This window comes from Camarhynchus parvulus, chromosome 5 (assembly GCF_901933205.1).
Source record: "Camarhynchus parvulus chromosome 5, STF_HiC, whole genome shotgun sequence".
Lineage (NCBI taxonomy): Eukaryota > Metazoa > Chordata > Aves > Passeriformes > Thraupidae > Camarhynchus > Camarhynchus parvulus.
In genome coordinates, this window is record NC_044575.1 from 29626668 (window position 1) to 29698044 (window position 71377).

A 71377-nucleotide genomic window follows, 5' to 3' on the forward strand; every position below is an offset into this window, starting at 1 on the left:
CCATAAAACTCATCAACATAAATATCCCCCTTGCAGCAGAAAACTAACCACAACTGCTGTGTTTAACTGCACTAATATTCCCACCACCTTGAGGGTGTAAATGAGGATAGGGACACATCCATTTACAGCACAAACTGCTGGGCTCTGAACAGAAGGGTGCCAGCACCATCTGCATGGTTCTTACCTGTCCAGCAGCCACCCAGCACAGCCCAACACAAATGTGAGGTGGCTGCCTTTCCTCCTCCTCCCAGGACCAAACAGTCTCAGGTTACTCCATGCTGGCAGTGGGCACGAGAATGTCTCTGCACTGAAACTTTCACAAGCTTTGATGATTTAATGTGTCTGTACCCTGAGGATAAGACTAGGTATTCCTGGTTTTCAGTCACAACCTCTGATCTTTTTAAAACTTGCTTAGCTCTTCTTTGCTCATTTCCTTTCCACCTTGCTGGCTTAATCCAGGCTTTGGTCAGGTGAGATGGCTCTGGGAAGCTTTCCCACTGTGAGATAGCTACTCCATTACCTCTGTTACTGTACATTTGTTTAATTAATTGCTCATTTTGTTCCTGAGCTGTTGTGCTGGCCCAGTGCACTTACTGTATGCATGAGTGCCTAAAAGGTGATGAGGCTCCTAGGGATGACTCTGTCCCTTTCATTTATTTATGGAAGTTGAGCACATGATCCCTTATAAATTGCAGGCACCACTTGCTCAGCCTGACTGTAGATACAGTGCCACAGGCTCCGGCCCCTCTCAGCTGGCACTGACAGCAAGCAAGGAAGGCAGCAAGGACTGTGCTGCAGAGAGCAGCACTGATCAGCCCGGATCAGGAAAGCAATTAAACTTTATGTGGCATTTGAACTGTGGACCTGGAGGTGCACAAAATAGCCTTTGGCCACTCTAAGATCTTTTTTTTTAAATGCTGTGACTACTTAACAGAGGTAATTGTAAGAGCATAAATCAAGGGTTCTGTTATTCCTCAAGAGGCAAACATTTATTACAGCAGACTTTAAATTATTTTGAAGCATAGAAATTATGACAATTTACATAGCAGATTACTTATTGTCAACAGGCAATGTAGCAGAAGCTTCAGCAACAGCAGCTGAGACAAGCAGCTTCATCAGTATATGGGCTTATGTTTAAGCACTGAACTATGATAGCAGATGCTCCTTCTGGTAGGAATGCTGGCTTAAACAGCCCAAACCAATGGTTCTGATCCCTGAGCTGCCTTGGTCAGTCTGGGTCACCATCCAACCCACAAACAGCTACAATGAAAAGGAGGAATGGGTGGCATACAGTGGGAAGGAGAGAGGGTGTGAGGGCTTGTCTTGGGGTGACTTGAGCCAGCAGTGCTGCTAAAAGCCATCCTCGTCAGACTAGGTTCCAGCTGTCTGAAGCCCTGGGATCATTGCTTCTTTTCTGCTTAGAGACAGCTCCGAAGGTTGCTCAAGTGTGAAACTGGGTGTTTCCAGGCCCACTTCATCCACCTACCCTATCTCTGGTGTGTGAGCAGAGTGTGTATATGGTGGGATATTGTAGGATATGCTGCACCTGTGTAAAACAGAGTCAATAGAGGTTTTACTTGAAGGATGGGATGGGGAAGGTACAAGCAGTTGTCCCCCACACTAGATCCATGTGTTGAGAGAGTCCACTGAGGCATAAAACCTTCCTTGCCAGGCTACCTCAAGTCCAGTGCAGAGAATTTATTGTCCTGGATCAGTGCCCAGGAGTGCAGCTCTGGCTCTGCTGCTATTTGAGTAGTCTGGGACCAACAATTTACCTGTAGTTCACTTTTCACCATCTGTTAAATATCTTCAGACAATTGTGCTGAATGTCAAACATGTTGGGTTCCGTATCAGCTGGGTTATAATTAATGAGTGGCTATGATGTGGCTGTTGGAAGACTTCCACAGAAAGTGGAACTTCTTTTATCCACAACTCTGCTCCCCCTATTCACCCTCTGCACTTTCCCTATGGGTATGTGTAGCTGAATCACTGAGCGCTGATCTGATTTTCCTTATTCATAAGCACTGCTTTTTTCCAGCACAAAAAGGAGACACCAAAGAAGGTTGTTGACTTCATGTAATTTCTCTGAGGTGCTTAGATACCAAGTTGCTGCACACACTCTTGATAGGTGAGATTAGATAAAGGAATGAAGTCAAATAGCAGTTTTCTGTTACTATCTTCCAGGCAGTGGAGATGGAGCTAATATGATGGGCATCCTGGGAACACCTAAGAAAGATAGCACTGGGAATCAACTAAATAAACCATTTTCTTCTCCTAGAACTGCAACTATGCAGACACTGTCCCCCATCCCATTCAACTCTTCCCTGTTCCTGAGACACAGCAGTCTGAGTCTCTAAGTACAATATTTCTGGAACTTTTTTTTTCTTCTTGCAGTGACTGTTGGAAAACTGGATGTAAAAAGAAGTATGTAGCAAAAAAGCAAATTTGTAGTTATGAAACCTTAAAAATTCACTAGCAAAAATGCTATCCTTTTTTAAAATTAGCAAGCATGATTATGCTAATTCCAAGATATTTGTTTGGAGAGCTAGAAAACTTGCAAAGTATACCTCTGCTAATGGATTGAATATGATAATGTTTTGTGAACTAATCCTATGCCTTGGAAAGGCTTGGATATATATTTTGTTCGAACGAATTGATTCCACAGAGCACAAGTTGTCAATAGCCTGTTAACAATAAGTAAATTTTCTAGAAGAGTACTGCTCTATTGGGATTTAAATCTTTATCTCAGCAGTAATACTTGCCATCTAATTTTGATCAATGGTTAGAAAGCCATTACTTCCAGGAAAATCTTCACAAAACCTATCACTGGAATTACTTTTTTTCTGAAATGCTTGGAAGAATTTTTGGGAAACACATGAGGAAAAGATGGAGAATCTAGTCTTCCTGCATGAATACGAAATATTAGAGAAGCATTTCAAACAATTTCATTCAGAGACTTCCCAGATTATCCTCCTCCTCTTTCCTCTTCCCCTTGTATTCCCCTTGTTCCCCTGTAAACCTTTGACACCGTCTCCCATGGCATCCTCCTGGATACACTGGCAGCCCATGTCTTGGAGAGGTGAGCTGCTCGTTGGGTTAAGAACTGGCTGGATGGCCAGGCCTAGAGTGATGGTTAATGGTGCTGTGTCCACCCAGTGTCTGGTAAACAGTGGTGATACCCAGGGCTCAGTGTTGGGACCAGTCCTGTTGAATATTTTTATCAACCACCTGAAGGAAGGGACTGAGTGTCTCCTCAGTCATTTTGCTGGTGACACCAAGTTGGGCAGGAGTGTTGATCTGCTGGAGTGTAGGAAGTCTCTGCAGAGGGAGCTGGACAGGCTGGATCACTGGGCTGAGACCAGTGGTATGGGGTTCAACAAGGCCAAGTGCCATGTTCTGCACTTGGGTCACAACAAGCCCAGGCAGTGCTGGGATGGGGGAAGAGAGCCTGGAAAGCTGCCCAGCAGAAAAGCAGCCGGGTGTGCTGGTTGTCCCTCTTTGCAGAAGTGGTTGATTACAAAGGCTTCTGCTGCCTTCTTGAAGAAGGACACCTTGTGTGCCACAAACTTCTCTTCGAGCTCCTTCTCGACTGAAGTCTCTCTGATTTGCAGTTAAGCACACAATAGAGGCCATGCCAGCAGCAGAGCAAAGAAACATTCCCCTGCACTGAGCAAGTGCAGTACCCACGTCACTAGTTATTTGAATAAATTGCTTGTCAGGGTAGCTGTACATCTCTAGACTGTGACACTTCTGAGGCTGTATTGCTGTCTGTACCATTCAGAGCTGCAGTGCCAAAGAATAAAAATATCTCTAATACCATGTCATCCAGCTCTTTTCAGGAATACTCAATGCTGAACTGGGCAGGAGGAGATTTCTAGAGTCTCTCATCTCCTGTGGTATCACAGCTTCAGAAAACCTAGAATCCTTTCCTCTGGAGGAAGCTTCTGGATATCCTTAGCATCACTGAATGATCCCTGTGTGAACTTGTGTCCAGGCCCTGGACCAGTGACTGGTTTTCAAATCCCATATACTTTGTGCTATGAGGGGTGTCCCTTTCGACCCTAGAGTCTCTCTTCCACCTCGGGCTGAGACTACAGAGGGTTTGGTCAGAAACTTCTCCATTACCTCTCCAGTAAGAGTCAGTTCTTCCGATGAGACCCGGTCTCCAGAAGTTCCCGATGTGGCGGTGTGCATTCCAGATTCCACTTCAATTATTCACACGGGACTGCTCTGTGCTACTTGCTACTCAGACAGCCTCCCTCTCTCACTTTTCTTTTAAATAAGACATGCTCTCCTCTAACCACAGAGAAAGTTCTCAGGAGCTGACATGTGTTTACTCTAGGTGGGGTTCTCGATCCTACCCTTTTGAAAAGGAAATCTCCTGTATCAGGTGCAACCCTAAAGACAGTTTTAGTGGAGCAGGAAAGACTAGGAAAGACTTTCACCATTTGAATTGATTAGTCAATTCAATAAGAGCAAATCTAGAGGTCTCTGTCCCTCAGACTTTGGGGACCTTGGGGCTTGCACTTCAGCTTTGAGGCATTTATGTTCTGTATGTTTCCTATACAGTGTTTTCTGTTTTAAGAACATGAGGGCCCTGTCCTTGTAAAGCTGCTTTCTGTGCTGAAGAATTTGCTGTCCTTGATCCTGAGAATCCAAACCAAACTATTCCAAGTCTGATCTTAGGAGTGCTGCTAGTTCCATGTGACCTGTCAGAAGCACTTTGCTCTTGTGCTCACACACCTCAGAGAAGATCAATGATTGGCATCAGTACACAGGAACCCTGCAAGCAGCAGCCAGCTCTGTGCAGCACAGCTGGGGTTATTAAATGTCCAAATGGTTAGACAGAAAGACTTCCTGGACTACTAAAAATTATGTGATAGATTAATTAGAGATGACATTTAGAAAGGATCTTCCACTGTAGTCCCAGAAAGTCTCAGATTTCACCTATAAAAGGGATGCTCTGACTGGCAGCTCAAGGGCCACACTTTGCCCAGAGAAAATTCCTTTGCTTTGCTGGAAATGGGGAACATCTGCTAGTACTGCACGTATGGCCCAGCAGCTGAATGACCCCTGTAGTGCCTGTACATAATCAATTATTAAGAGTCAGGGCCTGCCATTCTTGTAACCACATGACCAGCAAGACAGGTTGTGGGGAGAGGGCTGAAGAGGGATTTAGCCAGGATCACCTGGAAAGGCTCCATTGTCCCACCCATGGCTAGCATGTGTGGGGGAGCACACAGTTTGTTTTACACTAGGCTGTTGGGTCAGACAGGGTCAGCAAGACAGTAGATCATACAGCTTTTAACTATGTTCAAATCCTACAGAGCTTTGTAGGAGATAGAAGGGCAGGCTGGCATCAGCTGTATCAGTGCTGATAGCACACGCTGTTTTTTTTCTGTGTAGTAAGGGATTGTTTGCACTAAGAGCAGCTATTATACATAAGCTGGGGAAAAAAGGTGCATTTTAACACACCAAGCTCAAACACAGTAACTCTTGGTTTTGCCAAACATCTTCACAGCTGCTTTACAGACACTTGCTTTTGAGTTCCTGCGCCCCAATTAGATGGCCAACGCCCCAGAGCAGCTGATAGCTGGAATGAGATTTACAGCAGCCAGGGTGCTGAGCAGGGGAATCCCAGAGGAAAGCAGGAAGGCTGGGGTGAGTATGGAGCCTCATTGTTCCTTAGAACTTAAGGATTTGAGTGGCCTTGAGTTAGGTACCTGGTGCTTACAATGGATATTTATGGCCACCAAGCTATTTCCTAAGAGTAGTCACCCCTTCGGACACGAGTAACTGGCTCATCAGGCATGTACTTGACATTGTAACCAACCTAATCATTAGAGCAAAGCACAAGATAGAGCAGCTGTAACCACTTTGATTCAAAAGCAAGGCTAGAAGATGAGAGAGCCACATGCCTCGTGTATCATTGCTGGTGGATAGCTACCGCCCTGGGAAATGTCAAGGAACAAAGAGGCATCCTTGAATCCTGGTCCTGCTCGTCTTCACAGCAAATTCTGTTACATTAAGTATGGTGTGGCACGAGCCTGGCAGCGACTCAGAGGGTGCAAAGTCCTTATTCATGTCCCTTCCAGGACACCCGTAAGTCAGTCACACTATGAACAAAGGCATACAAAAGAAAAATTAAACTCTTGGAACAACTTTTCCTAAATTTCTATCTCTTCAAAGTCTGTGCGTACAGTCAGTCTTGTTTAGGTTATACATGAATAGCACAGACTCATTTGTAACACTCTGTACTCTTTGTAACCCTTTGTACTGCACACCTGCCTGACCACACAACCACACAACCTCCTTGCACCTCCGCTCAGGCCATCTCTGGCTGTTCTAGTTGAATCACAGCACCAGCTTTGCTAACAGTATGTTTTCAGTGTGCTTGTGTGAGGGACTATCAGTACCAGCAATGCCAAATACCTAGCAGCCAAGAACCAAGCCACAAAAAAGCCAGAGTTTGCTTTAAAACTACATTTATAAGAAGTAATAACAGTATAGTAGGATTCATTCTACCTGACTTCTTGCATTTCAGTATTGAGACTTCTTTCCAAGTTTTCTCCTACATCACCATGGTTAGAAATAATATTTTGGTCCGTGCTCTGGGCGTGCCAGAAACCACTAGATAGCTAGAGGCTCACAATGGATTGTTTGAATTGACAATGTTGTTCAGCTGTTTATAAGACTATCTGGCATTTAAACCCAGTGCATGAAAAAATCTGAAGTGGGTAGAAAATGCTGTCAGACTGGAATGGTAGCTGACTTTGCAAAGGTGTAAAGTGCAGTGAAGGACGAGTGGTGCCAGCTGCCTGCATGGTCCCTTGTCTGCCATGGACTTCCAGCGTCCCTGGGCAAGTCACATGGCTTCCTTGGGCTTCAGTTCCTTATCATTGCAAAACGTAGAGCATCTACTCACTGCACAGAGGTGCTGGGGAGATCCATGCTTCAAGGGAGATGTGTTGAGGCAGTTGGGTTTCTAAGATTTATTCTACAGGGTCATAGCAATAGAGAGCCTCCAAAGTATTGGTTAGCCTCCATACAGAAATGGAAATTGTTTATCATGTTAAAACTGTTTCAGGAAACAAAGATATTAGAGTAAAATACTTCCCTTCCTCCCTCTCCCTCCCCTCCCCGCAAAAAAGCTACAATTTGATACTGCTAAAACACCTTATAAAATCTCATTTGTCTTTTTCATTAGCTTTCCCTTCAGTCTTTGGACTTCAAGGGAAATAGCTCCACAGGCCTGCAAGCGCCGCCTTAACTCAGGTGAGATGTGTTAGTGATGCCTTCAAACAGTCAGTCTGGTCTTGTGGCAGAAAAGAGAGGCCAGGCTCTGCCAGTGAGACTCTGCCTCACAAGCCCCAGCTGGGGAAGTAGCTCTGTCTGAGCAGTACCAGGGACCCTGTTCCTCAGAGCAGCACTCGGGGTCTGGCTGCCTCGGAGCTCACCTTACCTCCTGTCAGCGTCTTTCACTTCTCCCCATGGGTCTGTAATGAAGCTGAGTTACAAACACAATAAAGACGGACCTAAAGGACCGTGTTTTGTAATCAGCCCTCCAAAACTTTTGTGGGTTAGCAACACGGTTCCACTTTTGACTCATCTCTAGAAATGAGCCTCCTTCCTTTCTGCCAAAAAAGGTGACCTGCCAGCCAGTCTGACGCAAGGTAATTTGTCCTGTTTATTTGATGACTTCGATAAGGCATAGAGATTACTGCTCCTCCTTCATCCTCAAGTACCAAGTTGTTTATGTGCTGTAATCCCGAGTGACTTTTTTTTACAGTGAGAGCTTGAATGTGACCATAATTTGGAGAAAAATCTTTGTTGTAAAACTAAAAAAGCACTTTAAATATGTTCTTGGTGTATTTTCTTCCAGCTTGCACATTATCCCTACTCCTGGCCCCTCTCAGCAGTCACGAGATAAGCTTCGAAGAAACAAGGTTGTTGATTGACGGCTCATTAGAAGTTGCAAGAGCAACAAAAGGGAGCCTGCAGCAGCCGGAGCTCACCGCCCGCCTGGCTGCGAGGACGCTGGTCAGCACTGGCCTGAGAGGAACAAAGACCGCGGGAGACACTGGAGGAAAACAACATGAAATTTTCATGGTGTGCGAGAAAGGCCAGGTGTAATGGATCAGGGCCAAAGCCTCCCCTGCCCCCATGGCCCCGCCGCATAGATTGACTTTCTATATTTAGGCACTCACGGAGAGCATAGGTTGTGCCACACGGCACGTACACGTGTGCACAAATCCAGGGTACCCTGACTTCTCTGTGCCAGACTGAATTTATCTGTCAATCCATTTAGAATGAAGGGCTCCAAGTACATACAGTGTTAATATCTGTACATATTAGATATCACGGCTCCAGCCTTAGATAAGGTCACACACTGAGCCAAACTCACCCCTGCAGTGTAAGCCAGGCAAGGCTTATGAGGAATGAATTTGGCTTAATGTGCCTGCCTGTAGCTATGTTTGTTTTTACAAATCTTGTTTCTCCCTCCTGTAAGCATTTCCGCATAGTTAGGAGACTTCTGCCAGGCACACGCCAATCCACCTCCAACCCACAAACTGGGGTGTCTGCTTCTTTAGCTTCCCACAGGGGTCTTTCAAGCCCCCTGATCCAAGTGCTGAAGGGCACTTGCTCATCAGACATGCTGGCTGGTGACAGCCTTCCCTGAATCCTCTCAGAGCTAAACAGAAGAGACATGTTCATAACAAATGGATGCAAAGAAAATTAGCCTTTGCCCTTTGTATACAGCGTCATCTGACAATAGTTGCAAGTGAGTTTTAGTTAAAATTTTTCAGTGGAATCTTTTTGCTCAAATTCCCTCTTTTCCATGCTGAGGAGAATTCTGTTTGAGGCGTAGGTAGGTGTGCTTGATGTCAAAAATCATATTTTAATTTTAATAGGTCACTTAGACTTCTTCAGTAAGTGCTCAAAAAAGAACAGTTAATCTGCCTTATCTAGTAGTTATCTAACTTCCAGTTATGTGCTTTTCATGAATAGTCAAATACAGGGCTTTAAATTTATCTCTTGTAAGCTTTCATACTAGTAAAAATTCACTATGAAAGTGGATCAAAATTCCTGGATCACATCTTTTTTTTTTCTTGCATTTTAATACATTAAATACATGCAGAAACATTTGCAGGATACTCCTAAGTGTGGAACATCCAATAGAAACTCTAGACTTGAAGAGAAAATTAGATTGTAGAGGTGGTGTGCAACAAGGTGCTGTTAGATTATTTAACTTAGAAACTCACATGCTGCTGGAATTTAGGTAACACTTCTGGTTGTATTAAGACTTTACAGGTTGAGGAGAGCCAGTATTTTGTGAAATGGATAAAATTACACCAAAGACATTATTCTGCCATGGGATTTATTGATAAAACCTAAACCTATCACCTCTGTTCTTCAGTAAGCTTAACTTAATATTAGATTTCGTAAATTTGGTAGTGTTATGTGACTATAAAATTGGGTTAAACCCAGGTGTAATTTGGAGCTTGACTTTAATAAGATTCCCTGTCCTCTAACACAAAATAACCATTTTGATATCTTTAATATGCTTTCTCTTCAGTTCTTGAAGAGCTATAAGGGTAATGCTTAAAACTGAATCTTTAGCAATAGAGAGTTTGAGTCCTGAGTCCAGGCAAGGTGATTTGCCTAAGATTGTCTGTAGATTCATTTTGAGCCATCTTTCATTCCTTAGCTCTGTCTTCAGCTCATGCCAGATCTAATTTTGCTTTCACTTAAGAACTGAATTTACTTGTAGTTAGCTCTTCAGAAAAACTTCCAAAGTGTTATCGGCTGTAAACCACAATAAATTACTAAGGACAGGAGTTTGCATACGGAAATCTGCTGATTTCAGTAGAAGTTTGGGGATGCAGAAAGGGAGCTCTGAGAGAATCACCTAGCACATAGCTACAGCAGAAAGCCTGTACAAAGTTGCTGTTGCAGCACAGTGATACCAAAAAGGCATGAGATGTAACCTTTCTCCTGTATTGTAACCCACTCCTTCCCAGAGTGGCCACAGTGAATTGAAAGGAAATATTGAAGCAGGGTGTGCATTCTTCAGCCGTGGGGCCGTGTGGGCTTCCTCGGGCCCTGCCCACACAAAGGCCAACGCGGCTCTGCGGGGACCCAGCGGTCCCGGGGGGGCCCTGCATGGGAGCTGCCATATCCCTCCATTGTGATTTCTCCTGGAAAATAGTCCTCTGCTTTACAAAAAGCCCAAAACACAATAGTGTGACTCAGCAGTTTGGACCTGCAGGCCAGCAAGCCGGCTCTGTAAAGGTGCTGTTGCTTGTGAGGGAAGGAGGGAAGATTCCAGCTCTGCCTGCTTTTGGACCTTGCTTTGCCATCAGCCTTGGGTAAAGGTGACTCCTGTCAATGCTGTGCTGAGCTGCCAGGGGGCCACAGACACATCAGCCTGGGAGATGCTGGAAGAACAGGCGTTGAAGGAAAACACACATAGAAATCACACCATTGTCAAACCTGCCCCGGGATTTTGGAAAGCCAGCTGGCATCTGGGACTGATACCACAAATCATACGGCAGGCAGATGAGGCAGCTCTCTTGGCTTTGCTGTCAATAAAGTAGGTCAGGCACTGGCTTGCCAGCCTCTCAGTTACCATAACAATACTATTTGTAACACGCTTCGACAACAAAAAGCACCAAAGCTAGAAACTACAGCTAGTAACACTCTGTGGCCATCCTGGGGGCCAGTCGCTTGTCCCGTTCCTGGGCAGGAGAGAGCAAGAGAAAGTCAAATGAAAAATGAGACCAGGTGGTGGTAGAAAGCAAAGAGACTGGCAGAGCAACAAAGCAGATGAGAGGAAGAAAAGACAAGAGAGGAAGCAACATTAGCAGAAAAGCAGAGAGGTGAAAAAGTAGCAGAAAACTTTAACAAAAGAAAGGGGGAAAAGAATACGAAAGTTGATTTAACCAGAAACAGTCCCTCTGGCTGGTCCCCCTAGAAGGGGAGTGATGACTTAGGTCAGAAGAGGGGCTGTGCAGCACCAGAGAGGAGGGCAGGGTGTGAACAAACCCACTTCCCCAGGGAGTGAACAAACCACCCCAGAGTCACAAATGCAGAGGCAGGGCGCTGCCTGCCCATCTGCTCACAGCTTCCCCTGCCCCTTGCCTTGCAGCCACTGAAAGCTGGGATCCACATCTCTTGGCCACTGCCTGCCTCTGCTCACCCTAGCTTCTCCCCACTTCTCCAGCCTCTCCTCCTGCCGTTCCTCTGAAGCCAGCAGTGAGCCTGCTCTTTATGTGAAATGCTCAGGAGAGCTTCTATGGCCTAACCATGCAGAGCTTCTGCACGGTTGCCTGATTGCCTTTCAACGTCCCTACTTTTGTTCCCCACTTGTTTTCCTTCCCCCTAAGTTTGCTTCTAATCAGAAATTCTGGGCCAGATTTTAAAATCTGAGGCAATGCTCAGGTGGGACTTCTGTACCCAAGGTATCGATGGACATTTGAAAAGCCAGCCATTCAGGGTTTGGGACTTTTCAGTAAAGCTGTCCTCTGAACCACTGTGCTATTTGTTCAATTGCAGACCGTTTTTCCGTGGAATTTTTTTTAAGCCATTATGTTTGAGTCTGCCTTTAAAGAGCAGACAACTCTTGTGCTTCACTGTTTTTTGATGTTTTTTTGTTTGTTACAGACTGCTCCATTTTCACTGAGCACCCCCCAAAATTTCTCTTTTTCTTTTCTCTTTTCTCTTTTCTTTCAAGAATAGATCATTCAAATAATTGGAAGCAAGTAATGAAAACTGGTCCAGAGAGTTTCATGTTCTATTATGAGTTTTCCACATGTGTCAATCTGCTCTGCTGCTGCAAACCCTCAGCACCAGGCAGGGAGGGAGGATGGGAGTTTGAAAGAAGACAACCTCCCTTTAACAGAATGGACAAAAGTACTACTTGCCACCTGCTGGCACCTTTTGAAGGAACTCAGCATGTTTTCCACAACAGACTTGTCCATCTACTACTGTACACCTGTAGAACCTGAAGCACAAAGCATGTGAGTGGATCCCACTGCAGTATTGTGTCTTTTGCAGAGCTGGGATGCAGGCATCTCCTCACCATTTCTCTGCCCTCTGTAGCTCTTCCTCCCCTGTCTGTTCCAGCAGTGGATGACTTGCTGGACTTTGATGAGGTAGCCACAAAAATGAAACAAAGATTGCAAAAAAGAAATAGCAAACACCTCTCCAGATTTAAGGAGATACTTTACTGTAGTTTTGTAAGAGGATCTCATCTATCTCTTTAATAAGTAAAGAATTTGGGTGACACAGGACCTTCTTGTCTCCAGCGGAGAACATTTTTTTCCCAGGGAACCTGAAGCTCAGTTATTAAAAATGAAAATCTGTCTCAGCCTTTCAACTCTGTTCTTGGAAACACCAGCCCTTAAAAAGGGGAGAGTTAAAAAGGAGCCAAACAGAGGGACCTTTTCCAGATAAAGCTTTCCTGTGATCTTGGTACTGGGACAGACGGCGGCACTCGGCTGCAGAGAGGAGAAAAGGTGAGCTGTGCTGCTTTTTACATATCACAGAAAATGCCGTGTTTCCTCTTCAGAATTGCTGCCCACCTGGGGTGCTGAGCTGCACATGCACAGTTAAAACCCAAAGAAAACCCTTTTCCCAAAAGTGCCTTATGCAACTCCCCAGGCTGGTGTGGGAAAGGGGATTTCACGAGCATTAGAGATACTGTGATGAACTGGTGAATCGTTAGTTGCAAACATTCCTTCAGGAAAATTGTAAAGCAGCATCCTGTTCTGCCAAATTATTTTCAGAACTTGTTTTTTTTTTCCCCACCCAAACTGTAAAGTCTATCCATTCTAGTTGTACTGCCATTTGGAGGTGATTTGCCAGTGGATTCACCGGAAGAAGAATAAGGTCCTCAGTTTTATGTTAGTCATCATAAGTATGCATTAAAATATACTGCATTTAAAATGAATACAGTGAAAACAAAAATTCAAGGCAGCAAAAGGAATTTTTTCTACACAAAGTAGGATTTTTTTTTGCTTACATAGTAAACTTAAACTTTTGTGCTTTATAAAAGAAGTTTCTAACACGAGGAGAGCATATTAATGTCATTAACTGAAAAAATAAAGGCAAAGATCAAAAATTACTTGAAGAATATTCTCTAGGTTGTGAAACAGGGAACACCATAGATTTAGATATGAAAATGGAGGGTCTGAATTTGCAAACAGTGTCCGTAGACAGACTCTTCATAAACGTATCCTGACCTGACTGAATATTCAATGTCCTGTAAGCCCTTTAAGATAGGAAAATTTGCAATTGGAGAAAAAAATTTCTATTTTTCTATTCTATATTTTTAATGTTTATCTTTCTTTTCATATATTTAAATAGGTAACAATATGAAGTACTCAGCAGCTTCTAGCACTAGATCTTCCTTTTGAACTATTGACAGAATTAGGCAATTCTGGTTTTATATTCACTTTTACTTTCTAGCTTCAGTTTTAATTTTATTGCATCTAGTACTTAATGCTCCAGTGTGCTGAACACTCTGAATGGTCCTGTATTGCAACATAAACAGTCAGCACTAGGGGTCAAATTTCTCTGCTTTACCGTCACATTCAGGATAGCTGAGTGCTGCTTTTCCACAATTTTCTATCCAAAGATGAATGATTTTGAGGTCAAACCTCAATAAATAACACTGAACATTTACCAAAATAAATGAATTCTCTGCTGTCTCCAGCCAAAGGTCCACACAGTACAACATACAGTCTCTGGCAGTTGTTTGCCAAAACATGTGACACACGTAAATGTAGTGTTCTTCTGCATGATGACAACAATACAACAACATCTACAGGACAACAATATCTGTATGGGGATTGTGCACAATGTACTTTGTTAGGACCTGATACTGCAAGGACTTCTCTGTTTGATGACCTGTGAGCAGCACTGAGAATAATGAAAAAGCTGAGAATCTCAAATCTGTGTATGTGCCCCAAGATAGGAACAATCACTGCCATTATTTTTAAAATAAATGAAAGATATAGATTTGGGAGTTTTTAAAGAATGTAATAAAAATATGTCCCTTAGGTATTTTGAACTTGGGATTCCAAAAGAATTTTCCACCCTAGCTGATTTGCACTGGCACAGGTTGGTAAGGGAGGTAATGGAGTCTCCATCCCTGGGAACAGTCTAAAGGCATCTGGATGTGGTGTAGGTTTAGCTGGCTTTGCCTGAGCAGTGGGGTTGGACCAATTATCTCCAGGGACCCCTTCTACCTCAGCAGTTTTGCAGTTCTGTGATAACTGAGCTCCAAAATCAAATACTCTCAACCAGGCAGGGAGCCCTTGCAAGCAGTGAAGAGTGGTGTCAAACCCTGAGCTTACACATGACCCACCTGTGACATTTAGCAGCACCATAACTTTTCATGCAGTGAGATAAAGACCTGATTCTGCCCTGCCCTGAGTATATCTGGGGAGTCCTGAGTATAGTCAGTGCTCATTAGCAATCACAGCCAAAAATGTTCTTGATCTTACCCCTCTGAAGTCAGTTTGTCTTTGCAAGAAGTGGATCACGCCTTTATAGAATGAGGCTGCAACTCTGTAAAGATCAGGTACAGATTTTTCTTTAATATAGCCCTTATGAAATCCCAATAGTGGAGTCAAACATCTGAGGAAGTTTATGCTGCAGGAGTTAGTCCAGAATCCAAGAAAGGAAGATGATGAAGAAGAGAAGTCATAAGAATGAGATGGGAAAAAGCAGGAGAGAGTGCACAGGAGTACAGAATTAGGAGGAAAAAAACGGGCAATGGAAGAAACCCAGAGAGTGAGCAAGTGCTGTTGTTTGGTCTCTCTTTTTTTTTTTTTTTTCAAAAAATGGGAAGAGAAATCTTGGGAACTTCCCCCTGCATCATTAGCAGGCAGAAGGAATTATATTCTGTGCAAAATCTCTAGAACTGGACAACTGCTTAGAGAAGATGAAAGTGTATAGCAAGTGTTTTGGAGAGGGAAGGGAAGGGAAGGGAAGGGAAGGGAAGGGAAGGGAAGGGAAGGGAAGGGAAGGGAAGGGAAGGGAAGGGAAGGGAAGGGAAGGGAAGGGAAGGGAAGGGAAGGGAAGGGAAGGGAAGGGAAGGGAAGGGAAGGGAAGGGAAGGGAAGGGAAGGGAAGGGAAGGGAAGGGAAGGGAGGGGAAGGAAAAAAAAAAAGAAAAAGAAAAAAAAGAAAAAGAAAAAGAAAAAGAAAAAGAAAAAGAAAAAGAAAAAGAAAAAGAAAAAGAAAAAGAAAAGAAAAAGAAAAAGAAAAAGAAAAAGAAAAAGAAAAAAAAAGAAAAAGTTCAGGCTGACTCCAGCATAAAAGAGCATGTTCAGTAACACACAGAAACACAGACACCTCAAGCCTGGTTGTCAGTGTTTCCCTCAGCCCAATGTCTCTAAGGCATGGCTGAATTTGCAGAGCTGGCTGTAGAAAGGCTATATGGAAAATGCAAACTCCTGTCTTCAGTGTTTGCAGTAGGAGTCAGAGCACTCCAAGAGAGGGTGAAGCATTTTCCCAATCCAATGACATTATCTGGGGAGAAAAAGTGGCCTCAGTTTTGGTTTCAGAAAAGCAAGAAGGAGTAACCTTGGCAGGCTGCCTTAAACTTTGCTCCCTTCAGAAGAAAACCCCAACAGCAATATCCTCTCACTTTTATTTATAGGCAGCAAGCAATCCTGTTCTCACACACACTGATTGAAATGTGCCACACTTTCTCCTACCAGCACTGGGTGCTGAACACAGGGACCCCTTCCATCAGGATGCAGGCCAGCTTTCCCTCAGAGTCTGGCTTATGTGAAAAATACACAGGGATGGTCAAACATGAAATTCAAGACTTTTTTTATGCCTCACATAACAATAAAGTGTGGCAGAACACATTTAGTAAAGCCACTGGTATATGTCAGGGCAGAAGACACTGTTTTCCACTCCTCTGCACTCAGATTGAGCCCCCTGAAAAATCACCCCATTGACCAAATGTTTTTAAGATAACAAAATAAATAGAATCAACCCTAAATGTTTTTCTTGTTCATCCTTTGCTTTATGATCCATGAGACTACCCTTAATTTCCCTATTTCAACCATGAGAGCTACAAAAATAGAAAAATAGAAATGAAAACTGAGCTCATCAGACAAGACTACCCCCACCAAAGTCAAGTTGGCCCTGTGTGGGTTTTGGAGCCCACCCAGGCAGAGCAGCTTGCAAGGCCCGTGCCTAAGATCACAATGTACTCTGCAATTACAGCACAATGCTGACAATAGCATTTTGTCAGTAAAATAAGAAATAGCTGTGAAGACATGTGAGGAATATGTAGGGGGATAACTAAATAAAAGAAGCAATTTTGTTCACTATTCTTTTGAACAGTAGAGCAGGCTGACAGAAGGGTTATAGGATGGCACAGTATTTCCATCCACAGATGTCACAGGGACACTGCTGCACGCGATTTAAGATTAATCTCTTGAATCTAAATGTCACCATGTACACTAATGAGCAAAAACTCTCTGGCAGAGAATCTGTCCCTTGGGCTCCTGTTCCCAGGTAAGAAGCTTGTCTCCATACTATTGTAGAAACTCTCTCAGCTGAGTGCAGTGAGGTTGGTGGTATAACTTGCCCCTGGTTCACAATTTTCCATTTCAGACTCGCTGTCTCTGTCTTGGTTTCGGTCTATTTACTCGGAGCCATTTCTTAACAATGTCTAATTTCCTCAAGGAATCCCTCTGAGTCCCCTCTCTTAGCAATGCTGCCATATCTTTTTTTTTAATCACTGAAAGGCACAAATATCCTTCCTGATCCCTCTTACCATCCAGCCTGATTATACACATAGATTTCAGTTTCCATACATTTTCTACACAGTAGGAGTTCCCAAAATGCAGCCTCTGGGGATATAAAGTGTGGCCCCAACTGCAGCTCAATGAGATGAAAACAAAGCCGATCAGGTACTGTTCTTACTGTTAATGAGCCTAACCAGCAGGCAGTTATTACTCAGTCTGGAAGACATAAGTGGTTGGAATCATAGCACATTCATTTTTTACTTATAGTGATACACATTCAAATTAGAAGTAGCCCTCCAGCAGCTGGCATTTTGCCAGGGTCTGACCATCAGTGTGATAAAATTTGACTATCTCAAAGATGTAGAATGCTTTTTGTTGCCTTTTGGATTTTTTTAATATCAGTTGCCTCTTCTCCTCACAATTCCCTTGACTATCAAAAGTGAACAATGAGGCTTAATTACTTTAGGAACTTTGTCCCTTACTGAAAATGAAAGAAAAGAGTATTTTTCCTTTCTTACTTGATGGTGAAGTACAAGTCAAACATGATCTGACCTTCTCGTAAATAAGTAGACACAAGCCTTCTGGCAAATAAAAGAGTTGAAATGAACACTTGGAGGAGAACCACAAAGAAATGGGTTTTTGGAGACAAAGAACATTATTAGCCTGTTAATCTATTAATGGCAACTGCAAATACCTCACTCAAAATCATAGTGACTCTGAAACATTTAACTGGAGAGGCTCTGTGAGCCTGCCCAGGACAATGTGATACGAGGAAAACGTAGTAATTCGCCTCACCTTGCTAGACATCAGTTTGCAATCTAACCCCTCCCCTGAGTTTAAGTTACAAACCTCAGTAACTGTGTGGCAGACTTGACAGCAATTAACATTACTCAGCTGCCAGCTGGGTTTTAAAACCTCCCTTCCAGGCGATCCTGTTACGTAGGTTTTAAAAACAGCCTGACAGGGTGCTGCTCTGCGCCAAAGAGCGGGGTCCTGCCTCTCAACATGGTGAGATTTTGCCACTGATTACAGGGGGAGCTGATAAATCATTGGCAGAGTAAAGGTAAATGCACTGAGCTGTTGTTGCAGCACGAGGCTTGGGGTTTTTATTCTAATCTCATCGAGGGGGCTTCACAGAAAGCTCTGTAAAGAAATTACCCTTATTAGTTTGATTCTTTAGTCCTGTGCGGTCCTGTAGTCGTACTCATCTACAGGAAAGAGCACAACACACTGCGAAGAACTCCTAGACCCTCACACCTCAGCGCTCAGACTTTACAAGTCACGAAGAACTTTTTAAGTCATTTAAAGCTGAAAAATCAAAGTTTTTTTGGAAATCAACTACCTGGAGTGGCACGCCCATCAGATTTAAAGCTAGCCCAGCGCGGCTGGGGCTCAGTCCCGGCTAGGGCTGCCTGCCGAGCTGCGGGAGCATTCCGATCGCGGCTGCAGGCCGAGGTGTGAGCAGCGCGTCCCGCTGAGGGCCGACAGGCACCGAGCCCTCGCTGCCGCACCTGAACCGGGCCGGAGCAGGCCCGCACGGCCCCGCCTCAGCCGCGCGCCGGGCCCGCCCCTCCCCGCCCATTGGCTGGCGAGCGGGGGCGGGGCGGGGCGCGGCGAGGGCGGGGCTGCCGTCAGCTGTTCGCGGCGCGCCCGCCGGCGCCGGCCGCAGTTTGGCGGTGCGGAGGCTGCAGTGGAGGCGGCGGCGGCGGCTCCTCCCGGGACGCCCCGTCCCCGAGGGACGCCCGTCCCGCTACTCGGTGAGTGTCCGGGAAGCGCCTTCGCCACTGGGGGCCAGCCGCTCTGTGCCAGGTCGCCGTTGAGGGCGGTGCCGAGGCCGGGCGCGATCGTGACCGTGACAGGGAAGGGGGTCCGCCTCGGGGCAGCCCCGGCCCGGCCGGTCCAGCCCGGAGTCCCGCGCCTGCTGGGGAGCGGGAAGAAAGAGGGAGGATACGGGTGAGGAATGAGCTCGGTGGGCGCTGAGAAAGTAGCTGATTCGCTGATGTAGGCGCTGGCTGATTCTACAGCCAGCGCTGCCCCTCCCGAACCGCCCCGCCGAGCTCGGGAGTCTCGTCCCACGGCGCTGCCCGGAGAAGCCGCGTTAAAACTCTTGGCCGGGGGCACATCTGCGGGGCTAGAGTCCGGGCGGGGAAGAGTTAAAGGCGGCCAGCGGTGGCGAAGCGAGGCCGGCCAGCTTTGTTTTGGGACGCTGGCACGCACGTGCGCGCTGAGCCCTCCCTCCGCTCCCGGCCCGCCGCCTGTCAGCGCGGGCGTGCGGCTGCCCCGGCTCGAGGCTGTCGCCGCTGGCTTGTGCAAGGAAGTGCTGTGGGTAGGACTCGGCACCGGAGACGCGGGGGCTGCCCGGGCAAAGACCCGTAGCCCGAGCTGCCCGGTGTCTGTGGCTCCCAGCGTGAGCTGCGTTTGGAGGTTGTAGAAGGAGTTCCAGTGAGTTGTAGGACGAGCTGCCCTTCGCGCTGCATCGGCATTCTCCGAAAATCTCTGCAAAAGGGTCGGACCCTATTGCAGGAGGTCGAGTTAAACTTCTTGCTCTTTAAACCCTCTTTTGTTTGTGGTTTGCTCTGTGCCTTTGCTGCACTTCCCTTGAGGAATGCCCGTGTCCCAGTGAGGCTGACAGATGAGATCTGGCAAACTTTCCTGCAAAGACAAAATACATTCCCGCCTGCTTCTCTGTCAGGTGACTGATCCAGCAGAAGAGCTGGCAAGGAGATCATCCATGCCTGCCTCTTGGGACCCATAACTCCTTTCAGAGTGCTACTTTAAGCCATGGATGAGAATGTTATGAGTGCTCTGCCACTGTTGTCATCCAGTAGAGTTGCATCCAGCTGTGGGGCTGGTACCTGTTCTGCTCTGCAGAAACTTCTTTGGGAGTTGTGGCTCAGTTGAGTGAACTGCTGAGATGCAGCAACTTAAATAGCCAAAGTGCCCCCCAGCCACAGCCCTGCAGAAACAGTTCTTGCACTGCTTGGTCCTGTTGTCTCTAGCTGGTGTCCAGAGTGCTGCTCACCTGGGGGGAGATGGGACCACCAAGGGCAGTGCTGAACACATCCTTATAAAATTATTATTAATGTCTCCTTCAGGCCTGAAATTCCTCTTGCTAGTCTTCCATTCTGTTAAATGCTTCGCAAACCAGAGCAAAGGAAGAGACATGAAGAGTTGAATTTCACTGCCTTGTTTGGAACTGGGTGGAAATCCTGGAGATGGATCTCTTAGGAGTCTGTCTTCCAATTGGGTTAGATGCACAGGTAACAGTAAAGGGACTTGTGGCATTTTTGGTAATACTGCTTCTAATTGCTTTATGTTTGCAAAGAGCTCTGAAATAGTGATTTACGGTTCATGGGGGTTTTTCCCCTCTACCATCTTTGTTTAGCTTTGTGCTGAGGAGTGTTTACTGTGGCAGCTACAGAAATCCTGCTTTAAACACTGACATCAGCTATGTTTTTCTTTAGTAGTAGGATGAACCATTGCACTAATGGTGCATGTAGGCTTGAGGGTAAGAGGGATAAGGAAGTTACTACATTGCCGAGTTTGGGACATGTCTTAAGTTGAGCTGAGGGGAGAAATGAGAAGTTGAAAGGAAAGTTGGCCCTCATAGGGAGAAGTAATGGAGAGCTTCACAGAAGTGGCCTTGACAACTCTTAAGTTTTGCAACCACTGGGGTTTCTTAAAAATCTGGCCTTGCAGCCTTATGATTACAAGAGCTTCATGAATAAGAAATAGGTGGAAAAAAGTGAATGGGATATACCACAAAGTTCAAGTATAGCAGGCCAAAACAAAGCAGACCCCAAAGAAGCTAACTGGCCATGGGGCTATCAGAAGAATCTGGGTTGCTTTTTAAAATGTCTTTTCAGTTTCTGTGTGCTGAGTTTGGGGGTTGGCTCTCTACTTGTGAGCAGGTGTGGAATTGGAGCTATGGACTTATACATATGTGAACTTTGTCTCTCTCTGGCCCAGCACCTGAGGACTTTCTGCAAAGCCTTAACCTTCACCACAGGTCGCTCACCTCTCCTGTCCATGCAGATGGGCAGCACTGGGAAGTGGGGAAGAGGGAAGGTGTGGTAAAATCGGTTGTGTTTTACTGTTGGAGCAGAAGGCATTCTCTCCTGGACAACATTCTTGCTGTGTCTTAGCTGTTTCCTCAAGTGTCCCTTTATTGCAGGAGCAATGGATCGCCCCAGCTACCTGGAAGAGGACTATTCTAGCCTGGATGGGCTGGACGATGACGTGTTTCACTCTGATGACTTTGGACTTGCAGGTCAGCCTGGTGAGATGACTGCAACTGGCTTTTTCACACAGAACCAGTCCTACAGCTGCCTTCTGGGGAGGTTTCAACTATTCCCCCTCACACACTGCTGTGGTCCCGGTATCAGGCATCCTGAGCAGCAGGACAAGGCAACTCAAACACTCAGCCCATCCTCTTCCAGTCAGGATGTTATGTTGCCTTGTGGAGTCACTGAAGAGCCAAGGAGACTCTTCTATGGTAAGAGCACTCCAGTGTCACTAGCTTTGCAGCAAAGAAACTGTCCCTTTAGCACTTCCCCAATCAAGCAAGATCTCTTTCATTAGGATGTTTTATTAAAGGACTGAAATTATTTTGCTTTAGTCCTACTCCCTCAAGAAAGACAGCTTGTATTTTCTTACCCTTGCTTGTCCACTGCAGGAACCAAACACTTGCTCATTGCTTCTGCTGTCTTTGATATTCCCTCTTTCTCTCTTTGGCTTTATTCTATCACATGTGATTTTACTGCTAGATGTCTAAATGTTCACCGTACTTCATATGCTACGATTTGCCTACATTTTTAACTACCAATGGTCTGTCTCATCCACATAGGAAGTGGAAACTCCTAGGAGTTTTCAGTGGAGAGAAGAAGATGCAAAAAGTTACAGCTTTTAGGCTTTTCACTGGAGTTACAGTTGCTGAATAAGTAGCATGTCTATCCAGTATTTTACTAGTAACTGATGGGTCACCACTCAGCTTTGTGTATCCAATTCAGCTTTAATTCAAATCACTAAAAGACAGAAAACTGAGAAAAACCTGACACAAAAGATACTTCTACCTTTGAGGGGAGACAACTTGAGGCAGAGATCCTGTAAAACTGCAAAACTGTCCTTAAAAAAATCCCAAGCCACAGCATTTGGCTGAGCTGTAAACAAGCACAAAGAATCAATTTTAAGATCCTGCCACTCATTGATTATGGGAATCAGCACAATGCTCTGTTTAATCAATATAAGTTTATTTGAAAGCTTGGCAAATCTTTTACTGCACTGTGTTACAGTATACAGTCATTGTTTGGCCTTCAGGAACTAGACTTCAAAAGTCAAAAATGTAGGACTATGTACAGCTCTTCTCTCCATGAAGTGTACTGAGCAGAAAAGATAATCTTTGCACTGGAAGAATGACTCTTCTGCTCTGTTTTGTAGGGAGTGCTGGTTACCGTTTACATGTCCCTCCAGCTGGCTTTGTGTTGGATCCACACCTCCAGGAGGAACCTCAGGAAGGTCAGCGGGAAGCACGTGCTGAGGTGCAGATTGCACGGAAGTTGCAGTGCATTGCTGACCAGTTCCACCGGCTCCACATACAGAGGGTAGGGTGTCTCTGGAGGGGAAAGTGGGCTTTACCTGTCCAGGAGTGCTACTCTGAAGACTGGCTCCAGCCATTAGCTAAGTTAACTGTTGTTTAAGACAGCAGACTGACAGGGATGATAAAATGGCAGGAGTATCCTGATGGATTTTCCTTATGTTAGATTGCTTGCTCTTCCTAAAGACTGGCAGGTGGAGGGAAGAGAATATGAGGGAATATGAATATGAGCATTTACTGTCTGGGGAGGGAGCTCTTCTGTGTTCGCTGCTGCTATTCCAGCTCTTCCCAGGCTTTTCCCAGGGATCTTCCTCTTGCTTTTTATTACAGCTTTTACTCTTCTCCATTCTCCTCACCACCAGCACCTTCTCTTCTGTGGAATATGTAGCCATCAGTGGCTTATGTCAGCTCATTGTCTTGGAGATAACAAGCCTGGAGTCTGTTTTGACACTCCTTGTTGTCTAACGGTAGTTCTATGTAATGTTGTAAGGAATATTTAGATCATACTAGACTTACTAGCAGCTACTAGTAAGACAGTCATAGCTAGTGTCTCAGACTTGTGACTAACTTCCTCACCACAAAATACACCTGTAAGATGCTATCAAGTCTGAATAACACACTCCAGATTCTTGGTTTCTTTAAAAAACAAAACAAAACAAAACAAAAAAAACCAAAAACAAAAAACCACCAAAAATAACCAAACCAAAAACAAAAAAGCAAACACTGCTGTTCAAAGAAACAAAATAACCATTACCCACAGAACCCTTGACTGTTTCTTCCTTGCTCTCCTTCCCCTTTGAGTAGAGATAAAATGGAAATCTCAGCCCATACAGAGATGGTCAGAGGTGGCAGAAGCTTGGCAGTAGGCAGCAGTTTGCCCCTTCTATGCAAGCCCAACAAGGAGGGTGTGCATCTGCTTGTATATGAAGAAATTTTGCTGACTTCAGAAAGGGACAGAAAGTTTATCCTAGTCCAAGTGAGTTTGTCCTCTGTTAACTGTGGGATCGTTTGCAGCCCTTCTCAAAGGTAAGTGAGGATCCGTGTCCGGGTCAGAGAATGTGGCTTGTGGCTGGGCAAAAGCTTCGTCCTCTCTGTGTCACCTGAGACATGAGGAAATTCTGGGACTCCTCATCTCCTAATAGGTGGATGATTAAAGAAGGAAAAGGAAGATTAGCCTGTAGAAATGTAGATGAGGCTATGAATGTCATTTAGCAAACTGCAGGAATAAAGAGCTACCACGAGATTTTTAACGTGTTGTTTGTGGTTGAATGGGGTTTTCCCCGGTGGCGCCTTTTCGCCAGCGTTAGCTGCAGGCCGCGCTCTCTCGCCAGGCTGTCTCTCAGGAAAGGGAAGGTTTAACCAACTTGGCAGAGGAGCCCTGCACCGAACTGGTGGAACTGGTTGTAACTTGACCCCTTTCATCTTGGGGGAGTGTCCCTATCTGATGCCCGTGCCTTGGAAACGCGTCCCGGAGCGCCCCCCTGGCCTGGCCCCAGCAGGGCAGGCGGGGTCGGGCTCCCGGTGCCCGGCCGGGCTCCCGGTGCCGGCCCAGCCGCGCAGCCCCGGCCGGCGGCCAGCCCGGCGTGTGGAGCCGTAGTAAACAAAGGCGTCCGGCTGTGCTGGGCGGCGCGGCCCGGCCCGGCCCCCGGGGCCCGCCAGAGGAGGGGCTCCGCGCTCTTTGTTTGAACTGGAACAGCCACAAGTTGTAAAGGGGACGGGAGCCTTCAGCCATTTAAATTTGAAAACAAAACGGGGGAAAAAATACCAAAACCAAACCAACTCGAAAACTTAACCCGAGGACAGAGTAGTTCAGCCAGTGGTTATCCACAGCCTGACCCTGGGATAGGCCTTGGCATTTGGATCTGCTGAGGGATTCTTTCTTGTTTGTCAGGGAAACTGAGTATTGAGCCACATATTGGAGTCCAAAGCACTGATCCCTGTAGAATGTTTGGTTGTCATGCCCAATCCCTTCCCTCCCAGTCCCACATGGAGGATTTCCTTTGACTCTTGCCATGAATCCCTCGTGGAGAATCCCCTCTGTCCTATGTGCGATGTCTCTGCCCAGCCCGTTGCTGAAGGAGCAGGCGGTCTGCCCCTGGAGACACGTGAGCCGTTCGCAGTGTGCTGTGGTTTGGAAGGGGCAGTCTCTGAGGCATGGAAAACTGGGCTGTCGTTTATCTTGCTGCGAAACTAACCCCTGATTTGAAAACCCCATTTCAGCTTGTCTAAAACATTTGGTCAAAACCAACTTTCCAGAGTGGTGTCTTGAATCAGATTTAGAATACCACAAAGTTAGTCACACCAGTGTGGTCTTGTGAAGTCCTGAGAGAGAGCAAGCTTGGTTTTCAACAAGCTGTGCCTGTTTTCAGAGCCTACAAAACATTTATCTGTGAACCTGTGAAAAGAAAATGTGTGTGCCCTTTCAGTGGAAGTTAGGAAAGGCTTTTAGCATTGGAATGGTGCATCCAACTAGCTCAAGAGCTGCCTTCTCATGGCTCTTGACTTCTGTGAGACTCTCTAGCAACTCAGGTATGGCCCCCATTCTGCTGCTGCAGCAGCAGCAAGGCTGTGTTGACACAAAGGCTGCTGGTTAATGTACGTCTCTGGCTGAGAGAGAAACTGAGCAGGCAGTTGCTGCTGAGGCTGACATTACTGAGTTGTCATTGGACTCTGCTGCATGCATGGTCTAACCCCATCCTACACTTGGAGCCCTGGAGAGTCATTGTTATCTCTTCTCTGGGCTTCTGGAGCTAAATGGTATTTATTCTGTGGTTCTTGGCTATACAAAAGATTTTTGAGTATGCATCTAGCAAGAATAAGAAAATTGGCCGCACCTATGCTTGCTTTTGGCATGGAAATCACTTTCAGAGTTTCATTTCCTATTAATACCTTAAACAGAAAACAGTAATTTAAAACCTTGCTATTTCATCCTTAGAACAGTGCTAGAGCAATAACACAACATTCCCTAGAACTCCATGTCTTTCATCTCCTTAAGATGCTGAATTTCTTGTAAGAAGACCTGAGCAACGTTCTGTGTTCCTAAATAGCAGAGGCTGCTACAGGTTGATCTAGATTGCAAGGGCTCTGCAGAATGACTTGTGAGACCCATATAGATGGGGGTTTTTGAGTTCTTTACTGTCTCTTACTTGATTGAGGCTGTGTAGCTTCTAGCAGACTTCCCTGTTTTATTTTTTTTCACCCTGCCCCTGGAAAACAAAGGTAGACACAAGCCATGCTTTCTGCAAGAGAAGCCAGTACCTGCCACTTCCTCCTTGGTTTGAAGCAAATGTGTCTTTGCTATGGAATCAGTGAACTGCTGCTGTTGCTCAGCCTGTGCCTGAGCTTCAAGAGCATGCTCTGAGGTTATGGAGAACAGAGCTGAGCTTATGGGTTGGTTGGCTGGGATATGTTTCCCACACCCCACATGGCCAGGCTGTGGCAACAAGTGCTTGGGCTCTGCTTCAGGTCCTGAGTGCGCTTGGGTTTCCTTGCCTTGAGGAGGGGCTTTGACCTGTGCTGAATGGAGAGTGTATTTCATGACATGAGGGGTTGTAAGATGGGATGTCAGTACACAACCAGGAATGGTGGCGGCGGCAAAGCTGCCCCAGAGGAGCAAGGGGTTATCCAGGGGTGGGGTGGATGACACTGTATATCAGGATCACACCCTTTCAGTTTGATGGGTTCCAATGAGGCACTGGAACTCTATAGCTTTTTCCAAATAAAATAACTCTTTTTAAGCAGGCTGCAACTTTGAGGGGACTGCTTTTATCATATTTCTTCTTCGTGGAGATAAGATCACTTCACAGGGGATAAAACTGTCTCTTTAAGAGCCAAGGAGTGGTAGCCTTGAACAGTTCTGGGCTCAGGTCCAAGCAGAGCCACTGACTTGCTGTATGACCTCAGACAAGTCTCTTGACCTCCTTGTGCTTCAGTCAACCCATCTGGAAAGCTCAGTTTAAAAAAAGCTGAGCCTCAATGAGAACCAGATGCTGAATCAGAACTGAGCTTTCTTGAGTAAATAAGGCATTACAAACAACAACAAAGTCCCTTTCCAACACATCAGGAAAGTTGATTTAGATATGCTGACCATGCTCAAAAATCCTCTGTGGATCTAGCTATAGAAAATTTGTTTCTTTAAATTCCCCAGTTGGTTCAGCAAGTAAGTCTTACCATCACTGCAACAGGGTTCAGAAGCCCATGGAACACAAATGCCTGCATCCACACTGGCTGTGGGCAGACAGCTAGGCATGTACCTGTTTGCCTTAAGCTAATGACACTGAAAATGTCCAGAAGGAAATGTTATTTTCCTTTGAAAGTGAAACGTGTTATGTTTTGCATACTTCTTCCTGTCTGTCTCTCATAAAAGTTATCAGGGCCTCCTCTGAGACACTTCTACTTATGCAACAGGGAGCCTGCATTGCTTGTCAGAAACTTATCGGCGTGAGAGAATGGGTACATGGTACTACACGTGCATCATTTGTCCCAAACTCCGTCAGGCTTTTTTCACTATTAAGGACATTCAGGGCATTTTTAACAGTTGCTTTTTTACACTGGAATTGTTTGCAGAAATCTGTTCTTTATGATGACCTTATATTTTAGGAAAAATGTTCAGGAAAGCTTCCTAATAATAATGCAGAGATTCAGACTGTTCTGCAGCTAAGCCTGTAGCACCAGCAGCTCCATACTTCACTTGTATCGACAGTCTCTCTGAGACCTGGGGTATGTGTTTTTGTTCATTTGTTTCTTGAGTAGGTCAGTGTGTTTCAGGATCTTCCCTGCTGGCTGGTCCTTGCTGCTGCTCTGCACAGCAGTGGGTCACCTCTTCAGCTCTGCTTTCTGTGCGTTGCTCACTGGTGCAGGACTTGAATCTCCAGCTGAGGATGCACAAACATGGTGAGGGAGAGAGCTCCTGAAGTGAGCGAGCCCAGTTTAAAGGGTAGGGGGTAGGGTGGGTGTGAGTTTGGGAAGCCTGAGATGTAAAACAAAGTTCTTTCAGGGCTATGGAACTGGAATCCTACGCTCCATTCTTATGGTCAGCGGAGTAAAAAATTTGATATAAGGAGGTAGAAACAGATATTTTGCTAAATGTTATTAGATTTTTTTCCCCCTTTCTTTTCATTTTGACAAATGACAATGAAGGAAGAAGTGGCCTTGGAAGTGTACCTTCCCCATGCATACAAATGACAGAACAACTTGCTGCCCCTTGTCTATCACCTGTTTTGAAAGCCTGCTGCCCATGGAGCTGATTACTTGACATGTAGGTTAACAGAAATGTGCTGGACCATTTCACATCTTGTCTGAAATGGTGTTCTCTGGTATGCTCAGAAAAGACACTGAGAACAAGAATGTAATTATGCCACTGTATAAATTCATGTTTCTACCACAAGATCTTGAATGTTATATGAAGTTCTGGTTTCCTTCATCAAAAATGATGCAGCAGAACTGGAAAAGGTTCAGAGAAGGGCAAGACAGATGATATGAAAAAATGAGCTAAGGACTGCTAAGCTTAAAAAAAGATACAAACCAAGAGGGAAGCAATATTAAACAGAAATCAAAAGTGACATGAAGGAGATGAATAGACTAATTTCTCCCAGTACAAGAACTAGGCAAAATCAAGTCAAATAGTGGGAGCCAGCTCAAAGTAAATGAGGTCATTTTTCATGCAACAGGTGAAAGCTGTGGAGCTCCTTGTCAAGGCATATTGTGCATCCCAGTGCTTTATCTGGGTTCAAGGGGAATTGAGACAAGTTTATAGCCATTGAAGCAGACATTAAATAAACAGAAACCAGATCTGACTCAGAAAATCCTAAGCTCGAACTAGTTAGACGCTGAAAGAGAGTACTAGTGGAAGCTATTGCATGTGCTTGCCCTTAGCTTTCCCTCAGGCAGCCATGTAAGGCTGCTGCTGGAGGGTGGGCTATACAAACTCTTGATGCAAGCCACATATAATCATTGTGTATCAGTTTAATAAGACCCACAAAACTTCTACATCATCCTAATCTAGCCTCTTCTATGTTTTCAGCTGACAAAAGATTTAAATATATTACATGTATGTTCCTGCTTAAAATAGGGGATAATGTTAAAAAGCAAAACTTCCTGCCTAGCTCTGATAGAGAAGGTGGGCAGAGGATAAGGGAGCTGGGAGGGAGCTGGGTGGCAGGAGAGCCGTGCAAGCTCTGTGCAGCTGTGTGCCATGAATCCTGCTGGACGCAGGACTGTCTTGAAGCAGTGGGGCCACAACATCAAAAGACCAAGATTGCCTAGAATAAAGAGCACAAAACAGTTCTTTGAGACAGTGCAGGTGAATCGTTCTGCAGTATTTCTAACATCAGTGTTCAGTGCTGCTGTCTCTCCTGTACAACCCCTTCAGTCTCCGCAGGTTCTTCTGGATCTTCTCAGCTCTTGCAGCACTGTGACAGTGGTAACATGCTTTCTGCTTGTAGCAGTGTGACAGCTGAGAAATTATTTTTGAATTAAGAAATAATTGTGGTAATGCCCCACTTATTTTTTATTGTGGGAGAGTAGAAAATGCAGGTTATAACTTGACTGAGATCATACAAGGATTGCTGATAGGAACCTAGTTGTTCTGCCTCCAGCCCTCGACCTAAGTTGGTTGATCTTATTAAGATAGTGCCATCTCTGAGGGGGATGAAGAGATATTTGGACTGATTATTTACAGAGAGGAGTGTACATGTTTGTTTTTTACTCAATTAAATTTTATGGTGGAAAGGCAGGAAAGCAAGTGCCCAAATGCAGAGTTCTCTTTTGTTTCAAGCCACTGAGGAGGGATGTCCTGCCAGCCTTTATAGTCTCCGTTTGGATGTTGGGTTTTTTTGTTTGTTTCTCCTCACTAGCCGCCTTGCCAATTGAAAAGGAATCCTTCCGAGGACCGGACCACGGCAGAAAAAAATAGCGCTCCAAAAACAAGCAGTGAGGCAACTCTTGTTAACCCCAGTTGGGTTTTCTGTGATGGGAGCCAGACCCGAGGGCGCGCTGGCAATGGGGCCGGAGCCCCCGGGGCCAGCGGACCCGGCGGGCGGGCAAGGAGGAGCGGGCGGTGCGTGCGAGGGCCCGGCCGGCCGTGTTTGCACTCGGCGGCTGTGTTTATATCGCCGGCTAAATTTAGCCTCTGACTCATCGGCGCTGCTGACGAGAGTTTGCGCTGCCCGCAGGCTCCAGCCCTGCACCTGCCCTCCCGCCGCCTCCCCGCGCAGCCGGGCGGCCCCGCGCCCACCCCTTCCCCCCCGCGCCAGGATATTTTTCCTGTAAAAACTTTTAAAGTGTTATTTTAAGCAAACCCCGAGGCAGACTTTAATCACTAGGGGGGGTCTCCGCAGCAGTGAGCAGTTTTGGGAGCGCCTCCCTTTTGCTGGTGAAGCAATGGATGCCAAACACAGGTCAGCGGGTCCCACGGCCCGCGCAGGGCAGGCAAGAACACCGGGAGCTGTGGAACAGCCTTGCCCCATCACACGCAGGTTCAGTCACTAAACCCTTCAAAAGGTCAAAAGCTCTTGCAGTTGCCGGCTGTGGCTGGGCGGTGTGGGGTGTCTTCTCCTGGGTATCTCTTCCAGCACTTTGACACACACACCCCACACCCAGAGCATGGGACCGAGCTGTGCCGGACCCCGGGCCGCAGGTACAGAGTGGCATCAGGCACGGTTCTGTGGAAATGCGGGACCTTTATTTGCCGTATTTGTGGAAAATAAGCCAGCGTGCCCCTCGGGATGGAGAAGGAGGGGAAGGCCGAGGGCCTGGGAACGCAGTGGCCGGTGGTTGCCCTTCCCAGGTTGCCGTCAGCTGGCTGTTGCCATGGCGGCTGTCTGCTTCCCCTTCCTGCCCGCGCTGGAGAGGAAGGCGCGAGTGGCTGCGTGTTTGTTTTTAAACGCCGAGAAAGCTCAGAAAGGCTCACCTGCGCAGCTGCGCCGGCAGTGGGCCTGGGGCAACAGCCGCCGCTGTTTGCTGCTCAGTCCATGCCCTCTCCCGTGCTTGGGCTGGGCAGCCCATGCATTGGTTTTGGGGGCCCCCTGCACCCTACATCCTTTCAGCTGTGCCCAGTACTGTCTGTCCTCTCTCCATAAACACACATGTTGCTCATCTTGTTGCAAAGTCTGGTGGAGGCTCATGAGAAAGAAAGGAATACTTGACATGATGTCTCCTTTTACTACAAGTTGAGTCCCATGTAAGAGTCATTGCAAGACAGAAGGATGGAGTTTCCCGAAGAAGGGCTCTCATTCTCTTCATTGTGTTATCATGAGAAGCCATGTGGCTGAGCTCCTCTTTCATTTTTTTCTCTATTACTGCCTCCTTTTTTTCCTGCTGGTTCTACACATGCATTATACTTTGGTCATTAGGAATCACAGCTGGAAAGATTTGTATTTGACTTCCAATGGCCTGCATTTCTCCCTCCAGTAGGGGACACCTTCTGTAACCTCTGTTGCCTTGGGGACTGTGACTTTCTAGTCTTGCTAAGCTAAAGCATATTTTGTGGTAGCACAATATGCCTCCAGCCACCTGGCAGCCAAAACAGCCTTCAGCGATGAGTCAGCAACTGCTCCCGGTGTGCAGGTATTTTTGTATTCAGTGAATAAATACAATCCCAACAACTTGTTGCTAATACTTGTATTAGTTATTAAAGGAAGAATAATATTTTTATGTACACATATGCAATTATTCTTCTTTTGCTCTCATAGCACCACTTAGGGCCGTATTAATCCTTCTAGTTAAGATGGGATCAAAATATGACCCTTAATTGTCTGGAAGCTATGAAGCAAAGTCATAAGCTGCCCATGAGATCAAGAGGGTAGATGGAGTGTACCAGACAGACCCACATACAACATATGCATATGACAAGCATATTTACTTTTTTAAACAGGGCTGTTAATGGCACGTGTATATCAAGTGTAAAAATTAGTCTTATTAATCTGTTAAACATTTATGCTCATGGATTCAAGAATCTGTGTCAAAGAGACAGCATTTTCTTTGAAGTGCATCACCTGTCCTGATCTTCCCTTTGATCACCCTGTGCAAGGGCTTGGTAGGAGTACAAAAGGTTTTGAGGTCTGGGGTGCTATTTGCCAGATATGTATCTGTGTGCTTAGAGTGTGAAGCATGTGTTAGGAATTAATTATGAGGAAGGACTAAGTGTCGGGTCAGTCATGTTCCTCTTTAATTTGCTTCCAGTAAAAGTCTTGCATGTTTTTTTGTCTTTGTTTACAAGTAGTCTGGTTTTTGGTACAGCACAGTCCATGGAAGAGGCTTCACTAATGTACTGTTGCTGCAGAGAACACTTTTCCTGTAAAATGGCCTTTTCTTGTGACTCATTGAAGTATTCATGCTAACATTTCAGACAGTCTCTTAAGGATATCCCCTCTAAAAAGCAGCAGCTGCAATAGGAAATGGTTTTATGTGTTTCCAGCTTTGTGTTGACTTACTGTATTCACAAGTCTACTCTTTAGTTACAGTTAGCTTAGAGGGCAAAAGGGGCTTCTTTCCTTCTTGGGAAGGAAGCCTTAAAAGGGTTATTTTGTTGCTTCCACATGGAGGTGGCAAAGCGTTCATCCCTGGTATTTTTGTGCAGTAGTGATTCTGAGGATTCAAGTAATAAAGGGCAAATCAATCTTGTGAAGCCTAGGGAAATGATACACTAGTATCACAATAGTTATGAATCTTAGAAAAATGTCTCAAAACATATCACATGAAAAAAAAAATATATATGCCAAGTTCATAGAATCACTGTTCTGGGTTTTCTGTCCATCCTGAAAGCTAAATTATACCACACCAAAAACTCCTCAGTCTTGAAATATTTAAGAATTTTGGTCTTGGCTGAAGCATATATGGGGAAAAAGACACAGAAACTTGTGAAAAGGGCATTTTTTTAGTTATTTCCATAAATTGTTTACTGCAAATAATGTCTGCCATTCCATTCTGTGGCTCTTGTCCCATGCTGAATTAGTACCACAGAAAGCAGATCAACCCAGAAGCAGAGCTGTAACTTCAAACCCCATTAGCTAGGCTTGCTGCTGAAGCACGTAGTCCCAGGTTGCTCCTCTTCACAGGTCATCATCTTTCTGTTGTCCTGGAAAAAGCATCAGTCTGAGTACATGATGCCATGGATCAGATAGTTTAGGATGACCTGTTAAACAGTAAGGGCAACTTCTTTATCGGATTAGTTCTGGCTTTGATCATTGTGCTGCTCTAGTTCACTTTCCAGCACTGCTGTGGGGAGAGGACATCATGAGTGAGCTGCTCCAGTGTGTGGGCCAGTGAAAATGTGTGTGGGACCACACCACCATGGAAGAAAATGCTGGCTGAATACAGAACTAGGGAAATACAAACAAGCCCTAGATCTAGGAATAAAACCTGGAAAGCTGCCCTCAACATAGTGCTCTATTTTTTACTTCAAAACAAAATGGTGTCAACATTCTTAAAAAAGTTATTTGAGATGGTATGCTTCTTATAAGCAAGGAGAACCAAGGGTAAAATATTTCCTATTCTGCTCTTGCATGGAAATCTCCTTGAGTGCATTAGGCAAATACATGAAACAATTTTAATTGGAAAAGGACAAAAATGCTGTACCAAAAAGTGACTTCAAGAGGCAGTGAAACACAAGAGAATATAAAGTAAAATATATATTAGAATTTTTCTCTTTGTCTTATCACATCCCACTGATTCTCTTGCAGGCCTGTAAACCATCATAAGGTATAGTTCTAAACCTCTTATTTACCAGATAAAACCAAAACTTAATACCTTCCTCAAAAAGTTCCCCCCTTAAAAAAAAAAGGCATACGAGCTTCTCATGAAAAAAACAGTTATTCCACTGTTTTTTCCAGAACATGGCCTCCTTTACCTATCACTGGAAAGAGCAGGTAATCCTTTTCTCCTTAGGTGAGGTATAAAACTTGAGGAGCCAGAATAATTAGAAATCTGCTATTGTATGAGAAGCACAAAGCAGCCTCCTACATGAAGGAGGACACCAATATGGGGATTCTTACATGTGTTTATGCTCCCAACAGTGGGAAATAGTAAAACTGTACATGCCAGATCAGGATTCCTCTTGTGTGCCCCCAAATTAACCCACTTTATAAAAATTCCATAAGAGTTTCCATTAGAGAGGGTCCACCAATGAAGCTGAGATGTATTTCAAGTTTAGGATTTCTGTACCAGGTTTTAAATATCCTTTTGCCTTTCCCTTACTAAGTCTCTATGAGACAATTTTTTACCCTCTTGGCTGCTAATAAAATAAAATAATCTAACAAAGCAGATTGTCTTCAGAGCATCTGCAATATGTTTGTCCAGTATGCTCTCCTAGCATAGTTCCTGGCTTGTAGAAACTGCAGGAGACCACTTTGTTCTTGCACACCACTTCATTGAGGTCTTACCCAAAGTTCTCTGTTTAAGGAATCTGCCTAAGCTGTAATAGCTTGATAAAAACATGGTATCTGCATGTCACAGGGACGTTGTTGTTCCCTGTGCAGTTTGAGCAGTTTTAGGAGTGTGGCTGTAGGGAGGAGGGTGCTAAGAATCTCTGGAGTTTGATGAGGAAGGGCAAGCCTAGTCAAACTGAGATGTGAGTAACAAACCAAAAACTTTGCTTTTGCTTTTTGACACCAAATTAGTGTTTTTTAACCAGTCCTACAGGACAGTTTATAAAAGATTGTTTTCACCTGTAAACCTAGCAATGCCTGTGCAATCAGTAAGGACTGAACCCAGGACTAGTTACTTTGAAAAAAATAATAGCAGGCTCTAGAGCCACTGCTTACAGGTTATGCTACAAACACAGCGCTCTTGAAATGTGTGTTGGGATCTGTGTGAACTTTTCCAAATTCATTTCTTCTTCTTGTTAAGTCTTGAGGGCAAGAATAATGACCCACTGCTAAGATGCAAGATGAACACAGTTTTTCTGGAAGCCTCTTTTGTGTGTGCTTGTGATTCAAATGGCACAGATCTACTCACACTGGAATACGAGCATAATTTAATGGCTATCTGGAAGGGCTTTGAAGAGCTGTCTATTGACATCTCCAATACACCAACTCCAGTTGCAACTCTCTTATTTGTGATTATGTAAAAAATGCCTTGCAAGTGTGTTGTTCTGCCCTGTTGGGCTAATCTGAGTTGAAACGTCTTGTTCATATAATGTGCTTCAGTGCTCTTTTATGAACTCCTATGTTCTGAGGCGAAGTTGTGGGAAGCCAATCTTCTGTTTCCTCATCTGCTGGGGATTGGGGAGGGGGGTAGGGGGCGGAGATTTGGGCTGGTTTGTTTTGTTCTTCAGAAATGATCATGCCTGCTTAGCAAATATGGAATTCTGGATGAGAAAATGAAGACTGACTTCTAATAGAGAGTTGGTTATTGAGGTGAAATAGTATCCCAGACTGGGCAATGTAAGGAGAAACCCACCTGTTTGAATGAGATGCCATTAAAGTGCAGGAAGGTAGGGGTATAATCGGAGCCACTTTTGCAGGGGTGATTATTTATAACAAAAGGAGGAACAGCGTCCCTGTCCCAAAGCTGCATTATATAGTCTGGTGTCCCCCTGAAACTCAACTCCCATGTTTCTTCCTTGACAATGGGACCTGAAATAACCTCTTGGTTTTGGTTTTTTGTGTGTTTTCAAGTATGTTCTTGCTTAAGGTTTAATTGGCTCCAGTCAGTAGGAAAGGGCTCCAAGGCTGATTATTTATGGCTTACTGTCAAAAGTGGCTATAAAAAGGGCAGTATTATCTTGGAGATGCTGGGAAGGAAAATGTGGTGGGGGGAGGGTGGGGGAGTGTGTGTGTGCACGAATGTGTTTTCTTGTACTAGATGAAATCAGAGTTTTGCTGTCTCAGCAGTGTGGTTTAAATTGAAGATTAACCCTTTGACCTTCACGGTGTCAAATCACTTACAGATGGATCACCAGTTATATTTTTTCCTTTTTTTACTTTCGGGGTGAAGGGGGGCTTTTTTTTAAAAAAAAAAAAAAAGGTTGTTTGTTCATGCAGCTGGGGCTTTTGAAAGGCTCAGAAGCCAATCTGATTAAAAACAGCACTTGGCTAAACTCTGCGAAATCCTACAAGCAAAAAAAAAAGTTTAATCCTCTTGTGCACAATGCATAAAGGGTCTGCTCTTTTCTTTTTGTAATGTTAGAGCTACAATTATTTCTGGAGAACTTATCATTTCCCTCTCTCCCCTCATCCCTTGCTGCACCCCCTTGTTATGCTGATGGGATTAAAGTGTCTGCTCTTGAACAGTGTAACTGAGTTGTTATTGGAAAAGAGAAGTGGTATGTTGCAATTTTAGAAATATAAATAACCTTGCTTTAACTGTTCTTCTCTACAGCATCAGCAGAACAGAAATCAAGTGTGGTGGCAGCTTTTTCTCTTCCTACACAACTTGGCCTTAAACACGGAGGTGAACAGGAACCACACTGGGCAGAGGTGAGCTTCGCCCGCCTGTTTCAGGCCACATCCAGTCTGCAGGGAGCACTGAACAAACACTGGTTCGGGGGCGAGACGTTGCACACCGCCGGCCGGATGTGAGGACTCTGACTTTCTGATACTCGTCTTCAAGTCTGAGTGTTTTTATGGACTCTTCTTTGCTGCTGCCTGCCTCGCGAGGCAGGGAGCTCTTGTCCAACACTGTTGAAGGAAAGCCAGAATGTGGGTGTGTTTGGTAAAGCTTGCTGCTGGCTCCCCGCACCGGTGACCTCTGTGCAAGGGAGGCAGGTATTAGACTGACGGCTTCCTCTGCCCTATGTAGTAGTGGATGGTAGAGTGCAGGAGTGTCATTTTGGCTGCTAGTTAAAAGTGATGCCTGGGATTGATGACTAAACATACTTGGGGTATCTTTTAGAGCAGAGATGTTCAATTCCTCCACATTTTTAGCAATGAAAAACATTCAAGTAGCTTGGTTTCATCAGGTTACTTGCTTTATTCATTGGTTACTGTTTATTTCATTGTGCCCTGTGTGAGAGAAAATCACAGAGAAATCTGACCTCTTCTGCCATTCCATTGGGCACCACTTGCAGTGCTCTCACAAGAAAAGTTGTTCTTTGTCATTGCCATCAATTAAAAAACAAAATAAATCAGTAGAACAGGCTGAAAAATAAACCTTCTTGGGGTTGCTGGTGGCTACTAGCTTCTGCCTGCTTTCAGTTCAGTGTTCTCAGTGCCCATGAGCCAGCAGGAAGCCAAAATCCATGGAATATGGCATGTGTCATTCTTCTACAATGCTAATGTATATGTTTTTAGTAGTTTTATGATGGATGTTTATTTTATTTTGGTTTTCTTTTCTCTTACTATATAATGTGGTTGGTCAGGAAGGCTTAGATCCCAGGCATCCAATAATTTACTTCAGGATTTGACAGGGAAATTAATTAGCATCTAGTCTGATATGTACACTGTACAAGCAGTCTGTCCATTACTCTAGTGTGTAGTATTTGGAGGCTGCTGTAAGCATATACTGACTAGCAGCAGTAATGTTATTTCAAGGGAGATCTTCTGTCAGTTTGTATGCACTCAGAGGTTTGTCCATATGGCTGACACTATTGGACCAGCACAGGGAAACTACCCTAGCAAAAGGAAGTAGCCTTAAATATTGATGGCTGCTTCTCTGTAGCCTTAAATATACTTAGTTCACAGACCCAGTGACAGCTAGGGTAAAACATGAACAGAGAAGCAATACAGACCTTATTATTTTTTCTGAAAATTTCCATATTGCCACTGCACCTTGTTGTAGGTCTCAAATGATACAACCAACTTGAGGAAGAGCTGTCCAGAGAATTGCTCTTCAGTTGTGTTAGAAATGTCCAGCTGCAGGTGTTGAGAAATTCTTGATCCACTCTGAAAAATACTCATTACTGTACGGAAGAGTTGTTTACTTGCACATACGCTTTCCTTCTCCACCCCTCTTTGCATATTTGTCTCTAATTCCTGCTTTCTCTGGTATTTGTAATCTCATCATTGCACTGTAGTGTCTAGTAACAGTTTGCTGAACAGAGTTAAATTTGGACCCTCTTGCTTTCTCTCAGACCCATTCTCTTTGATTTTCATCCTGCGTCTACTCTGGCAAAATGTACTTTAGCTCCCTGAAAGAGGTTCCCAAGCCTTTTTCACCTTCCTATATTCACAGTCACTCTCTTTAAACATAAGGAGATATGTGAGAAAAGCTTTTTTTTCTCCTTTTGTGTTATTTTTCTAGCTAGAGCTAGAGTAATATGTTTGTCCAGGATGGTTAATAATTCATATAAATGAATCTCAAGTAATATTTTCGGGGGTGGGTTTATGGAGAGGGAGGGTGGGAGGTTTTTTTTAGAAGGGGGAATTGGTTTTGGTTTTGTATTGTTCCTTTAAGCATGTGCACTACAGAGTTACCCAGAGCGATCTAAGTGATAGCTGTTGCTGACTATGCTGCAGCAGGATGGAAGCTGCTCTCTGCCCATGCTGCCAGAGACGAGGCTCTCCATACTTTGCTTTGCACAGTCTGCTTGATGTAAACGCTGGTCATTGGAGAAAGAGGACTTAAATGGTGGGGAAAGCCTGAGGTGTAGTGCAAGCACAGATTGAGCTGGGGACCCCTGAGAAACCAAATATTAAAGAGAAGACTCTTAAATAAGAAGCTCTTTAAGAGGCAGTAGTGGAAGTGTGGAGGCTCAGGAAGCAATGCAGCAATGATGCCTCCCCTTGTGGCATGCCCTTGGATGTGATGCATGCATTTCCCCCTGCTTGCCAGGACCCTTTTATCAGGAACAGTCAATGCTACATCATAACAGTCAATGCTACATAATAACCCTGCAAACTATGAAAAATTCAGCAACTGCTTCTGACATTTAAAAATCATTGTGAGCTTTCCCCTTTCCCTCTGCCTTGACTTGATGGTCAAACAGGCTAATAAGGCCTGTCCTCTGGACGCATAAGCTGGAAAGATAAGTCTGGTACTGCCACTTTCTAGTGTTAAGATCTGACCAATTTATCTAGGACAAGACTCTTCTTAACATGGAGAAACAAGTACCTGAAATGGTTCCTCAGTCAGGCTGCTGGCCTCAGTAAAGTCATTTGGCTCAGGGAAAGACACATCTTTGCCAGTCCGTATTTCCCACTGCAACAACAGACTTATCAAAATTGGTCATGCCAGGGTCTCAAAACCTCCTTGAACAACAATACTTCATTGGAGACATAGAGCTAATGCTAGACAAAGGCCGACTTCCTGCAATATGTGTGTTGGTTACTGGTGCCAGAGATTTACAACCACTGATAATATATTTTAATTATATTCCATATCTGCGTATCTCAGAGAAAGGAAATATGCTCTGTCAACCCAAAAGTCTTACTTTGCTTCATGTAGATTTAGAAGGGCAGGCTGGTTATTCGCTTAGGGAAAAGCAATTACTTCATACTTAAAGTCTCACCTACTTGGGGAAATGGTAGGAAGGTTTCACACATTTAGCAACAAACACATGGATGCACAGCTCTCATGCATGTGTCACCCATTCTGTGTTTGTAAGGCCCCTTTGAACACCTGCTGGGGAGATCTTGCCCGCAGAGTAGCAAGCTACTGCAGCATGGCCAGGGACATACATTGATTATTTGGAGAACTGGTTCCAAAGAACATGATTTAAATCCTGTGCTGAAGGATTATGCTCAGATTTTTAGATATGAGTTTGTTCTGGTGTAAGGAATGGGATGCTTTCTCTCTGTGCTGTTAAACTAGAGTCTAGCAATTTAGAAAGAGGAGTTGGATCTTTCTCCTAAAACAAATTCCTGTTTTTAATGAGCAGTTCTTAAGAAAAACTTGAGCTGCTGCTCATGGTGCCAGCAGCCTTTAAATATCTTTCTTGCCTTCCCCAGATCTCCAAAATGGCTTCAGAACTCAACTGTCCTTACTTGAGGGATGGAGTTCTTTCCATCTCTTCTCAGATTCCTACTCTTGATTATCTTGTAGCCTGCTCATCCTAGGATCCAGCAAGCCTGGTGCTAGTAGGGAATAGTTAGCTTTATTTTTGTTTCCTGCAATTTTTGAAAGCTGAGCCAGTAATCACAAAGTACTGCCCAGGGATAGCTGCAAACTGCTGCAAATAGAACACAAAAAAGGCAGGAAAGGATGAAATTGCATGGAAAATGCTGCTGCTGGATCTGTATCAGGCTGCAGCCCTCTCTCAAGGTGCTGATGATCCCTGGTAGCATTGAATTCCTGCATAACTGATCACATATTTCAGTTTAAATAGGTTGTTACTAAATATTTGTTGGCTAAACTCTTGTTTGAGGAGTCCTGAAAGAAACTTCCTTGTCAGCCTTTGTTTTGGAGCTGTGTATCAGCAAGAAAATAGAGGCAAGGAACCCCGCCTTTCTTGGTGTAGAAATTGTAATTGCAAAGACATCTTTCTTTCTATTGGCTGTTTATTTTGTCCCCTCAAGCCTGGATTAGAGGTATAGGCAATGTGTGTATGTGAAGTTACTACAGTCCTCGAGTTGCTCCATAGCAGTCACTGGAGCTGTACCCAAGGTGGAACCTAATTCGTTGTGGCACTTGGCACTCTTCTGGGAAACAGCAGATCCTGACCATTAGTAAACTAGGAAGAAAGGTTGGTTTGTTGGTTTTTTGGTTTTTTTTTAAGAAAAAGCAAAATTACTTGAGGCAGTTATTACAATGTGACCCTATCAACTGTACAATGAATTCCACCCTTCTGCTGCTGGTCCTGACCCATATCTCTGCTGAAGCTGTGGGAGTGGTGAGACTGTGACATGCTGAATGGTGTGATATTGAGGGTATTTTTAAAGGGAAAAATAGGGAAAGCACTCAGTGTATGTGGTAGAATCAAACAAGAATGCAGATTTGTGGAGGTCTGGCCTTGATTTACCAGCAGTATTTACTGAGGGATCATAAATAAAAGAATCATAGAATGCTGGTTCATATTAATGGGAGGTCTGCCCATGAACCAAGCACTGTTGAGTATTAGCATAATTTGACAACAAAGGTTTTAATAATATCCTTCAAAAGACTTTGTCTTTCAAACTGGCATTTGTGATCATTTGCAAAAATGCCTACCTGTTGCCTTTGATCGTTTTAGCAAGAAGAAATACCTCAAGGAATTGATAAAAGATCCTAGGACAATCTTTTACAGTTCCTAAAGACTTCAGTGGTCTCTGTTTCTTTGGTTTGCATGTGTTCACACAGGTGTTACACCTGTTCTCAGCTCTTCTCCACCAGGAAAAGCAGAAAAGACCAAACACATCAAATGCACTGGAATGTAATTGTGTGGGTGTGCGTGAGTGTGAGTGTGTGTGTGTGTTCTTGAACTGAATGCAGTCTGACATCCCCTACCCCTTCTTTCTCCCATGTGCCTCACCTTCCCCCTTAGCCACAGAAAGGAGGGTCTCTTCCTGCGAATCCCATGCTGGAAGTTGGTTTCTGGGAAGCGAAACCTAATGTCTGTGGGCTGTTTTTTAAAGCCATGTTTCAGTTCTGTCTTCAGACTTTTTGCTGCCTTTGGGGAACAGAGGGGTGGGAAGGGTAGATTGTTAAACTGTTTTTAAAATCTATTATGGAAATTTTGCATGTATAAAGTTATTCTTAAATCTAAAGGAGTCTCCCTAATTTGTGGACATGGCTCCAGGAGAGCATCATCACAGATTCCTCGACTCAGTTTTAGATAAGACCATCTATACTCAAATAGTCTATACTCCTGAAAGTATAGATGACAAAAGTATTGATGACAAAAGGAGGACGGATTGGTGTGATGGAAGGACAACATTGTCAGTATGTCCTTAAACACATGTCAGAAGTTAGGCTTGTAAAAGGGAAATTTTAAAACAATCCACAGGATATGTATGTCTATTTCTACTGGGTGCATTTGAAAATCCTGCCACTAAATTTGATTTTGGGTATGTAGATGTTGGGGTTTTTTGGTTAAAATAATTGTGGCTCTCTTCTGTTCTCTTCCATGGTGTGTAGTACAGTCTCCCATGTTTCTAGGTGAAATTCACTGATAAGAATACTGTGAAATGTGGATTCATATTTTCTTCTTCCCCCCTTGCTCCCTGCATGACTGTTCTTTGGTGGGATATTAAACAAACAAACAAACAAACAAACAACAACAAAGTTGTTCAGAGTCCTTCATCTGGAAAACAAAAAGGGTAAGACGGGCTAGAATTTGCAATGTACTTAATAAATTTCCTCTCAGTGGAGGGTTTCCCCATGATTTCTGATTTTCACCAGAATATGATACTATCCTGCTGCAGAAGTAAACCTGATGCTCTCCTGTGAGATTTCTGTCTGGATTAGTCCTGAAGTGCACACACCTTCTTTGCCATGGACTGAGACCCAGTGAGAATGTAGCATTTTGTTTATCCTGGTTGTGTGCCTCCAGGACTCCTGTCTGTACCAATGGTGACTGGGCAGAGCTCCTTTTTTGTATCTGTGCAGTATATTTGCTTTGTGCTTTCTTCTTTGGTGCTTTTTAATACTTTAATACTTGGATTTTTTTTCTAATAACTGGTACAATTTTTAATAAAATTGTTAAATTTGTCTGTGTTCCTTGATTTATTTTTTAAGGGATTTGAAGTGGGTTAACTGTGCAGTTCCAAGCAGCAGCAGTTCTCTGTCCAAGCATGGAAATATATCTTATTGAAAGACTAATTTATAAATCAAATTATGCCCAAGGAAAGCAGTCCAATCTCAAAAGCAGGTCTTGTCCTTGCCGCAGGGCCTGGTATTAGGGTGCACAGAAAATGACCCACCAGATATTTTCAAAGTTGAACAACCCAAATTGTATCACTGATTTGGATAACTCCATAGGTCAGCTGTAAAATGCCCTCCATCCAAATTTGCAAAACGTAATCTTTGATGACCACTTTCCTACTGCCTACACAGGTACATTCAAAGGCACTGAAGCCTTAAGAATAAAGACTCATTGCTAGGTAATCCTGTTAAGGAAATATGGTTCTTACTGGTCTTCTGAGGCAGCAGAGGAAGGTGAGAGTGCTTGTAGGGTGGTAATGACTCCTTCAAACACAGACTTGTGAATGTCTTGGCCATCCCAAGCACAGCAATCATCAGGCCTGTTTTTGTTTGCCTCTGCTCCTATTGGGAAAAACTACCTCCACTAAGTAAAGGTAGCTAACCTGGGTGGAGCAGCAATCATGATACGTGTATTGTGAATTATTTGTAATATAGCTGGTCAAATTCCTTCAACCCCATTGTTCCTCCAGTGCAATGCTGCTGCAGCGTGCATGGGAGCTTAGGGAACCAAGTTAACAATCCTATCCGATGTTAAGTTGCCTTGACTGGTGTCTGCATGTTACAAAAGGGCCTTTCATTCCAAGAACACATGATGTGTGTGGTATGAAAAGCCACATGTGCATCTAAGACCACAGGGGGAAGAAGACAGTTTTTCTTTTCATTGTATTAGATCTAGTGAGAAGTGTGTCCCCTGGTCAGCCTCATGTGACCATGAAAGGGCCTGTTGTAACACACTGATACGAGGGGACAGACGTGAGATTGACTTCGATGGGTGGGTTTGCTCAGAGTTCCCTCATTTTCATGGTTAAGTTCTCATCGTTAATTAAACTCTCACTCGTAGAAGCTTTAATAATTCTTGTACGAAAGAGAAGAATGGCTTTTAAAATGAATGGTTTGTAATGCTATCCCAGAAGCATTTGCCAAAGCAGCAGCATGCACTGCACCTTGCTCTAAGTAAAGGCAAGAGTGCAGATGTATGATCAGCCTCCCTTCCTCTGAGACCTGCTAAATTACTCTTGACTCTTTGGTTTGGCTCTATCATGACCTGCTGGCCGTTACTTGCCTAAGGCAAAGTAGACTCAGGTGCATGGAAACATTTTCAGGGTTAGGCATCAGAACCAAATAGTACAGGTTGGAACATTCCTATTGCACATGAATACTTTTTAATTTATTTTATTTTATTGTTAGTTTGAAAGAAATTGGATATCCTAGAAAATGTGCTTTGGAAAACTTTCTTCTTAAAGTACTAAGCCTGCATACTAACAGGGCAACTTTCAATTTATTTCCAGCCAAGGCAACTTTCAATTTATTTCCAGCCATGGCCCTTTTCATGACAATTATGTGTTCCTCACTTTCTGTACTAACATGACTAGCACTTTAAAGGAAAATGAGTTCTGTTATTAACTTCCTAGCTGCATGCTTAGGGACAAGGTAAAAAGTTTAAGTAGGATTACGGCTTCAAGGAAAAAATGTTTATCAAGAACTGCTCAGCCTGTCTCGTTAAAAATAATAAAGCACTCTGAGGATGAAAAAGTTCTTTGGTTGCGTAAGCTACTGCACAAAGCACTCTATTTTCACGACTCTGGCTGCTGAAGTTTAGAAGCCTCTATAGTGTATTGATTGGGGAATATTTTTCAAGCACGCATAACATTGTTTTATGGTGCAGTAAATGTGCTTGTCCTCAGTCTCTGCAATGTATATGCAAGCTTGGAAACAACTCTGCTAACCAGCTTTCTCCTTATGCTCTCATACTTGAGTAATTCAGACATGATACAGCCCCATTTCTTTAATTTGCTTGCAACCCCCCCTGCCTCCTTTTTTCTGGTTATGAAGAGATGGGGTTTGGGGAGGAAAAAGCATCTTGAAAGCTTTTGACAGCTTTGGGAAGTTGGTGTTAAAATGCAAGAGCTACAGTTGTTTCATTGTTCATATTACTGGTTTCTGTCAAGAGGCTCAAACTGAAAGAAACCTGTTTCCAATGGGAATCTAAAAAGGAGGTGACAATAACTTCTGATGGTGAGTTGTCTTCCACCTAACATGATGCATGATGCCCTAACAGAGCTAAAGTATCTGACAACAAACCACCAGGCGTGATGCACTGACATCAGTATTCATATTGCCCTCTATAAGTCCTTTAAATCTTGATTTCTCTTAAATGAATTATGTTCTCTGTAACATTCATAATGGACTCTTTTCTTTCTCCATTAAAGTCTGTGTCAGCATTCTCCTTCTCTGTGTTTTGCCTTAGGGCTCTTGATGTATACAAAGACTCCTCTGTTTTCTGCTCTTAGTCACACGCTTTCACTCTTAACCTCAGTGCTATAAACTAAACATCCACCCACTATGGCTGGAGATGACCCTGTTTACGTCTGCTGCTCAAATCACGACAGCAGCAGTCATGAAACTTTGTTTTCATGGAGACAGTCAGCTCTTAGTAAGAGGACAATAAGGCTTGACTTCAACACTGCACATTTTTGAAAAAATTTTAACAGAAATAAATAGCCAGGAAAGATTAATGGAATATATAAAGAAATTGGTTGTCTCAATCATTTTACGTTACCACCCTTTTAAAATTACCATATATGATTTGTTGTAGCAGTCCACTCTGGTATTGGAACACACCAATTCAATCTGAGACAGCAAGGGCACAAGCAGAATGAGGCTTATGTTTACATTTCAGGGCTGGTTATGATGATCAGCCTGAACCATGACTCTCTGCAATCCAGCAGTGAGTGTAGAACAGCAGGGTCACCCACACCACTGAGAAATTCCCATTTTCAGACACCTGTGCTACCAGACTTACTGCCATGACTACTGAACAGAGAGCTGCTTGGGAGGATGGCTCTTCCTAAGGAGACCAGCAGCCCCTTAGTAAACAGGGTGACGAGTGACCAGTTTGAGAACATGAAGGAAAGTGTCAGGAGCACTGCTAACTCACTGTGGAGTATCCCCTCCCTCAGCCTGCTTGCCATGCTGTTCCTAATGCAGCTCAGGATCCCATGGTCCTTCTTGGCCACAAGGACACACTGCTGGCTCAGGGACAGTTTGCTGTTCACCAGGACCTCCAGACCCTTCTCTACAGAGCTGCTTCCCAGCAGCTCAGCCCTCAGCCTGTGCTGGGCCATGGGGTTATTCCTGCCCAGGTGCAGGACCCTGCCTTTGTTGAATCTCAGGCAGTTCTTCTCTGCCCATCTCTCCAGCCTGCTGAGGTCCTTCTGAAGGGCTGCACAACCCTCTGGGGTATCGGCCACTCCTCCCAGCTTTGTGTGCTCAGTGAACTTGCTGTCATCATTTAGCAAGAAGGTGTTGAGATGCTCTCAATATAAAACATATTTCAATATCTTCCAATGAGTCTTCCCTGTGACCTTGCTCAACATGTCCACTACTGGGGCAGCAGCTTCCCAGAGCTCTCCACACTACTTCCCTTCACACAGGGAGACTCAGGGCTCTGCAGCTGGCAGCCAGCTTGCCCAGTCTCTTAGGCATTTGCACAAAGCCCTCCTTCGACAGGACAGGGTCACAGAGCTCATTTTGCCTCAGTGCAAGCATGCTCCCCACGGAATCTTTGCTGGCACTTTCATTAGTCTAATTTTAAATATCCCAAGTGAATGGCTCTCTACTATTTCCCTTGAGAGACTGCTGTACCTACTAATAAATCTTACCGACAAAAGGTTTTTCCCAATATCCATCCTAACTTCTTTCTCTCTTAATTATATTCCAATACCCCAGTTGTATGTCCTTGTGTCACTTTGCAAGGAAACCTTACCAAAGTCATTGCTATAACTAACGCAGAGCTCACTGAACTCCTTGGCAAAAGCTCCTGCTGACTTCAAGGTACTTGCAGACAGCTTTTGGGCAAAGCTCTGTGTTCCCCCTCAGTGCAAGCCTGTAATCCTAGAGCCAGCATGGTGTGCCATAGCAAGGCTCAGTTAGTGTTGCTAACCAATCCTTTCACTGCTGCCCTCAGTCTTTCTGCCTGGGACCACCAAAGACTTCAGTGAGGGTAGGAAAGTGGACAAGACGTATAAGCCAGGATATTCTTCAGGTTTTCTGAGGTGCATAACTCCCCTGCTTGCTGGCACTGGCTCCCCCAGTAGGGCTGGCAGCCTGTGGGATTCAGGGCTGAGGCTCCAGTAGGATGGTTTGGTATGTATATCTCAGAAGCAGCTCACCTGGGAACAGAAACCTGGCTCCACCACCCAAGTACTGATGGTCTGGCAGCCTGGCTGTGTCCCTGCATGCAATATCCCTGCCTGGGGTTACACTAGTAACAACAACATGACATTCATTCCTGCAGTGTTGGATGTAGTAAAGCATTTCCCCTTCACTTCCTTCCCTGTATGATTGTGAATCATGGTTCTTGGGAGCCAATAACACAGGAATCCAAACGGTGCTTCAAGCTGTGCCCAAACACGAACAAATACTTAATCAGTCAGGGATTTATCAGAAAAAAAAAAAAGTTTGTTGATGTAAGCTGTTATTTGGAGCTGATATGCTCATGTCACATTATGTGGTCTTTATGCCTCCATCTAAACTAGGCACTTTCCCTTCAGGTAAAGTTTCCTTCCTCATCCAGAGAAACAGAACCAATCCCCTCCTCACTCCTGCTGCAGTAGTTTGCTTGCCCTTTGCAAAAGGAAAACCAAAGCAGAGTATCTATCCAGCTTTGTACCAGCTGCCCATGAGGTTGGCCGGGGGAGTTCCCCTTGCTGGAGGAGGGGTTACCACAGGCCACAGCTACAGCAGAACTCTCTTTAACATGGTAGATATGGCCTGTAATTGTAACATCCCACTCTGTTGTGATCTTTAGTTAAAGGTGTGTGGAGTCAGTCAACCAATTTGACACTTTATTGGAGTGGATACAACAGAGAATGATGGAAGGTGGGCAAAGGGATTATTGCTCCTGGTTGTTAAGTTCTCTTGTAACATAAGGCACAAAATCAGATCCAGCAAGGTGCATTGGTGTTTACCTATCTCTCTTGAAACTGAAGTCCAACCCCACAATCTCATCCAGCTGCTGTGTAACCCTGGAAGGGATTTTCACATTCCCCACCATCCTAAAATCCTGCTGGAGGCACTGAATATCTCAGGACCAATCCCATGCCACAGTCCTGTGTGATCTACCAAGCTGGTGCTTTTCTGGATCTCTCATTTGAGATAGCTGTTGGGGCAGCCTGTTTCAGAGTGTGCCACCAAAGCAAGGTTCACAAAAGATGCAGAGGAGGGTGATCCTTCCTCTGCTGTCAACTAATCACTCTCATTTGAACTCTCACCCAGAGTCACCATCTACTGCCAGACAGGATCTGAGCCTGGTGCTCTCTGTTCCCAGAGGAGGGCCCTACATGTGTGAGGATGAGTTGCTCTGAGCTCCTTCCATCACATCTATAACACATTTTGGAGTCCAGAGAGTGGGAAAAGAGAGTGAATACAACCATCTTAGGGCTAGCAAAAGCATGGTGTGACTGTAAAATCTGTGTTTCTGTTTACAATCAATTGAATTTGAGGGTTCAATCTTTGAACCAGGTTGAGAGAAGTTCTGAATACCAAGGTTTTGAATACCTTGTGAGATATTCAAAACGTGGAGAGAAGTGTTTTATTGACACTCTTCTCATGATCTCTGTGCCTCAATGGCCCTCCCAGCTGTCTCCCTGCTGAGGATACCGGTGGATATTCTCTGCTCTTAGACATCTGCTGCTTCCTACATTGCCTGAGGGGCAGCTCAGGCACCTGGTTCAGGGCAGTAGAGCTGATGGAGGAACCTAAGAGTTGGTGCTGCAGAGTTCAAAGTTAGGATGTTAACTGCCTTTTATGCTTCTCCTTGCTCATTACTGTGGAAAACGGGGTAGTGCATTTCGTTAATCTCAGAATAGACACAGTTCTATAATGGGACATTACTTCTGTGCATTTCACTTCTTTGTCTGAGATAAGATATGGTCTCTAATGTCTCTTTTTTTTTTTCCTTTCTTCGAGTTGCTACTTGTCCAGAGCACTTCTTCATCTTGCCAACTAGTGATTAATTGGCTGTACTGAAAAGTTCAACACTTTTCTGTACGTTTACCAGAGGAGGTAGAGGAATGTGTGCTCTATCTAGGGTAAAAGCATGCCCTAAGTGGATTTAAAAATGGGTCATCACTTGCTCATTTTAGAATCTGTGCCCTTAAAGCACATAAGCAGAGGTGCCCTACCTTTTTGATACCATTTAAAAAAAAAATCATGGTGAATGGGAATGTCAGTGGGAAGTTCCAAGACTTCTGTTTATCTTCAGTCAAACACCATACAAGCAACTCAATCACAGACTTCTTTGTGCTATGCTGGTGTTGTCAGCTGTCACATAGAATGTGGTTTTGTCCCTTGCTGCTGGAATTTCCATGCTGATTATACAATTTTACCTCCTGACAGTCCAGGGGGAAAAAAGTTACTAAAAAACATCAGCCTAGGCAGGGCCTTGTCAGCCCTAGTTTCAGTTCCAGCACCTGGTGTCTTTCAGCATTTCCAGCCCTACAGTAAGGCTTTGGAGGGTTAATAGTCCACTTAACAGAGAGACTTGAGAACTCTTTGAGCAAAGCTTGGAATGGGACTCAGCTCTCTGTTTCACAGAACTGCATCTCTGCTACTTGCTACATATCTTTTTGAAAGGAAATCCCAAATTAGGGCCTTCTACAATTTGTGTTGTCACCCTTCTGCAAGAGAGCTTCATGAAGCAATTTGACCTTGTTCCTACTTCTGTGTTAGTATCTGATTCATTTGCCCTTAAGTTGGAAATTCATGCTCTTGCAACCAGACATCCATGGTTCATGTCTTACAGATGACCCAAACATGGGTGTGTTTCAGCTGGCCATGATGCTTGTAACCACCAGACCACAATCTGCTCCCAGAGCCAAGAATAGCAGAAGGATTTCTGATGTTCAATTTTCAACAAAGCTGTCTCCCTTGCAAGACATTTTGGAGTGTTAGCAATGTTGGTAAACTGACAAGGACCCAGGAGTGGGCAGGTTGAATTGGAAATGAAAAAACAGAACAAAAAAACCCCAGTATTTTTTAAAACATTCTCAGTGGCTGCAGCTCTCTTCACAGAGAGCAGCAGGCACAACTCATTCTCTAGTCTTGTTTTTAGTGTTTTGGTTTTGTTTTGGTTTGGTTTTTTTTTAAGTGACTCACAATTTTTAAATTTGTGGTGGGTTATAACATTGCCAAATCTAATATATCTTATCCTTCATCTAAACCTCTCTCCAAAGTTTTCATGCTTATTCAGTCCTTGATCTGTCTTTTGGGATGGCTTGTAAGGACACCAACTAGTAGCAGATGTGATAGTATTTTTTTTATCGTGGACATCTCGTGAAAGTATTGTACCAAAATAACAAAACAACAAAAGCTCTTGGGGGCTACCAAACAGTCTCCAGCCAGTCACTTCTTTTGGTCCTTGCCAGCCTAATTTGATTTGAACAGACAACTGATAAAGAAATGCTATCAAGCCCAGGCAAGTCGTGTTTCTGCTTCTCCATATGAATAATTTCTTGACTGCCTGTTTAATGCTTGAGAGCAAGTTGGGTGCCTTCCAAAACAAAGCAAAGATAGCCTCCCTGTCCCAGAGAGGTTACCATGCAAACAGAGACTGCCCAGCATGTAACAGCAGCCTCGTGTGCATACGGGAAGCAGAGGAGGCACTTGATCATATGGATTGTGTAGGCAGGACTTAAAGATAGATGTGAGGCCATATGAGTTGCCTGTGTTTGCTGTTGGCCTGCTGGAGCTCCCAGGGCACAGCCCTGGGCAGCCCTTCCTCCCCGGGGCAGGGGGAATGCAGCCTAGGCAGGTCACTGGGCCCGGACATGTCCCACTGGGCACACTGTGCTCATGTGTAATGCTTTAAACTAAGCTTAAAGGGGTTTGCATGGATATCCCACATGAGCCAAGTGACCAAGACTAAATTGCCAAGCTTTTCAACAGGAAAGGAGGCTTCTAGATCAAAAATTATAATGTTTCACCATACATAAATTACAGGTTCATTTCTCTACGTACTGACAGTTATAAACAACACTTTTTTGGCCCTAGGTCAGAGGTATGGCTTTGACCATAATTGTATTCTTTGTAGATAACTTATTTTTGTTTTGGTTCCCAGAGCTTTTGCAATGGATCAGGCCTTTGCATTACTGTTTGTGTCCCATGGTCCCATTTTACTGCCATGACAGCTACCTCCTGTCACCAACACCACCTGGATGCTGGGCACAAAGGCAGGGCAACGTGGGTCACCATGGGTCACCATCAAGGGGAGGGGAGCTCAGCAGAAAAGCTCGTCAGTTTTGAGCAGGACCCATGATGGCAGAGTAGTGAGAAACCCTGCTGTGGTGTTGTGTAGTGCAAGGTGCTTTTCCCTGCCAGAGGAGGAGGAAGCAGTGTTCTTTATCACTTTTGTTTCCCACTGTCCTGCAGTCAGATTTTCTGCTTGTTTTTCACTGTGCCCTTCATGTGTTTTCCATCTCTCCAGAAATCGCTGGCTTTGTTTAAAATAGACTTCGAGCAGCTGCCAAGACTTTATCCAGAGAGGGAGAAAAATGCACGGACGCCAAGTTCCTATAGAGTTATCAAAAGCTTTCACTCCCCATCAAGAATACACCAGAAGCCTGGTATTCTCAAGAAGAGTTCTGAATTCTCACTGCAAGTCATCCTGCAAGAGACACCAAAGCACTTCTGCCCAGGAGAGCAATCCTCAGATCCCAGTGGTGTCTCCTGAGATCTGCTTGCAAGTGCCCTCACAAATCCCTCACATCCTGGGATGTTGGCCTTTCTTTGCAGTGTATTGCATCTACACAGAAATATCACAAAGTTAGAGGAAAATAGCTTAAGGATCTTTGACTCAAAAATATTTAAAGGTACCCTATTCATAAAGTGGTAGATTTCATCAGAGCACAACTTTGTGCTGTAGGCTTGCAGGCAAGGAAAATTCACCTTTAGGGGCTTTGCTGGCTGTATTTGCTTTCTCTTTATGCTTTACCACCTTTTTCTAACCCAACATTAAAGGGATTTCCTGCTCTGTCTCCAAAAGGAGATGCTATTGTTAAGTAATTCCCAGCTTAGAGCTTAGCATCTCCTTCTCTCTGCAACAGTTCAAGTCAGCAAGATAAGTACATGTAAAATTGAAAACAGGATCAGCTCCTTCATCACCAGGGCAAAAGGTATTGAAATAGAGACAAAACCAGATATTCTTTGCTTTTAGTTAGAGCAGTGTGATTTAACTCTGGCTTTTGAACTTGTTTCCTAATATTTCTTGATTAGAAAAGCTTACTGAAAATACTTGAGATGGCTGGTGGGGAGAGACTTTCCTGACAGAAGCAGCTTTCTGCAGAACGTAAACAATCCCAGAGCAGGCTTCATGAACAGCACTCCTCCCACCAGGACCAAAAGCACACCAGCTCAAAGCCAGCAGCTCTGATGCTTTGGTTGCTACAAAAAGCCATGGTTTGGTTGCTACAAAAACCAGGAGCAAAGGGTTGTCCTTGCACACTTTGGTTTCCAAGGGGCAGTAAGGTCTCATTTTGACTAAGTCATGCAACAGCCTCTTGTCACCTGCTCTTTTACCTCCCAAAACAGCATCAGGGAGGGAAAGCTGCCTTGGCTGAAAGAAGTGTGTAGTGAATGCCAGACTTCCTGATGTTTTAAAGGAGGGAGAGACTTACAATTTTAGATGAAGTGAAAAATTATGATCTCCTGTTTCTCCTATTGCTCATCTCCCTGCTCCCCTTAGAGGCTGTCCTCTGCTCTCTGCTTTGTCACAGGTAGTCTTAGTTTGCTGCAGCTGCTTTTGTTATGTTCCTCCTCTTACTCTTCCTAGGAAAATGACATCAACTCATTACTATTTTTTCCTGCATGTTGAAAGAGACTGATACAAGCAAAGTCTTCTACAAATCCTGGCTGTCAGTTAGTGGAAGCCATGTAGGTCTTTCATGAAGCCTGTGGGAGCTGGATGCTGAGGTCCTTCCTCACTTCACCACCAGCATGGATGCAGTATTTTCAGGGAAAAGGGAGTGTCCCTGACTATGCTACCCCTGTACATGTGTGTATCCCTACTGTGATTAAGTCTGCAATTACGGTAAGCACACAGAGAACTCAATACACAAAATATGAACTTGTTTTGAAAGTCTGGGCAATAACATCTTGATGACTCACTTTATCTCTGTAAAGAATGACTGAGAAATACTTCTTTCTCCATAGTATTGTGACAAATCAGAATACTCTAGAAAGCATCTTGGGGGAAATTGCTGCTCCTAGTACTATTGTAAATTAAATAATTGGTCATTCACCTCATTCATGGTACTGATGCTCCATAGGAAAAGAGTAGTTCTTTCACTGCTTTTTTCCTAATACTCACTTTTACTGCCACTTCCTGTGTAAGCAGGGAATGCTCATAGAGCCCAAAGCAGTCCTGCATTACAAAATATCTTTCTATCTAACCTGGTTCACTGAATCCCAGAAAGCTGAGTATCCACTGCAGGAATTAGCCTTAGATGTTGTTGAGACACAGCTACTCCCCAGTTCATAGTGGGGAGGGGGGAAGGAAGGGGGAGACCGAGTAACAGAAAACCCTTGCTGCTGTGAAAAATGGAGTGAGGTGTAAGAGGGAAGAGATGCAGCACCCAAGTAACCAGCAAGAACAAAGGACAAATTCAGCCTTTGCACAGCAAGCAGAAATTTATAAAAGGCATCAGACCAGGATGCTTCTTGCTTAGTTCTTTTCAAACAGCTCTGAAAATGAAGTGAATCAATAGTTTCCAAACCTAACAGGTAAGTTTGCAGCAATCAGAAACATGAGAATAAAAAGGGTGGTGAAGCAATATTGAGAAAGAAGATTACATACTGGAAATTGGGCTCTGTGCAAAATCTTTTTTCTGTCTTTTTTTTTTTTTTAGTTACTGTAACTATAAGCAAGAAATGTGTGCCAGAGGAAATGAGAATTTAAGAAAATATAGACAGTTTGGCAGGGCCACAAAATGAAAGCTTTAAGGAAAGAACATTTAGAGAACAGAAGGAAATATTAGTGGGAGAAATGATAGCAGCATAAAAACATCACCTTTTGAAAGATATCATTTTGCACCCAACTTTTTAACATCATTTAACATGCATATGGTAAGTTTTATCATATTGATGCTAGGATGGGAAATTATGAGCATGTGTTGTTTTAACCTGCTGGGAGGAAAAAGTGCATACAGAAAGGCAGGGAAAGAAGAAAGCAATTCCAGCAACTTAATAGTTAAGGTGTTGGAATAGTTACCAGACACTGTTTCTGTAGGAATGATGAAGCTGAGATTTAGAAGACGTTGAAAGAATTGCGATTCTGAATGGCCAAATACACATTAGTGCCCCCACCTTGACACAAATAAACTACAGCTGCCTGGACAGCATAATTCCCTTTTGGCTTGAAACTGTATATGTTATTTAGAAGGCTCTTTGAGAATAGAAGTAGCCCAGTGAGAGATTCATAGAGAAGCCAGGGATCTAAAGCTGACCCAGCAAATAACTGCTTCTTGCTGTCTGTGCTAGAAAACTAAGTCAGTTGGATCCCTAGCAAAGGTAGCTGGAAATACAGAAAAATAAGCCCTGATCCTTTCCTCTAAGAAGATAACAAAGAGATAGCAGGTGCTTGGAAGCTGTGGCAAAAGGCCTCATTTTGAATCCCTGTGAGCATGGAGCTTGTGCTGCCATGTTTGCCCTCGGTTGGACGTCAGCAAAAAATGGAATTTGGCTCCTCCTCATTCTGCAATGTGTAATTTTTATCTCTCCAATATATGAAGTCACCAAACCTTCTGATCTGTTTACTCATGTTTCCAGAGGCTGTTCATTTCAAAACATAACCACGTTACAGGTACCTGGAGTCCCCAGTTCAACCCTTTATAGTAGTTATTTATTACTCTGCTTTGGTCTGTGAATGCTGAAACCACAGTTTTTTCTGCCCCAGCTGGCCCACTGCAGGGCTTCACCCTCTTCAGCCTTTGCCACCCAAAAGCCCCTGGTCCTTGTGCAAGAGTAGCTTCAGCAATCATTCGGCCAGCTGGTCCTGGCTCCACAGTCCTCAGCCTGCTCATCCATCTGCAAACAACATGCTGGCCAGACAGGAGCATCCATGGAAAGCATCACATGCATCATGCCAGAGGTGTGGACATCAAATGTTCCACAAGGCCAAGGATGGAAAGGGCAGCCTGCCTGTGGATGCTTTTCATGAAACTTCACCAAAGTTCCTCTGGAGCATACTCAAGAAAAAAGGGGAACAGCTTGGTGGCGTGGTGGGAATTTTGGATTGTTTTTTTCTTGTTTGCATGGTATACCAGTTTCCAATCATTGATTGAGAAGTGAAAGACTGAACAGCCCTTCTGTTCCAGGACAGTAGTGGAGTTTGTTTAGGCAGGATCTGTCAGAACTTGCAATCCACCCATTGTGATGTGAGACTCAGCCTTGGATAGAAAACTGGCCCAAGAAAACTAAATACTTGAGCAGCTAATCTGTGCTGCATTATCAGTACCTGAGATAGGTAATTAAAGATAGCTATTGCAGAGCTACTAAGTCTCTGGCCATGCCTTTATATTGCAGTGTTGGCATCCTCTCAGGTGCCTGAGAATCTTTGCTTCCAGCCTCTCTTTGGAATTATTTAGTGCTAAATGCACCACATACGGTGGTGTTTGTTTAGTCAGACAAAAATATCCCTGTGGATATCATGGAGACCATTCCTTGATGCAGATCATGCTGATGCAGATCATGCAGACTCATGCAGACTCATGCTTTGGGGTATTATAATCCAAGATGCTGCACTGTGCTGGGACAAGCAGGTCACTGCTTTCCAGAAGGAAACAACCACAAATTCGCTGCACTCGCCATTTGTTCCTTTTATTTGCCCTTCAGGCTGCCAAGTGCTTTGGTAGCCTCACAACTGCAGGCATCACATGAGCAAATCTTTGGATGTTTGCTCCGGCCAGGCCTGTTGGTTAAATATTTGGGAAAGGTGGCTACAGTGTGCAGTTCACTAAAATGCAGGAAGGATCCCAAAGTGTTTTACAAATGGTGTTTAACTCATGGTTCATCCCATATAATGTAATGGTTTTGCCTGGAATACTTAAATTGAAGCTTTGTCACTTTGGCTTAGTTTCTGTCATCCAGAGGAGTCTTAGAGTTCCTAGCAATTCATAACCCACTGATGGGGTGCTGAAAACCCAGCCTGAAACACCACCTACATCCTGGTGTGAAGAGGATGAGGACCAGGAGGCACTCATCTTCATCCCACTGGGAACTCCCTTGCTTGCAGCAGGGTGGGTGGAGGAGGGGAATGGTGTCTCATAGAATACCCAGGATATGGGCAAACTCCTCTGGCCTTTACTGCTTCACATCCTTGTCAGGTGTGATCTAGGACACAATAGTGTATATTCCTGGCAGCTCTTACAGCTGAAAACTCCCTGGGATCCTGGCTTGCTTAGCAAAGCTGGGAGAGCAAGTTGCTCTTTCACAGAAAGCTAGGGAAACCCCTGACTGCAGAGGGAAGGGTCAGAGGTGCTGCCAGTGGAAGCTACAGAGATGAACCTAGGTCAGGTAAACCCACTGGCCCATGCAGGAAGGTTAGAAAAATGAGTCAGGAAGTGAGGAACATGTTCATGTAAGCTGTGGCACCAGTGTACAGAAAGGCTCTGTGATTCACAGGACAAATGATGAACTTTTGGAAACAGGTTCTGGACCTCCTCGTCCTGCCTGAGCCCAGCTCAGAGTTTCTTCTGCAGTGTAGTGGAGCCTATGGGGGGAAATGCTGGTGACATTCACTACTGTCACCAAGGTCTACATATTGTGCTGTCACTTGTTTTAAGGTGCTGGGGAAGGTCTGCGTGCTATGTGCTGTATTCAGTGTGTGCTCTGTGAACATTTAAACCATCCTGTGACACAAGCCTGGAGATTTGGGGCAGGGTATGCTGGAGATACCATGGGTCTCTGGAGAGCTGGACTCATCCTTGAGGCTTAGGGCAACTGGAGGTACCAGAATTTCTGCCTGGAAGAGGGGAAGAGAGAAAAGTGAAGGCAGAAACAGTGCTGTGGCCATTTCAATCACAGGATTCATAGATGAGTGGATTACAGACCAATACAGCCACCAGGCCCCCTTCTGGTCTTACTGCAGCAGCAGTGCACACCAAGCACGCCTTGCTCAAGAGAAGTGAGTCCTCTGTGCTCTTTTATATGGAGCTTGATGGTTACTTTGGGACTGCCAGTCCTGGTGGGCACACCAGGGATGCCCTGTGCTTTCCGACCCTACTGGTCTGGCAAAATGCCCCGAGTTTGGCATTGTGTCGGCACATCTGCAGTGAGTGTCTATGCCTCAGGAGGGATGGAGGTGACTTCACTCCCTTTAGTGCCGTGGTGGCAGTCCATTTTCACCACTTCACTGCTGGTCCAGTGGTGTGCTGGACCACCTAAGCATTGCCTTTATTTTTCAGATACAGTAGGAAATTAATCAGCAGACTTACTGCCACATCACTGTGTCCAAGAGTGAGTAAATGAACCTAGATGGTCCTGTGCAAGAACATTGACTTGCAACATTAAAATAGAGATGTGATATGAAAAACATAAATCAAACTCTTGCTACTGGTAACAGAGAAGCAATTTTCTCCAGGACAGATCACTACAGAAGATTCCTTGCATCTTCTGGAAAAAGAAATGTTGGCTGCTGGCAGAGAGATGATATAGAGTAAACAGATTGTGAATAGGTATGGCAGTTCAGGCCCATGAGTGAATGGGCCACAGTGCCAGCGAATGGCTCCCACCCACTGCACTGCCCAACACGCTTCCTCAAATGAGAGCCAAATACCACTGCCTGTGTCACCAAACTCGGAGGTAATAAAGATCAGCTGGCCAAGTGAAAAGCTACTCGCTTTTTCCTTCCCCTATCTGCAGCAAACAGCCTGGGCTACTTGCACAGGAGGGCAATAGGCCCCCTGTTCCTCATCATGGCTGCTGGGGTCCCCTTGGCCACAGGTTGCCTTCTGCTCCTATGTCCAGGCTGCCTTCACCAGCGCCCTGGGGAGGGAAAAACTCAGCTGTGAGTAATCTTTGATGTGATACAGATACAGGCTCAGTTAGCAGGTACAAGCAGTGAAGGTGAATATTAAGAACTGCTTAGAGGATTGATTTTTCATTAAGATGAATCTATTGTAATTAAGCCTAACAGAGATGTTTGTGCTAATGCTGCGTTATTAATTGCCTGAATTCAATCCTTCTTTTTTTTAAGTTTTAAAGCACATGAAGTTTCTTTACCTTTTTTTTTCTTTCAGTCTTGTATTACTTCTCCCTCTAGACTATATATTGGTGTGCCTTTTCTTCTTTCAATGTCTGTTTTCTCTCAAGACCATTTTTTTTCTGTTGTGTTTAATTGTTTTTCTGCTGATTTATTATTCCAAGCCCATGTTAGGCAGTCTGTTTATTTATAATTTGGATTATTTTAAAATGGATATGGAGCTCTAGGTCAGTGTTTAAAAATTAACTAAAAAAATACACAAATGAGGCCCAACGGTCAACATAAGATTACACATCCTCTAGGATTCACATGCTACTCCAAATAAACCACCGGGGAATACCAGCCCCAGGCCCCAAAAACGTGGAAAATTCCCTAATCTGGACTGAAGTGGGCTGGTATAGAACATATATATGGGAACCCCTCACAGAAAACAACAGGCCACTCTTACAATTGAACCAGCAGGTGTTAGTGTGAGCCCTTGGGAGGAGTGACAGTGATGGTGTGCTATGGCAGAGAAATGCTGGGCTCTGCCCAGCCTGGGTACTCACTTTCCACGAGCTGATCCTCTCACATTTAGGCATTTTGGGAGAATGCCATTCCAAGAAGAATAACATGGCTCTCACAATACATATCAAAAGACCAGAGCATCCTGAACTTCTACTGCACCTTCCTCCTTCCACCATGGAGGCTGCCGATTCTCGGTGGAAAGGAACACCCAAGGAAGGTGATGGGTGTTGTTCTGCACAGAGACAGAACCCCCTCATCAGCTCCCCCCTGCTTTGGCACTACCCCATGTGGGGTACCCTGAGGTTGTATCCCGCTCTTCACACTCCATTGCAAAATTTCTCCAGTAAACAAACTATGTCACCCACTGTGTATGTTTGAGAGGCAGCACTGCCTGTGGAGGAGGAGGGGCAGCAGCCCTGGATGGCAGTGTGCAGTGCAAGCAGGCCTGGATGGCAGCAGGCAGAAGGGGCGGCCATGCCGCGGCCTGCAGAGGGGGCGGCCATGCCGCGGCCTGCAGAGGGGGAGGCCATGCCGCGGCCTGCAGAGGGGGAGGCCATGCCGCGGCCTGCAGAGGGGGTGGCCATGCCGCGGCCTGCCTCGGCCGTGAGTGCACAGCAGGGAGAGGGCTCAAGCCATCGCACCCCAAAGAGAAGTGGTGTCGTGGTCAGCTGGCCACAGAAACACCATCACCCCCCAGCAAACAGGGCTTCCATGGGTGCTGCCATCGGTGCTCTGAGGTCCCTTGTCCCTGCATAAAGAGTGCAGCGCTGAGGGGTGGCCTGAGGCAGCAGGGAGGGAGCAGTGCCCTTGTTCATGCCCAGAGAGGCCTCGCTGGCAAGGCCCAAAGGAGAAGCACTTTAGGCTTTCCTGTGCTGGCTTGACAACTGGGCACATTGAGTTGGTTTGCACAAAGGTATGGAGCACTGGCATGGGGCAGCCAGTGCCATGTGTTCTGCTCATCCCCCTGCAGAGGTGAGGGCATGTCCACCAAAGACAAGAACACAAGAGATGCAGGAACGAAATCCACCTGCTCTGTCAGTCACAGCCTGGGTTGCTGCTGAAGACACGCAGATCTTTCACAGTGGTGCAAAGAGGGAGCAAAACCTCCCCGGGGGAGAGCTGTACCGTGTGCCCAGACAGAGGCAGGGCCGGTGTGTGGAGATGCTGATGCTGGACACCAAACCAGCACCGCTCCCACTGCAGCACAAGGGTGATTTAGCTGTTGCCCCAATGAAAACAAGATCAGGATTTTAGTGCGGTGTTAACAGCTATGTTAAAATCCTCACACTTTCCAACAAAAGAAAGGCCCTCAGAGAAACCCAAACAAACACTCACACAAGCAACACTGGAAGTTGGCTTGAGTTACAAACACAGGAAATTAAACACAAAACCATGTTACAATAGCACAGAGGATCTGACTTAAAACAAGCCAGACTAGAGCATGCACTGTTCAGATGGCCATATTTTTCCCTACCCCCACTCCCAGGGGGATTGTCTCTATAAATACATGCATGCATGTAAGTAGTTGTATGTTTGTATATGCACATACATGCATGCACAATTCCTACCACACTGAATAAACCAGGGAATTGAAGGAATACAGTAGCCTTTCCCTGGACTGAGTTGGCCCAGTATACAAGCACATGAAGGTGTTTCAGCCAGGACTGCAAAAATAATATATTATGGGGAGAAAGTTTGTTTGGCTTTTTTTTCTTCATTCCCAAATAGAGATTCTTGCAAAGATTCAGTTCACAGCACAATTTCACAACAAATGAAGGTGCAACTGAGAACAGTGTGAAGGCGAGAGCAAGAACAAGAAGACAAGAGTTCCTTAAACAGGTTTTATTGCTGAAGGAAACATCATATTTAATCATCAGTTTCAATTACATTAGCAGAAGACGGGTTTATTCCAAGAGAAATTCACACCAAGTGTTATGCCACTACAGCAGGATTACCTGGAAAAAATACTCTCCTGACAAAGCTTTAATGGGCTTTACAATTGGTCCTCTTATGTGCCCCTTGGTATGACAGCCAGCACGCTGCCATCAGGTGCCACTCCATGTCCTCAGCAGGAGGCTCTTCTCACCTCCAGTTGCAGCCTCACGCTGCTGGAGGCCGGTGGAAAGGGGAGGGTGGCCTCAGGTTAACATGTCTTGACTTGTCCCTTTCTGTAGGCAAAGCCCTTTCCCTTTGCTGCAAATCCCTATCTTGTGGCCTCAGTCCTAAGGTACACGCTTGTTTTTCTGCTTTTATCTTCAAAACACTCACAAATGTATTTCAAATGAGAACTCTATTATGTTTTCCTTTCCTTTATTACACTTTGCTACAGTTTGTCAATACTGGCTACCGGTGTTATTTGAGGCCACACTTGAAAAAAAAAAAAAAAAGGTCCTTCCCGAGCTCTGCACATTTATCTGAAGTTCTGCATAAGGTCACATGTCTCCTCCAGCAGAAGGTCTTGCAAAGTTAAACAAAGTCCCCTCGCTTGCTCTGTCTGAGTAAATACAGACCATATTGGAGTAAATAAACAGCCAGGCAGTGTCCCAGACAATGGGCCTTGGCGATGAATTAATAAACTCTGCCTCTCGCATTAGTAGAGTGTGACTGGAACTGGCAGGAGGCCCTGGCGGCACTCCAGAAACGATTATTACTAGACAGAGCCAAAGGAGACTTGGCACGGCGCGGAGCCCACAGCTGGAGATTAGGTAACAGAGCCCGCCCGCTGGCCGAGCTGCCAGGGCGTTGGTTACCCTGCCTGAGGAGAGGGTCAGGGCTCTGCTTTTGTACTTGCATTCATGTCGGGTGCCTATCTCTGAAACTCATGCTGCTCCGGTCTGTAATCCATGGCTTTATTCTGCAGGATCAAACTCCCATCCCAAACCCTGGCAGCTGACCAGATGCCTGTCTGGTGAAACTACAGAGGGTGAGCCTGCACCATCCCTGTCCTGTGCAGCACCCAGAGAGTCTGGTACCTGTGGGGAAACAGGGCTTGGTGGCACTGCACAGGCAGCACAGCAGGGCAGCGCTGCTCTGGGTGAGGAAGCAAGAATTGCTTCTGTGGAGAGAAGCCATATCTGAGCTTGTCTTCCGAGCTGGGGGTTGAATCCAGAGCTAGGAGGTCTGCTGAGGATGTAAAGTCCTCCTGATGGCTTGCTCTGGGGGTTGGCTGAAACCCATGGGGAGCCACTGCTCTTCCTGAGCTAGACAAAATTGTCAGCCAGACATACTGATAAAGGAGGTGTAAATAGGAAGGGACCATGGTAAGCCATCCCCTCTGTTCCCGCCTCCAAAGAAAAGGTGTCCATGTTGCTTCATGAGCTGTGGTGTTGCAGCCCTTGAGCTCTCTCCCAAACCCAAAGAACCATTGCCTTGGAGCTTGGAAGCCCAGCAGCCACATTGGATGAGTACTGCAGCAACCTCAGGTAGTAGGTTTATCATCTGGGCTGCCTCCAGCATGGATGCCCTGCTGACACAGCTCTTCTGCTTCCAAGAGCTGAGCTACTTTTCTGCACCCAGTGTTATCCTAGTTTATTTGGACCTGCTTCTTGGATCTCTGACATGGGGCTGCTCATTGCCATGCACAGACATGCCTGTGTTTGCAACTCACATCCCTGCAATCAGCTGTAAACCTGTTAGCAATATATCAGGTAGGCCTGGCACTAGTGTGCTGGAGTATAGGTGGAGGGGGAACTGATGCCTGCTCCTGCTAGGAAGCATTTTGAGAAGTATGAATGCAAAACTCAAACTTTTTCAGTGTCTGCTGACCAAGAGAGGCTGTATGCTAAACCACTCTCTTCTCATTCATATATCCGTGGTGAGAAGATGGTGGTCTGAACTCCATCCCTGAGGGCCCCACGCTATTCTGATGACCCTAATTTCAGGAACATCTCTTTTTGGTGCCCATGTCTTTTGCATCTCAATGCCTGCAGCTCTGAAAATGAAAAAGTATAGATCAGCCTTTCTGAGAGCCGTTAGCATGAATAGAACTACCTGGATTACCTCGGAAATACACTTTGCCAAATATGAGGTGGTAAGAAAAGTTACCAAAATGAAGAGAATGAAGTCTTTTATTTCACATATATGCTATGGTAAAAGTCATTTTCTTATCCTCATTTACTGCTGAATCTCCAACCTGTCCTGGACTGAATGCCCCCAGAGAAGAACAATAATCGTTCCCAGCTCTGAATACTGCCTTTTGTCATCAGGTTTGAAAGCCCTTCACAAAGGAGAGGAATCTCATTTTCTGTGTTTTTCCACAGGGAGAAAAGGGGTCACGCAGGCAGAGCCGGAGCACCGCTGCACTCAATGCCAGCCCGCTGTTGTGCCTCCTTCCCAGGACACGACCGTGCCCTCGGCTGCCGCCCCGCTCCGGAGGCTGCAATGCTGCAATGCCCCTTGCGCGGGCATGTCCCATAAACATTCGCTATCTGTGCGGGAGACTGCGAATGCTCCTGGTGTGAGTGTCTAGCTGCTGGTTGAATCAAACGGAGGAGTTTCCACTGAATGCGGACCAGGGCTAATGTAAAACCGACTCCACAGCCCTTTGCTCACTCTCCAAGCTCCTCCTTCCTCAGCAAACAAGCGGTTTTTTTCTTTCATAACAAAACTTGAAGCGAAGACTTGCTTTCCCTTACCTAAAGTGCAGATCTTGTCCTTCTCCTTAAATCACCTTCAGCTTGATGAGCGTGGGCACTCCTTGCTGGTGCCTCTAAACATCGCCTGGAGAGAAAACTTCTGCGGAAAGTGAAATTCAGAAGAGCTAATAAAACATTTTCTGAAGAGTTTGAATCTCTCATTCCAAAGAAAACAAAAAGGTCGGCTGACCTTTCAACCTGACCCTTTTCTCTTTTTTTCTAAGGCATTAAGAAAAACATTCTGCAAACAATGAGTGCTAGTGGTAATTGTCCCTCCCCTGTGCCCCAGTTCTTGCCAAAAGCAACATTTCAATGGCTATGGGGGGTGGAGGTTGAAAGTAAATGAGTGAGCAAGCAAATGCTGGCTTTCACACATCAGTGGCTGGCTACGCCCTGACCACATCCAAGGAGGTTCAAGGTGAGGGAGTCAAGCTCTCAGGCTGCTCCTCACTGAGTTTTACAGTTGCAGAGTCTGAAATATTGCGGTTCAAGAATGGAAATCTGTGTCGGAAGCATTCAGAAAGTCCAGTCAAAGGGCAAGAAAAAGGGTCATGCAGCCTTAAAGTGAAGTATAATTTAGATCAACATCTCTTCCATCGGCTGTTGAATTCCACCTTCACATCATGTGCCACATGTACTCATTCCTCAGCTTGTCACAGTCCTTCTAGTGTTAGGGAGAGGCTGTGTGAGAACAATTTCGTGTTAGAAAAGAAACAGTGTTTTTTATATGAGAAAAGCCTTCTTGTACCATTTATCTCCATTGTTTTCCAGCAGTCGGACCTGCAGTGGATCCTGCTGTGACATGTTTCCAGCTGCAAAAGGAATCAAAAGATTTAGGGTTGAGTTCCCTCCTGATTCTGGAACATGTTCCACTGTGCAATCTTTTGTAATATCTCTCTGCAATAAAAGCACTAATGCTCTCCAAGAGGCCTCCCCCTTTCACTTTCCTCATAAGAGGTGATGACAAGCTCCCAGCCCAATTGTCTGCACACAAACTTAACTGCGTGAGCCAGAGATTTAGCTACCTTTCCTGGTTCTTACACTAACCTGTACACTGGTCCAGGGCAAACCATTTAATCTTTAACCCACCCAGGCAAAATGTCCATAGAAATCCCTTCTTGCTAGTACCAGAGTAGAAGCATTAGCACTGCTGGGAGATGGTTTTAAACAGGGGGGCTTTCAGCTGCCTTTGGGACTCAGCTGCCAGGAAAAGAGACCTGCCTATGCCAGGGCTCATCTTGCTAATTCTGAGGCAGCTGAATCCATTCTGTAAAAGCACACTGGTAGTGTCAAGGTCCTGCCTTTGAACGTGTTTCTCCAGCTGTAAAATGTGGATAGAAACACTGAGCGAGCTCTGTAAAGGTCTGCTGAGATTTAAGCTATGTTGGCATTCTCCTCCTCAGTGTTAGGGGAACTGGCAAACCCTAGGAGAGAGCAGGAGGGTTTCTACTTTTCTCTGAATTGTACTGTAAATCTCCATAGCCCTGAGAACAGACCTTGTAATCCCCAACAAGCACACAAGTGGGTTTAGGTGCTGGTGTGGGAGGAAAGAAGAGGGCCGGGGGGGAAGTGGTAAGGTGGGGGCTGGGGGGTGTGTGTGTCATGACATGATAAGTAAACAGTGCATCCAGAATCTCTTTGTTACCCTCCAGATTTACTTCTCCTCTTCAGTAGGGGTTTGTACAGCAAAGTACAGTTTTGTGGCTCTTCTTCAAGACCATTAACTCAATATAAAAATATCAGCACTGTTTTTATTATCTGAAAAAAGAGCTCAGAGCTGAGTTTTTGTGAGCAATGCTTGGTTCATTATACAATGACTCAGACTAGGTTTTGTGGTGGAGGATTCAGCTTTTCCTTAGTGGTAGGATCAAGATGTTCTGTTTCCATGATAATCTACCTTTCATCTCTCTCACGTTGCAAAATTCATTTTTACCTTGATCCCACACAAATGTCTTAGTTTCTTGCCTTTGTTATTGTAAATTATTTACTTTAGAAATGCTGAATCATGACACTGAGGTTAGAGAAAATTGCACTTGTATTTAAAGTAAGAATTATTCCCACATCTTCTGAAGATTCCTGGACTATTATTTTTGTGTGTCCTTACTTTTTATGGTTCAAAAAAGTTCAAGTGGCACTCGGCTTGACCCACCTCAGAGAGGTCCAAGCCTGAACCTTTTACCCTGGTGGAGATATTTAAATTTAACAAATGACGCCTCCCCAATGCTAAGTGGGAGAAGCTGTGCCTGTGTATCCGCGGAAGAGCTGCATGCCCAGTGACAGTACTGACTTCCTTCAGCCTTCCTCGAAGCCTGGGTGGCACTGCACCACCCAGGTGGGTCCTGGGGGCAGCTGTGTGGGCTCCTGTTTCTGTAAATGGTGTGGCACCTGGGCAGCTCTGTGGGCTTCTGTTTCTGTGAATGGTGTGGCACCTGAACAAAGGCTGCCTGCAATTCAGAGAAGTGATCCAGAGTTTGTGTGCACACCTGAAGCTTACGTTAACACCTAGGGCCTGCAAAGATTGGGCTAAATTCTCCTGAAGAAAAAGATGATCATAGTTCCTGGTTTTTATTTGAACAGAAACATAGGGAAAAGGAGCCAGAGCCCCAGACCCAAGCATGCACTGCAGCCCATCAAGCAGCCTGAAAATACATCACAGTGTGATGCCATGGCTTGGTTATTACCAGCTGCAACCTGGCCCACAAGTGGCAGGGCCACCTCTTGCCTCTCCATAAGCTGTGTTCCAGTGGCTGAATGACAGCAGTGAGCAGACATGGTGCTGTGAGCAGACCTGCACTGCTTGCCCATGCTCCAGTGGCACACAGCTACCAAGGCTTCCTCCACTGTGGTCACCAATGGCACTGAGAACTCATTTGTGTGTCACATCCTGCAGTGGATGTGAGTGCTGGGACAGGCTGCCGTGTGGTGTGTGCTGCCTGCTGTACTGCAGTAACTGGCTACCAGCAGCTAACCAGTCTGACCCAGTAACCTTTCTTTTCCCATTCTTAATAGTTTTTTATGAATGCAGGGAGGAGATGCAGGAGAGTGGTTAGAAGACAGTGTGCATAATTTTCAATTTTCTTTTCAATTTTTTTTAAAGCCATAATTCACACATTCCTGTGTTACATATAATTACAGGTGTCTGTTTTACCACCCTGTGCATGTTCTGTAGGGTTACTGCAACACTGGCACTACTTTGATAGTAAACTCTGATGAGATACAACCAGTGGGGTGGGGCCAGTGGCCTGGGGCTGGCCTGCAGGGCTCCTGCCCTCTTCCCTGAGCCAGCTGGTTGCCCACCGCCTCTACCAGCGGCCGCCACCTCCGCTCCACTGAGCCCAGACAGGGGCCACCTCGTTAGTCATTTAATGAGTAAACAAACCATTTCTCCAGCCTTCTCCCAGATCATTCAGCCTGAGCCAGAAAGCCAGCCTGGCAGAAAAGGGTCTCTTGTTCTGGCCCCCCTCTGCAGCAGGTGACGAGGGGCTTCTCCCTCAAAGTGGTGCAGGGCTGCCACACAAGCAAGCCCACTGTGTACATAGCACACGGGACCACCGTGCCAATGACTTCTTCCAGAGGCCAGCTCAATCTGCATCAGTTAATCCATGTTTTCTGTGCATTAGACCTCAGGTTCTTTTATATTCCCACTGATAATTGAATTCTCCATTTTAATGGCTCTCATCTTCTGTAGATGTCAGCAGTGCTCTGTAACTGTGGATTATTTAAGCCTCAGCACATCTTTAAGGCAGGTTTAATACCCTCCATTTAGAGAAGGGCTGGGCGAGGCCAGGCAGCAGTCAGAGGGTATGTGCCAAACTGCACCATGGCCAGGGATAAAGCCCCATTTTCCTCTGTTTCTGAAATGGGATGTTGTCTGTTTAATCTAGGCAACTCTGTCAAAGGATGAGGTTTCCCATCAGGATGGTGAGATGGTTTCTGTGCATGTGAGAGCCCAAGCCAAAGTCCAAAGCTGAAATGCTTTTGGCTTTTCCAGTGTCAAAGTAACTATTTTGCCTGTTAGCTGCCCTGCATTTTACAACCCTTCACATCCTGTGTGACCTCACAACTTCATGGATGGACTCTCAGGAAGTGCTAGCCTGCTTACAGGCACAGCTATAGGGCAGCCACTATTTCAGCTCAGGCTGGAAGGAAAGGTATTGGAGTGCTGAGCTGTGGGGAGCTGTGGGACAGCAGGAACATCACCTATCTTCTTTTCTCCTAGGGTTTATCAGGATGCCATGAAGGCATTCGATGCTTGCTCCTGCTTCATGCGTGAGGCTTTGCCACTCTGTGCAGGAGTCACATGGGAGCTGTCCCTGCCAGCTCGGCGGCAGCGCTGCAGGCAGGCAGGCAGGCAGACCTCCCTTGCCCTGCCACCCGCTCTTCCGGAGGGGTGGCGAGGGGAGAACCTGTGCTGGAGGATTGGAAACAATGCAGGATGGGGGGAGAACATAGGACTCATGAAGCAGGAACATTTGGGTCGCGTGTTAGCCCTAGAAACCTGCCAGAAATGGGACAAATGCAGGAGTGCAATTAGTGACCCGTATTCCTGGCTGTTTCCAGGGAGCGTTCATTCCCCCTTCCCAGCTGTGCTGGGGTGGAGGTGAATTTGCAGTGCAGCGGGAGCACTAACAAGTTAATGTTTAACATTATTATTACCTCATCTTCCAGAGGCTCCTTCTAAACATAACAATTGACGACAGGCTCCTGATAGTTCGGAGAAGACCGACCTCAGCCCTAAGACTATGATGAATATGATTTCCCTTCCCCCTCTGTTTTGATTTTCTGCTCTGTTACTCCAGAGCATTGGCTGGCCATGACCCCTGGCTGCTTTTTCTGTAATTACCAGCTCCTGCCAGATTTACTGTGGAAGTTAATGTCTGTTCCAGCCAAGTCAGCCCCACTGTTATATTGTACGAGACAGTAACCCCTTCAGTACAGGCAGAGCTCTGGTGAAGCAAAACAAAGAGTCAGGAACAGGGCTTCTTGAGGCCCTGGGGAAAGTTTCACGTGCTTGATGGGGGTGCTGCATTAACAGGAGCACTGTCATTGTGCAGTCTTCCTTGGGGTCTTTCAAATCCTTCGGGGCACAAGGGGTGTGCGGTGTGGAAACAACAAGAAAGCAACTTGTACAAGAGTTTACTCTGACAAACTCTCAGGATTTGCTCTCAGTCCGCTATGCGCCCCTGGGCCATTTCTTCAGAGCCTGTGCATGGTCTGGTGGGACTTGCCTTAATAAATTAGCATTCTGGACATTTACCCTTAAAACTGAAAGGATTTTTTTCAGATGTTGTTTTTGCAAGCAATTTTTTACATGCTCAAACGAAGCATGCTAAAAAGGGCAAGATTCAGGCTCAGATGGCTGTCCAGCAGACGCACAGGTCTCAGCTTCGATCCAGCCATCAGAAACACCCAGTTCTGCACCGACACGTTCTGCCCGGCTGATCAGAGCAGCTCCTGGGCTGCACTCACTGCAGCAGTGTGCAAGTGCAAGGGCATTTTAAATGTCTGTGGAAGGTGAAACATAATTGAAACATAGTCAGAGGCTAAATGTGGTTAAAATACAGTCCAGATTCTGATAGAAATTATATTCAGCTATGTCTGGAATAATTCCATCTAAGCCATTGGAGCTGTGGGGTGCAAATCCTGTGCCAGGAGGTCATGGGGAAATTAGATGAGTAGACTTAGTACGGTGTGCACCACAGGAACAAGAAGTGGCCACCAGAGCAGTGAGCAAAGTCAGAAACTTCTGCTTCAGACGCAGTTGGGAGATAATAATGAGGAATCAAAGAGATCACGCAAGTACCAGTCTCTTAACATGACCCGTTACTGTAGAGGGGAAGGCACTAAGAATAGACCAAGTAGGCTTGAGTAACGCATTTGCAACAAATTCTGCTCTAGGGCTCCCATATTTCTGTTTAAGATTTTGCAGACAGATGCACAGCATGTGTGTGTCCTGTTATTCTTTACATTTTACACTGATATTTAGATGTTTGGAGCAGTACGCATACATTAGGTCTGTGCATTGGACTTACTGGTGTGACTCCTGGACACCTGTCTGAGACTCTGAGATGTGCTGCAGCAAGGGGCTTTTGACCTCCTGGGCCAACCAAATATTCAGAAAACCATGAGAAATCTATAAAGTTTAAAGAAAACAAAAATATCCAAAAATATCCAACTGGAGATATTTATCCATAGAAAAAGAGGACACATCTGAAAATGTGTATGTATGGGCATCCCTAGTCTTCACCACAATTTGAATCTGTGGTTCATGGCAGATAGCCCATTCTTGAGGGAAAACCAGCACTCTCTTCTTCACCAACACCATCAGAGCCTGCTTTTGGGTTTGTGGGGCTGCGAGTGGGACTGGGCACCAGAGCTGCTTGGAAGGAGAGGTTCTCTGCTTATTCCCACTGTGGAAGCTGGGACTGGAGCCATGCCAGGACAGTGGGGCTGGAAGGAGCAATTTGATGTGTGGAGACTCACAGAACCCAGCTTTTGGGTAAAAGACCACCAGTGACTACAGGCACAGCTGAGGTATAAAGAGCCACTGGCTATCTGCATCCAGATTTGACAGGAGCTCACCTGCACCGCTGTCCCAGTGGGTGGGTCAGTGTGGGTCCTGAGCTCTCCTGGGCTGGCTGCCTTTCTGCACCAATGGAGAAGGGAAGGTCTACACCCTGGTGATGTTGGCAGTGGATTGCAAAACAGAAATGAGAGTAAATGCAGAGTATCCCTATCAGAAACATGGGGAGATGAAAATCATCTGCAGCACCCTGGGCACCAATTCTTAACCAGAACCAGGAGGAGGCTCGTCCACCAACCCCTCCAAACCCCAGGCTGAGTGAGGACAGTGAAGGGGACCCTGCATGGGCCTCTCAGTGATGAAGCAGACCTTCTCAAATCTTTTCTAGCCTGTGAAACAACCCAGTGGCCTGTCACGCGACGAGGGGACGTGTCTGGCAGGCTGGCCCTGCGAGATGCAGGGTCTGTGGCAGGAGGCCACGGTGTCCTGGCTGCCCGCCAGCCCGCGAGGCTCCCTCCTCCAGCAACCTGCCAATCTGCCGCCCCTGGACGTGCTGTCGGGGAGCCGAGAGCAGCCTGGCCCCACGCTGTGCTCAGGCGTGAGGTATTTATTATCCCAGCAGTGAGAAGGTGGGAGTTGGATCCACGAGGAAGGCAGGGATTGGCTCTGTCCTTGGCACAGGGGATGCCTGAACTGGAGACAGGAGGGTGCCGCAGGAGCCATGGATAGCACTGTGGATGGAGGTGTCTGTCTTCCAATGTGCACAGGTGCCTGTTGTGAATTGGCTAAGATAATCCACGACGCCTCAGCTTAGGTCCCAGGAGATCACCCCACAGCTCCTGCCCTTGTCCCCCAGGCTGGCAAGATCTGCAGCACAGCCTGCAACATGCTGCATGCAGTGTGCTGGACACACTCAGGCACATTTGCCTGCCCTCTGGATGCCACCACAGGTTTTTAGGAGCACCCCAGGCTGCCACTGTGGGAGGCTATGCAGACATGAAGAGGGGCCATCAGTGTCCCTGGGTGAACTGTGAATGGGGTCATGCTTCCCCTCGCTGCTCTGCAGATGCATGGATGCCCTGCATGGATGGTATTGCATGAGATGAGCTGTTTCGAGTCATGCTTGTGAAACAACCCACAGGGTGTCAGGGATCACCAGGGCAGGGCTGACCACTTGTCTGGTGCAGCTGGCTGGGAAACTGCCCCTGCCTGTGGCTTGTACCCGCACTGCTGAGAGGAAGGAAGATCTGATTCCTACATCAGGGCAGTGATGCTGTGCTGGACTTTGCAGGCAGGGAGCACCCCAGCATGCTGTCCATCTTGTGAGAGAACAGGGCTGTTGCTTCTATCCTTCATCCCCTCTCCCTTTGGTATGAGGTACATTGCTGGACATGTGGGAATCTTTCAGGTATTTCCATGTGAGGAATAGCACAGGATAGATGAATGTGTTACAGGCCATTTGCAACTTCTTCACTTTACCAGTGCAGAGTTTGAGAGTCCCCAACAGCTGCAGCCTGGCATCCTCTTGAGTTCTCAATTTCCAACCTTCAGCTTCACAATACTGAGAGAGCTGGATTGGCAAAAATGAGTTAGACTCTCTTGATTTTAAATCACTCTCTGTCTGATTTTTAAAATATATTTTCAACCAATATTGAAATGTGAACTACATTGTCAGTATCTTCTTAAGTGTCTTCAGGTGCAAGTAAACGTGGCTGGAAGCCCTTGAACAAGAGCAGGAGTGGGAGGTAGTTCTGTCAGTTCCATTTATGATATTGACTGGGATTTGCTTAATTTGTTGAGTTTGACTGCAGTTTTCTTGCCATTTTATGGTAGGTACATGTTTTGTTTGAGTAACTATTAGTTACAGCCTGGGATAAGAGCTTTCTGTGTCTGTAAATTAATGGTATAGATGGGCAATTTGTCAGCTTGAAACACCAAAGAATTACACCTACACTGCTGTGCTGACATATACAAGTACCTATAGGCAGACTGTTTATTGTTGATTATTGGCAATTATACATCCTGGAAAGCCTGTGTAGTGAAACCCTCCCTGTCATAAACACACTCAGCTATCTGGTCATCAAGCTGTGGGATTTTTCTTGTCAGGTTGGAGGCTGACACCAAACCCAGCAACAGAACAAAAGCTTGGTCAGAGGGAAGAGGGTTTGCTGTGTGTGAAGTGAGTTTTGATTCATTCCCAAGCTCAGATGTTGCTTTGGGAAATATATTCTCTTCAGGCCTCTCGCGGTGACTCTATAAACAGAGGCAGCAACGGGCATTTGGAGGCACTAAAAGTGATTTAAATGATCCAGCCTGGGACTTTTGCCAAGCAGCACCTCCTTCTGTTTGCTGCGGGGGCTTTTCTGCCCTCCCCCTTA

At 45.3% G+C, this 71377-nt stretch overlaps 1 protein-coding gene across 2 annotated transcripts; it reads left to right on the forward strand.

Annotated features, from left to right (window-relative positions):
• The first annotated feature begins 18415 nt into the window (after positions 1 to 18415).
• On the forward strand, positions 18416 to 37609 carry BMF (Bcl2 modifying factor). Of its 2 annotated transcripts, none has more exons than XM_030950322.1 (4): positions 18416 to 18530; positions 20948 to 21268; positions 22210 to 22373; positions 35684 to 37609. In XM_030950322.1, exons 2-4 carry the CDS (start codon positions 20953 to 20955, stop codon positions 35783 to 35785), a joined length of 582 nt encoding a protein of 193 aa, XP_030806182.1. In that variant the 5' UTR covers positions 18416 to 18530; positions 20948 to 20952; the 3' UTR covers positions 35786 to 37609. The 2 variants fall into 2 exon arrangements, with proteins under 2 accessions (XP_030806182.1, XP_030806183.1); XM_030950323.1 differs by having other exon boundaries at positions 20948 to 21043.
• The last annotated feature ends 33768 nt before the right edge of the window (positions 37610 to 71377 follow it).

What these genes read in the sequence shown, in the direction of transcription:
- BMF (XM_030950322.1), top strand. Translation starts at nt 20,953, where the DNA reads ATGGATCGCCCCAGCTACCTGGAAGAGGACTATTCTAGCCTGGATGGG. An exon ending in GCCAAGGAGACTCTTCTATG is followed by an intron (nt 21,269 to 22,209) that starts GTAAGAGCACTC and finishes TCTGTTTTGTAG; the next exon opens with GGAGTGCTGGTTACCGTTTA. An exon ending in ACCGGCTCCACATACAGAGG is followed by an intron (nt 22,374 to 35,683) that starts GTAGGGTGTCTC and finishes TCTTCTCTACAG; the next exon opens with CATCAGCAGAACAGAAATCA.